At 38.4% G+C, this 72,089-nt stretch overlaps 1 long non-coding RNA gene across 1 annotated transcript; it reads left to right on the top strand.

Annotated features, from left to right (window-relative positions):
• The first annotated feature begins 53,660 nt into the window (after positions 1 to 53,660).
• On the top strand, positions 53,661 to 71,865 carry LOC149772906 (uncharacterized). Its single transcript, XR_016417538.1, has 2 exons — positions 53,661 to 53,780; positions 71,387 to 71,865. It is a non-coding gene; the product is annotated as an uncharacterized LOC149772906 (long non-coding RNA).
• Positions 71,866 to 72,089: the final 224 nt, after the last annotated feature.

Raw genomic sequence — 72,089 nt, 5'->3', positions numbered from 1 at the left:
CGACATACTTGATAAACTCACGAGGTGGAGCTAACCCGTACGAATCGAAATAAACGATTCCACTGGATCAACCGCGTATGATACCAAATGAGTACCGGGTCCTGAATTATCATCGAGATTAATGATACCCGTTTCAGCGCTGTTTGGTCCGGCAATTGATCTCGCATAAAAACGCCTCTGAAGTTTTTTATTTTTAGTTGTTTATCAGCATCAAGTAAATCAAAATTTGATGCTGGAATAATTAACAAAGTGATCCTGGAAGCCTCAGACCTCTTCCTCAACGAGATCCCGGTAATCTTAATCCGGTCCCTTTTTTTTAATCCTCGCCCTGTTGCTTTCTTTAATGCCTTTCCAGCAGCGGTTCCAACAGCACCTAATGCGGCTGCTTTTGCTACGGCAGGTGCGGCTGTCTTTAACCGCACCCGCAGAGAGATTAAGTTTGACGCCTTTCTTTGATTGTTTAGCGCCTTTGAAATGTTTAAGTTGACGTTCTGATAATGATAATTTATTTTGACCACCCGTGATCTGATCTCGCTTTAGTGATATTTTCATTCCGCAGTTTTTTGCTGAATTTGATTGAAGGGTTTTAATCTGACCAGGAGTCAGACTGACAATAACGTGATGATATGGCATTTTATGATAATACTCGTGTTTTTAAATAACACGATTAAAGATTTTCCACTGGTGCCTCAAAAACCCTCATTCGACCACTACCACCTTCAAGTAACATCGCTTTGTCACTGAGTATAACCGCGATTGCTCTGTAGGCGGCACCACCACCTGGCGGGTCATCAACACGAGCTCGAAAGTATATATCAACAACAGACTGCTTGGATAAATCAAGATGCTCCATCGAAAAGTAATAAATCGGATACAGATTTATAAAATCTAACTGTGACCTTTGCAGCCCAGTATCCACATTTTGATCACGTCCCATAAATGACATCAAACGATGATATGCACGCGCTACGTGATTTTGATCAAAATTAACAATATATCTTCAGCTGGTTCTTGATGTCCATTTATCCGCAAGGAAACTTCATCAACTCCAAGTTTGTCAAATATCATATGTGAACGTCCTTGACTACCCGTCCGATCACTATTTTGCAGCGCAATAAAAATATGTCGCGGCGCAGAAACACCTTGCTGTGATGCTATATGCTATGTAAATATGCCTCCAACGGTACTTTGAACAGCATCTGTGGTTACTGTTAACCATGATAGCAATGATTTACCGCCTTGATCCGTAAAAGAGAGTAATTTTTGTTCTTCAGCAATAGATGGAATCATTACAGGCATCCACAGTGAAAGCTTCGTTATATTGACTTTACCAGCAGCAACACCAGCACCTCGCCAGATTGCATCATTATCATCACCTTTTCTTACGAGCACAACTGTGTGTTTAGCTCCAAAGATGACCTTTCTAACATTTCTGCAAAATCCAAAGATGTGAGACAGTGGAATTGCACATGAAAAATTTATATCATCTCCTGACAATGCTGCTCGGCGTGTTGCAAATCCTAAGTTGTAAGTTGTATTAACTTTTCCCATAATATCAAAAGCAGCACCTGGTCTAACTTCATGTTCAAAATCAACTGGTTGTGAATCGGCTGCAGTACCCTGTGCTGTCCGTATTTTAGTATATTGAACATGATCAGCGTGGTTAGCAATATCTTTAGCAAACATCATTGTTGGACCAGCTGATCTTGTGTAATCATCAGAATATCTCGCTAGACCAATTATTGTTGTAGCAATATAGACATCCTTCTGAACTGATTCAATATTTTTTCCATCAATCATATATGTGGTGCTATCAAACAGTGCCATAATCCCGTTGTTGACAAAACCAACTCGCAAATTGGCATCATATGGCGTATTAGCCGCAACATTTGTTACAAGTTTGCCTTCTATAAACGCCTCAGCGGGCTAGAAATATATACTGGTATCCTGAACCTGTAATTCGATTCTCCCCCGCTGATTTGGTTGTCTTGCGTCATAGGAATAACATTGATAATCACGTACTGATTCATCTTTAGGACCGGTGCATCCATGTCCAATGCTGGGTCGGATATACGCTTGAACATTTTATTATAATTACCCATTTTTTCAAATGGTGATCTAAATTATCGTTGTCTGACACGAAGACCACTTCCTGCCATTAAATTTGCAGTTATATTTCTTTCTGCTTCTTCAGATAATTCCGCTAGTGTTTGATTTGCGGCCTGATCTATTATTTTACTGACATTTATGGGCATAACTTCAGTGCTGGCCAGTTTAATTGGTTGCTAGTGTTTTCTTCGTACTAATCGAGATAGTCTGTCCCTGACTGTCGAGAACGCTTTACTGGCAAGATTACCAATAGCGCCAGGAATTTTATCACGAACAGCCTCTATAGCCTTCATCCCTAATTGTTTTGCAATCGGTATTGCTTTTGGAGCCATCCTTCTAAATAGACCCTGAACAATATCACCAAGTCCATCTCCGTAAATTGTTTTGTAATTTGGCAGTCGTGAGTTTACTACCCTAACCATGATCGGCCCACGTTGAGCAGTGTGTACAATCATTTTTATATACTGATTAATTAATTGTTTAGTCGCTGTGATAATCATCAGCAATTTCATCAATAAGAGAACGATAAATACTGCGATCCATAATACCGCCAGTAAATAATCTTCGACAAATATCAGATATTTCATTAACAATTTCTGAGGAATTATTTCCAGCTCGTTTTCCTCCAGTCAGTATTTCTAGTCGTTCTACGTCAGAAAGAACATTGTTAGGACAGGTAATAAGACCACTTCCTAAGCCACTTCCAGTAGCACCTGGTGCATCATGAAATTCTTCTGAAGAAGATTGTGGTCGAGGAGGATGTTGTGCTAATCGAGTAATTTTTTACTTTTGTTATGAGGGAGATTGTTGTGGTGAGGAAAATTGCGCTTGTGGTTGTTGTATTTTTTCAAAATATTTATCTATTGCGTTAATAAGTGCTATCATCACTATTTCTAGCTTGATCAACTCCATGGTGTATACAAAAAATCCATTTGTACCAATTATCACGACTTATGGAATCACTGGCATAATCAGATTTTAAAACTCTACCTCGTTGATCACAACTTCTCACGGCAAACTCAGCTAATTTATTTATGTTTTTAATTTCCTTTATATAATTAATACTTTTGTCTGTAAATTTATCGTTTATATCAACTTTAGCCCTTGCTTGCTCCGTTTCTGATGTACGATCCTCCTCATCACCTATTTCAGTACTATCCTCAGATATTCCTACATCGACAGGTGGATGTTGAGCTGCAGCTATGTCAGTTGGAAGGTCTCGTAAAATCTTTTTTGTTTTATTGGTTCTTTCTGCTATTTTTTTAGTCTGCGCAGCGGTTTGTTTTAATACTTGAAGAATACCCTTCTTCTTCTTTTTCTTCTCCTCGTCCTCGTCCTCGTCATCCTCGTAACCCTCGTCATCCTTAAAATCTCCCCATACAGCTTTTTCAGTAATTGTTGTAATGGGTTTAAATAACTGTTCTGTACCCGTAGCAAATTCAACTTGGGCTTCTTGACGTTCTTGCAATTTTTGTCTAACAGAATCACGAACAGGAAGAAATGTTTTGATTGCTTTTAGTCTCTGTAGAGCTAATCTAGCATTGTGAGATTCCTTAGCTGGTGGCATTATTAATACGATAATTTTTAATTGATAGCAGCAGAGGGGGCGGGACCTCAATGAGACGTCCGGTGGGTAAACCAAATTTCGACGAAAACTCTCGGTTAAATTAGACGCTTTGGTTTAGTGACCTTATTTTTTTATTTCGGAAGAAGCTTATATTTTAAGCAAATGACGTTTCAGACAAGTGGTCTGTTCGACCCCTCTGCTGCTACAGGCAACATAACATATTATACCAAAACATTCTTCTTGGTTGTAAACATAACCATGCCCACATCCTTAGTGTCAAGACCCCTCACGTGGTGACTCACAAATTCGGGGACTCTTTCAACAGCCTTTTGAGATAGTCTAATTTTTCTTCAAGGTTTCAAACTTTTAATTGAATTTGCCTTCAAATCCGAGGTCACTAAGCCCGCGTTGCTGTCTGTGGATTGTATCTTTAGTTCGTTATTAATTGACATTCTTTCCCTCAAAGAAGAAAGGACCAGAGCATGGCAACAATGAAGATGAGGCCAATTTGATGATGTATGAAGTGTTCATGTTACTTGCTTGAGTGCTTGTACCGATTGCTTCTACATCATTTGAATTTGCAAATATTTACATATTTAAATAGGTATTAAAATAGATTTTGTAACAATATATTTACACCAATTACGGCGTGTTTAAAACATCCTGTAAAACCGGTTCATTCTAGTGTCAGCTATACAAAGGTAAATGTGATATGCTGACGCTATTTTATTTTTGCGTAGGCGAAATAAATTCCTGGGGTGTTACGTTCGCTATGGGCGAAATAAACTCATAGTGTCCATTGAAATATAAACCAACAGACAAACTTTTCTGAAGTGGGTTGACGCTTTTGTTCTTGCTATTAATGTATTGATCTAAAGTGAGAATGGCATCACTGAATATTTGTCTAAAAAAAATTGTTTCATCACTAAATGTTGCCTCAGTGCAGTCAACAAATGAGTTCAAGTCTGTGTGTGTTTATATTCTTTCAGAAGAAACCAAAGCGTTTATATAGACACAGAAGTACATTGATCCTTGTTGATTTTTTTTGTTCCAGACTGACCACCGTCATTGCTGGCTGAATGCTAGAAGAAGAGATGCATTTTGTCCGTACGAATATACCTTATGCTATTTGATTGATTAACGCGCATATGTATAGTAATTTACAAACGTGCCATGAACCTATCAAAACGTCACCTGTTCAGACGAACTCCACTTTCGCCTTCCACAGGCTATTTGCCGTTCTCGTGGTGGTATCATGAAATTATTAAAAAAAGATGTAAAGTAAACAACAACAACAAAAATGAAAAAAAGGCGAAATTGTTAAATTCATGGTAACGGCTATTAAAGCAAAATCTAATCCTTGGATTCATTCCAGAAGAAAATGATTACAAGACATTACAAATGGAATTGTCTGTCGGTTCGACTTCCGTAGAGAAGTAAACGCGACAGCTGTCCGTCTATGTGGTTATTATATAGGACAGTGATTCTCGAACTGTGTGCCGCGGCACACCAGTGTGCTGCGAGAGATTTGCAGGTGTGCCGTGGGAGTTTTGAAAAATATTTAAAATTGCTAGCGTTTTGAAACCTTGAACATATCGAGAAATTAAAATGGTAAATCAATGTCGCAAAATTTAAAAAAGTAACATGAATAGTGCAATCAGTTCAAAAGCAATCAAAGTAATTCTGCCATTTGTGTCTTCGTGGTTTTGTGAGTTTGGATTTTCAGCATTGACTGAAATCAAATCGAAAAAGAGAGAGACTTCTTAAAATCGACGCGCGCTTGTTTGCTGACTTTGGACCCTCGCTTCAGTCTGATTTGCTCTCGAAAGCCTGCACATCCTTCACGTTAAATTTAAAATTAAATATATATGTAAAAATAAATAAGTTCTTCACCACACAAATTGTTAAATCTTTTCAGGTGTGCCGTGAAATTTTTAGAACTTTTTGGTGCGCCGCAAGACAAAAAAGTTTGAGAAACACTGATATAGGATGTCCATAATATATAGTGAATGTACAATCGGACATGAATTCCCCATGGTTGCTCTATTTGTTTTTGTCCTTGATTTGCATTGAAAATTCCCGGGAAAATCTTATCTCAGATGTACAAAGTTTAGCAAACTTGTTTTTTTTATACTAACAATCACTTTTACGACATCTCTTCGAGACAGCAATGATCATCGATCCACAGGTTATTTATTTTTAGTATACTTCCTGTAACATTATCATTATCCGAAACATACGACTATTAAAAAGATTATAAGTGAAAATTCAACCTTCCGCATCAGTTTCACTTCTATTTACGTCATCGACTGGAAGCAAGAAATACATGTTTTTGATCTATCAACCTTAACTTGGGCTCTCCCAAGGAATATATCTTTATCTGTCTATCAAAGTAACTTCTTTCTCTGCAATCGACTCAGTTAATGTTAAAATATGGGGACAATTGGGGTTATTGCAAATTAATATGAGGCAGCTTTGACGAATTGGGACTGTGTATTGGGTACATAACAATTTGGTTTGAAAACGTTGAAGAAAATATAGTATTGTTTCATTACTTCATTCATGTATGCATTACAAAATGTATGCAAGAAAATAATTTTACAAAAGTGTATTAAGTTTAAATGGGCATTATTTCGATTATTTTCACATCGATGATATAAAAATGGACGAACTCCACTTGTCGCCTCTCTGTTCGAGACATAGGCTTTTTATCATCAGAGGAAAATCTATAAATTTGACTGAAAATGTTCGAGACTTACATACACCACTCAGTACGAGGAGTATGTGGAAGACGACCTCTTTTTTTAAATCAATTATTGTAAATGTATTCAGTAATGGATTAGGTTGATGAAAATGGATGATGACCGATCTGCAAAATACATGCTATGTTATGCTGAAAAAATGAACGAGTCGGGTTTCAAAAGTTAAATACGAATTATTAAAATATGGATTTGGCTACAGTTGGTTCGCAAAGGAGATAAAAAAAAATGTATTTTTGTTCGATTTCAGACAAAATCTTAAGGACAATTTAGTTCAAGTTTGGAATTCAGCCGTAAAAATCACGCAAGACAAATCACTAAATTTCATGATAATATTTCCGTTCAGTTTTACAAAACCATTCATTTAACTACATGTATACCTGTATATGAAATGCATTAGGGAGACTCCATAACTTAGCTGTAGAGGAAGGACAAAATAATGTCATCTTCTCCCCCCGAATATCCCTGCTATGTGATAAAAACCAGATAGAAGATGAATATCACTTTGTTTTACAATGCCCTTTTTATGTAGATCTTAGAAACAAATTCCTACAAGAAATTTTTAGGACAAAATACCCACGTTAAGAAATTTTCTATTCGTTGATGAAATCAAAGACCCATGTCATACTATCTCCACTCGCATAATACATGCGTCTTTCCAGCATACCACAGAAGTTATAAAATGTACAAGCAACTAAATTATTATTTGATTCTGTTTATGTTTTTTCTTCCTCAACGGAAGTTCACATCTATTTAGCAATGTTGTTGTTGTTGTTGGGTTTAACGCCATTTTTCAGCACATGATAGGCTTTGTATGGCAGCCAGTATTAATGGTGGAGGAAGAACCAGGGAAAACCCTGGGAAGAACCACCGACCCACGAGAAGCTACTGGCAAGCTTTCTCACATACCCACATTGGCCGAATCTTAGACTCGAACCCACGCAGACAGAGGTGGCATGGCAGTGATCCGTAACGGAGAGCGCTTTAGACCACTCGGCCACTCGGGGCCCCATTTAGCAATGTAATACAAGCTATGTGTTATATCTACTAAATATATTTTTATATTTGTTTCCCTTTTTCACCTATCTGTGTTAATTATATTTCTAATTGGCTCTCCATATCACTGCATTATTGTTATATAGCTGTACTATTATGGCTATAGAACCTACATTACCCAATACACATATCTCATTCTTATTGTTATTATTATATCAAACTTCACGGGGATGACCCTAGTGCATGCATGGATGTAAGACATGACGTATTGATGGAAAAGTGGAGCGATGGAGGTTGAATTACCTCCGTATGGTGTTGGTAGCGGTATTGTAGTACTGAAATGATAATGAATTGTTTTCAATACGATCATATATATATATATATATATATATATATATATATATATATATATATATATATATCCGTGGCAAAACAGATAACTAATCTGACAATTATATGGAAGGAGATTGTAGTATAAACGGGTAGAAATGAACCGGTTTGCCTCCCCTATCGTTGTTGGGATGTACTCTTCCTTCGCCGTCAACAGGTTATGCACTGTTGTCATAGTAGCATCTTAGAAAAATAAAAATAAAAATCAAATCAAATAAAACAACGGTACAGTCGCTCAATGTATGGTACGAGCTTTTAATGCGAACTATACCAATTAGATTCTTTCCAGGAAAAAGATGATGACAAAACGGTAAAAAGTGGAATTATATGCTGGAATCACTCTTCCGTAGGTTAATAAAGGTGGTAGCTGCCCGTCTATGTGGTGAATATAGAAGGGTCCAGAACAAACGAAAACTAGTGAAGGTAATATCTCCAATGGTTCCACAATCTGCATATCCCACCTTAATTTGCACTGAACATTTCTGCGGAAATCTTATCTAAACTATATAAAGATTATCAGAATCATTTTCGATAATGATACTTACTTGCTATGCTATCATTTTGAGATAGCGTAACTCAAGGATTCCTTCAGGTTATTTAAGTGTACTTCGTATATCATGGTCATAATGTGCTTCCACAAGATAAATGCTGTTTTGTGACACTGCAATCATTCACGCATATCAAAACCTGTTAACCTAACAAACTCGTTATGGATCATGAGGTAACTAATTATAGTATTTTAGCCTAGTAACAAAAATTACCTGACGATATGAAAAATTGTGCGCAGTTTAATGGGAAGAGCTCTATGATCCAGTGTGCAATCCACTCTGTACTGTACAGGCCTTGCATGGTTAATCACTAATATTTACATTAAGTTTCAGTAATTCAAATTTCATTTTATAAAGTAATGAAAAGCGACATTTCAATCCAACTTAAAAAGGTGGATTAGATCTGTACTGTTGTAAAAAAATAAATTTCTTCCCAGCACGAAACAAGATATCCATGATAGGTGTGCATCTTTTAAGGTTGAATGCGAATACCTTGCATTCCATTCGATGTTGCGTGTATGTAACATATATTTATCTCATATTATACTTGAAATGTTCGTTTATCATTATTATTACGTCTCTAAGTGAAAAATTCTTATACCCCATCTGTCTGAGCTCTTGCCCGTGTTTGGAGTTTCGAGATTGAAGAAATGAACCGGCACCGAACATACCATGCCAGTGTTGACGAGGAGTTTGATATTTAATACTTCTGCTTAGACCTTTTCTTTCAAGGTCATAAACTGAAAAGAACATTTAAAAACTGGCTATTTCAGATATTTTGCAGTGATGTCATTTCAATACACCTGAATCTACAATATTCGTGCTTTTTTATCCGAGAAAGAAGAATACATGTAGTTAAATCTCAGCTACTCTTCGTGATAACAATTGTGTGCTCCACTAACCTGACTGCCAGTGGGGTCACCGGTGTTTGTAAAGGAGTGTGAGTTGGCTGGTTATTATGTATGGCATTATTGTATAAGGAACTTGAAATACAAAATATATTATTTCATTCTTACAAGGCACGACACTGATGGGGCACGAATCGTTTAATCTTATAATTAATTTGTTTACCCATACCTGTCAGGCAATTTGATCTTCTTGGGAACTACAGATGAAAGGTCTTACTGAAGGTGACTTGGCTTATAAGTACCACGTTTTGTAATCTACTTTAGCTAAACAAAATATTGACTAGAAATATTTTTGTAATCTTTCTCCAGATATTATGAAAACTCATACTGAAATCTCGCAGTACATGATTATCCTACCCACCCGAAAATTGTGATACATTGAGTAAAGGTACTTAACTAGTACAGCCTTAAAAATGTTTGGCAGATTGATTGTGTGTAATGTATTAGTGAGGTTATAATATGCGCGCACTTTACTTTACCAATATACTTACTCATCATTTGGTGCTGCTGTGCTGTTGAACTCAATGACTAATAGATCAATCAACCCTGTTTCTCTCTCTCTGTCTCTCTCTGTGTCTCTGTCTCTCTCTCTCTCTCTCTGTTTCTGTCTCTCTCTGTCTTTGGCTCTGTCTCTCTGTCTGTCTCTGTCTCTGCCTCTCTCTTTCTCTCTGTCTATGTCTTTCTCTCTCTCTCTCTCTCTCTCTCTCTCTCTCTCTCTCTATATATATATATATATATATATACACACACACACACACACACACGTGCGTGTCTGTATATGTGTGTGCGAATGTTAACTGCTAAATTTGGAGGTTCTTGATTATAAATATCCATATCTTAAATCCGCGAATTTATTGTCTTCTGTAAAAGTATCAATATCTTGGAGAGATACTAAATATAAATGTGTTACATTTAGTAAAACCTAGTTCTTTATTTCTGAATAAAAACCTTAAAAACAGATGTCACTTGCGTTTTTCCTAACTGCATGGACAGCACTAGTTTCTAAAAAGTTTCTTTATTTTCACGCTTTTTATGTGCTAGACAAATGCTGGATGTGTGCTTGCAAGCACGATTGCAGCATTATATCCTGTGTTGGGTCGGTTAGACATTTTAATCCTCGATAAGAACCGAAATATGAACATAGTAGTAAGCAAAATATAAACCTGCACGACCATTCACTTATACATGTCGTGACAAAATATCTTCATCTTCCTAAATTGAGATATTTTAACCACATACATATTTAAGAATTTCCATTAATCCATCCATCCATCCATCCATCCATACTTACATGCATTCATGCATGCATGCATATATACATACATACATGCGTACGTACATACATACATACATACGTACACACGCACGAACGTACGAACGCACCCAACCCCACATACATGTATGTGTGTGTGTGTGATTTGGATTTTTAACGTAGTTTTAACAGTTTTTCTGTCATATCGCTACGATGTCTGCAGTGTGGCAGCTTATAGTGATGTCAATCACTGGGGAATCATGCCGCAGACACGTAACATGATGTCCCACCCAGTCACATTATCGTGACACCAGGCCGACCAGTCATAACACAAACCTCTTAATGCTTTGTGCCAAGCGAAGCAATTGTTAGTACCATTTTTTAAAGTCTTTGGTATGACTTGGCCGGGGATCGAATCCATGACCTCCCGCATCCGAGGCGGACGTTCTCACCACACAGGAGCGGTCACACACACACACACACATCTATCCATCCATTCATATATCCATAAATGTTCAGGATAGGAAGTTACTATTTTTGACAAAATTCTTTCTTCAAATAATTCGATCGCTTTCTCTTCAATATAATTATGTATTGGAGACCTTTCTAGTGATAATTAAATAAAAATACAAAAGTGAATAATACACATGCAAGCTATGAAAATACTGTAAAACACACTGAACAAATTTAAAATGGAAAAAGTATTAGTATTTTATAAGTCATTTGTTTAACATATAAGAACATCATCTTTCTTTCTTTCTCGTGTCATATAAAAGATTATAATTATCTTCAGATTAACCTTGAAAACAATTGGCTTTTAACTACGGCTATTTCAAGTGGTTGATTACATTTGAATTATCTCTTTATTGTTTATAATTCCACTGTCGCCTGATTAGTACAAATCTTTGCTCATGACCATGAGAGAGAGAGAGAGAGAGAGAGAGAGAGAGAGAGAGAGAATATGGAGGGTAGGTACGAAACCTTTTGGTGTCCCTCTTTCACTTTCTTAGCGATGTTCAGTTACCGGGTTTTTAATTTTAATACCTGTATTTTTTAACTTATCAATTAAACTGAACATGCCTGTTGTATATGTACGTGTGTCCCATCGTCAAAATTGGGTAACAAGGTATACAATAGCTGCTCCATTTTCTTAATCAAATTATAAATTGACAATTCCATTGTGAGCTTCACTACTGGTACTAAAATATCCTGATCCGTGAGTAAAAGTTCCCTTTCAAAACGTTTCAATGTGTCCTGTGTGTGTGTTTGTGTGTGTGTGTGTGTGTGTGTGTGTGTGCCCGCGCTCTCTGGCTGGTACACGCACTAATGAACAGCTATCAATTATTATTATGCATGAACTCCGTATTAATGCACATGTAATACCTGTAGCCGGTAACAAATTTACGTATATGTGGGTTATTGTACTTTAATCAGACATGATGATGACACAAGTAGTAAGGTGGGGCACCCTAGGGACAATGGGACTTAGCATTAAAAAGACCCCTGGGCAACTCTAGGGACAATGGAAATTTAACATGGAGAAAAATCGTGGGTTACTCTAGGGACAATGGGAATTTAACATAGAGTTTAGGTTTGTCCAGGGACAAGGGGAATTGAATATGGGATTTTTTTTTTAAATTTAAATTTAAATTTAAATTTAAAAAAAGGGGTAGGCAATGGAAAGGCTATTTCTTTTCGAGAAATATGGCTGGCCCTGAAAAGGGCCTTTGGGTTTTCTTCTTCTTCTGCTTCTAATTTCTTCTTTTTCTCCACCAAGTTCTTATTTTATCTCCAACACTCTTTCTCTTCTTCTCTTTCTTTTTCTCCTGCTCTTCTTTCTTCTTCTTCTCTTCCTCCTCTTCTTTCTTCCTCTTCTCATTTTCTTCTTCTTTTTCAATCTTTTCGTTCCATTTGCTTATTCTTATTCTTTCTTCTTCATCCTCCTTCTCCTCCTTTATCTCTTTCATGACACCACTAATCTTGTCCTTTACCTTTTTTAAGTTATTAATTTCCATCTTTACACGATGGGGACTATAGGAATAATGGTCTTCAACCAGTCTTATTAACATCTGCTCCATCATTCCTAAGTTGTCTAAAACGTCTTGTAATGTTTGTATTTTGTCCATTTGGTTAGAAGCCATCTTCTTTTTTTATTCTTTGCAGAATGGTTTGAACGACGAATACTGTGGGTTCTTATACTTAAAGCGCGTACGTGAAGGAAAACATCCCCCTAAAACGTAAAATTGATCTTACCTAGATCATGACCAAACAACGCGCGAACGTGAAGGAAAACATCCCCCTACTTTTTCATTTCATATAATAAAACCCAAACTATACTTTCTCATTTCATATAATAAAAACCCAAACTATACTCTCACATACGCTAAGAAACAATAAACAAAATCCATAATCTACTATCCACACAATCTTACGTGAGCGCTTACAAAACCCAAACTATACTCTTCACATACGCTAAGAACAATAAACAAATCCATAATCTACTATTCACACAATCGTACGTGAGCGGGTACAAACACAAACACAAACACACAAACACAAACACACAAACACATACGCTAAGAAACAATAAACAAATCCATAATCTACTATCCACACAATCGTACGTGAGCGGTTACAAAACCCAAACTATACTCTCCACATACGCTAAGAACAATAAACTAATCCATAATCTACTATCCACACAATCGTACGTGAGCGCTTACAGAACCCTAACTATACTCTTCACCTACGCTAAGAAACAATAAAGAAACCCATAATCTACTATTCCCACAAACATACCTTAGCTCTTACAAGCACCAACACACAAACACATACCCTCACACTATCTTAAAAAAGAGTTAGTGTTTATAATCACACTACTCTACCTACACACATTGGCAAATCGATCGTTATTTCTTTTCTAGAGTATTGGGTAGACTTGAAAAGGGCTGTTTTTTTTGGAACTTCATGGACACCTGGTTAATGGTGGCACCTTCCAGGCCTGGCGCCACATACACATCTTGTCCCCCAGTTACTTTTTACCTTTTGGGGGGAGAGAGCAGAGGCAGGATATGTCGCTTTAGAATCCCAATTTTCGCTCTCTGGGATTCTGAAATTTCTTCTTCTTCTCTCCTTTTCCTCCTCCTCCTCTTCTTTGTATCTTCTCTCCTCCTCTTTGTATCTTCTTTCCTCTTCTTCTTTATATCTTCTCTCCTCCTCTTCTTTGTTTCTTCTTTCCTCCTCCTCTCTTATCCTTCCCTCCTCCACAATGGCTTCCGCGGCCAGTTCATTTAATATGCGCCTGGCATATTCCAGATGCACATGAAGTTCCAACAGTTTCTCCAGTCTCGTGTTCATTTTTGGTGTTGATCAATCAACACGGGTAGCTGGACTGCCGAACGAGTTTCAATTTATAGTGAAAGCGCGGACGTGAAGGAAAACATCCCCTAAAAATATAAAATTGATCTAACCTACATTATGACCAAAAACGAAACTAGCCCAGGGGAAGATCAAATAGGATACACAATATACAAAAATATCCCAAATAACATTAAACAAACAATTATTAAATTACTAAACCAAATATGGACCTCAGGCAAACTACCCGATAAATGGAAACACGCAATAGTAATTCCAATACCCAAGCAAGGAAAAGACCCTAACGATATTAGCTCCTACAGACCCATTTCCCTAACAAACAACATTTGTAAGATCATGGAAACCAGTCACCAACCGACTCAAACACCACCTAGAGAGCAATAATTTAATCTCCGATAATCAATGCGGATTTAGAAACAAAAGATCCACCACGGATCAACTAATACGATTAGAAACCGCAATTAAATTGGCGTTCAACTCCAAACGCAAAGCTGATAGGAATTTAATTGCAGTATTTATTGACCTCGAAAAGGCATTCGACCTTGTATGGACCAAAGGCTTATTAGCCAAACTCAACCACTACGCCATCACAGGTCGAACGTTTAAATTCATTGAAAACTTCCTCGCTGACCGTAAAATATCAACCAGAGTCGGCGACACCTACTCTGAACCACACACACTTGAAAACGGTACACCACAAGGGAGCGTACTCAGCCCAACCCTTTTCAACATCATGATTAATGACTTGGACACAAACTTAACATCAAAACTAATTGAACTCTCACAATTTGCTGATGATAGTGGATTATGGAGAGCAGGAAACCCCTCCAACCACAAAGTAATCAGCGATATTCAAACAAGTTTAAACAAAATAGGGAAATGGGCTGATAAATGGGGTTTCAAATTATCCCATGAAAAAACCATAGCAGTATTATTCACCACCAAACGTAAATTACAAAATCAGTTTCCCAAACTCACCATCCAAAATCAAGAAATTAAATTCGTAAATGTAGCACGATTTTTAGGAATGCATTATGACTCCAAGCTAAACTGGGGACACCACATAAACGAACTAGTCAAAAGGTGCAATAAAGACCTTAACCTCCTTACAACCCTTAAAGGAACCACCTGGGGATCCAATCAAGAAACCTTACTAGCATTATATAAATCGTTAATTAGATCTAAACTAGATTACGGATGCCAAGTTTACAACTCGGCACCCCAAAATAACCTCAAAAAACTAGATAGCATACAAAGAAAGGCCCTAATTATTTGCACTGGTGCACTACCATCCACATCACTAGTGGAACTTCAAATCTTAACTGGAGAACTGCCGCTCCACCTTAGAAGACAAGAACTCACCCTCAGATATGCAGCCAGGCTAACAACACACCCCGACACACACCCCACCCGGCTAGCTATAAATAAATGCAACATACCTTTTAGAACTAAATTATCACAAAACATACCAGCAGGGAAATTAGTCCATCAATTAGTTGAACAACTTCCTATAGACAAACTCCAAGCAGAAATTGCAAATCACTATGACAAAGAACCATGGATAAATATCAACCCCACAGTTAACACCCTCATTACGAAATATGGCAATAAAAACGAACAGGAACTCAAACTAAACACAATCTGTACAGAAGAAATCAACTCAAAATATTGCAACTACATTAAGATTTACACTGATGGATCCAAAATTACAGAACCACCCAGAACAGCAGCAGCTTACGTAATCCCCGAACTTAACATTAAAGTAGGACGAAGACTACCTAACCTCTGCTCTATATACACAGCTGAATTCTGGGCCATACTTGAAGCACTCAAATGGATCAAAGAGAACAAAATACCCCAAGCGGTAATAATAAGTGACTCGCTAAGCGTCATAAACTCAATACTTAATAACAACACCAAATCAAGAGAAAACTATCTTAGGCAAACCAATTTATTGTTAAAAATACTGAACAATAATAACTTACAAGTAGAATTTATGTGGATACCATCCCATATTAACATACCAGGTAACGATATGGCAGATATAACAGCTAAACAAAAACTAAACGAAACCACTCACATCAACCTAGATTATAGCATATGCGAACTCAATAGCATATCTAAAACCCTCATTGATAATAAATGGCAGGAATTATGGAACACAAGCACTCAAGGCAGGAAACTAAAAACCATCATTAAAGAAGTATGTAGAAATAGGAAACCACCCAAAACAAAAGGCAGTGAACAAAAATTCATAAATAGAATACTCACGGGCAAAACCAAGCTGGCTAACAGCTTCGGACAGTACATAGGACCACAACCACATAACCCTAACTGCTACCACTGCAGGGTCCCAGAAGACATAGAGCATATTTTTAACAACTGCCATACACTTGAAAAAGAAAGGGCTAAGTTTAAAGTTAAACAGCATAAAATTGGATCCCCTACAACATACCCAGAATTATTGATGAACACAAACCCCAATATTAATCTAACATTCAAAAATATCATAAGTTTTATACACGAATCCAATCTACTCAAAAAAATCTAAGAAAGTAAATCAAAGACCAGTTAAAAATATAACAAATCACTGTTTGGGAATTATGACGGCCGGCTCGGTCTCGTGGGTTCACAGACTGACACAGCCGTTCATAGCCCGAATAATAAAAACCAGTTAAGGACGAATATTACAAAATCACTGTTTGGGAATTATGACAGCCTGCTAGGTCTCGTAGGTTCACAAACTGACACAGCCGTTCATAACCCGAATAATAAAAACCAATTCAGGCCACAAAAAATTAAAATAGGAAAATAGGAATTAATTAAAACAGGACTCCATAATAACATACAAACAACCATAAAACAAGTTTTCATTCCAAACCAATAAGATAAGGAATCAAAATAAATAAGGAATTCATGAATAAAAAAAAAAAGAAAAAGAAAAAAAAAACAAAAAAAAAATACTCCTAACCGTCTCCTTGTCTCTTAAACAACATCTGGCTGAACTTTTAAATCAAGCTTCCACAGCTATTTCTACTAACATACTCAGCGAAATCCAGGCAATGTTGGCAGACGACACTGAAAAATTTGAAACTTCCACGCTGGCAGCGGCCCTGGAAGTATCATCATCCAGCGGCGATGAAGCTGATGAACCTGCACCACCTAAACAGAGTGGAAAAAAGGAAGGCTCTGTCTACCGGAATATCGGACCGGGAAAGGCAATTGATGATATCAAAAAAGCGCGCCACTTCGTCAATGCCACAAGACCGGGTGTCCTAATGTGACGTCATCGCTGCCGACCAATCGTGGCGGGAGTCACATACTGCTTGGTTTGACACCTGGGGCATTTCAATCCAACTAAGAAACACGAGTGTGTGGTGTGACTATTCCCACTCATGTCTATTAGCCTTTCAGTCAGGTTGTTAAGGACTAGTTAGTCCTACACCTGAGTGGCTAAATTAAAAAGTACTCTTTGAGTACATAAAAGCCTGGGGGATGAGGCTCCTTTTCCTTCCCCCAGGAGTAATTAAAAATCACGCAGTGCGTGAATAAAAAAGTGGTACATGTTCAAAAGAACGAAAACCACTATAATCCAACTAACTAACTAACTATGACCAAAAAACAACAACGCGCGGACCTAAAAGAAACACTCACTCACTTTTTATGCTACCCATCACTATTTTAAAATTTTTTATAAATCACTTCAATAGACTATCCACATACGCAAAGCAATCCAATCTAACCCCCAATTTACACCTCAAACACCAAAAAAAAGACATCATTTTAATCTACTATCCATACCAACTTACTTAACCACTTACAAACACAAACACACAAACACATACACTCTCACTATCAATAAAGAGTTAGTGTTTATTTTCACACTACTCTACCTACACACATTGGCAAATCGATTGTTATTTCTTTTCTAGAGTATTGGGTAGCCCTGAAAAGGGCTGGGTTTTTTTTTTGTTTGCTATGGCATTCTTTTTAGTTTCTAAGAATGCGATGTCCTCTGAGGATAGACTTTCTGGCGATAGGTCTGCTTCTTCGGAAAGAGAAGAAGAACTCTTTGGTGTCGATACGACAATCGACAAAGCCTCTGTCAGCTTCAGGTTGCTGCTGCTGCTCTTGTTGTTGTTGTTGCTGCTGTCTCTGAAGTCTGTACTTCTCTGTCCATTCTTCTTTTTCCCTGTTCATTTCTTCTCTGAAGAGCTCTTCTATCAGGTCTTCAGTGATTTTTAACATTCTCACATTCTCTATTTCTTCTGGCTTCGGTATCAGACTGTGTCTGACCCTATGTAAATTAACCGTAGGCTTCGTTGAGTTTAGCTAGTTTGGAGCACATCTTCTTAGGAGGATGAGTCGACAATGGATGGTTAGACTGGAAACAACCCCGGTTCTTAAAGTCAAAGCGCGGACGTGAAGGAAAACATCCCCAACAAGATTTTTGAGTCGCAACGTTTAGTGAGTGTCATGAGAGGGATAGTAAGAAATGAAAGAGCATCAATCCAACATTCTTATAGCTAAACAAAAGACAAAGGCATTTTTTTCAAAACACAACATTTTTTATTCAAAAATCACTTAACACTAAACAACAACTCTAACATTTTTAACAATAATCCAACAATATAACATCAAACAATTTTTTCAAAACACAACATTTTTTATTTAAAAATCACTTAACACTAAACAACAACAACTCTAACATTTTTTAACAATAATCCAACACTAAAAGTTTCTCCACTAGGTAAAGAGGGATAACAGTCTTCCATGGTTTCTAGTAATCTAGGATGACTTCTCTCAAACTGTTGATTTCTATGGTATTATCGAATTCTGCATACAGGATGACGTTCACCGTTTCATCAGGGTCTCGGTCTTTAAACTGAATTTCCACACGAATCTGGCCGGATTTTATAGGGTGGAAATGTTCCTCGTCGCTGCCTTGGTCTGGAGTGAAATCGAAAGCCCACAAAGCGTAGCCTCCTGCATAATCCTCGTACGTAATACCGTGACTGGTATTGGTTCCTAACTGTCCGGTGGCTTCGTACAAGGACAAGTACGATCTCAAGTAATTCTTCTTTTTAAAGTCAGGTTCGAAAGGTCGGGTACACAAGGTCTTGCCATCGCGACTGACTTCGATTTTGGACACGCCAAAGTGTTGAAAGTAGAAAGGATTTTTTTCGGCAGCTCCGTTGAAGGCTGTATTCTCGACGATACCAACGATCAAACGTTTGGGTAACTGTCCTTGGAACAGATGATCTTCGATCATGGATCGCTGTCCCTTGGGAATGGTGAAGGTTTTCACTTCCACGCGTCGTATGGGATACTTGGCGGTCGTTCTGCTCAACGTCTGACTGATGTCGTTTCCCACTTTAGGTAACACTTCCACACGGCGTACGTAGAGTCTGGCTTCTAGGATTTTGGTTTTGTAACCGTCACTATCAGCCATCCAATGGAAAGCGGCACTGCTACGATTCAGTCTCAGACGGACATCCACCCCGTTCAGCAAATACTTTTCTTGCAACCACATGTCCAAATGCAAACGATCCATCAGTTCTAAACTTGTGTCGGCTCCCGTGATTCTCTTTCTTCGTTCTACAAATCCATCATTGTTGTCTTTCTTTTCATCAGTTTCCAATATTTCAAACTTGGTAGGTAATTAGCTTCCCATACCACACAGGCATTGAGATGAGTGTTCTTGGCATCTATTCCGTACGTCAAGAGATTTTCCTGGTAGGCACGATAAGGGTAAGTATCCATGCTGCTACTGAATAGTTTGTTATTCAAATACAAGTCCACTCCACTGAACAAGGAATGCATGAAATTGTTGACGGGAGCTACTGCTTCATCGTCTATAGCACCTCCAGTCTTATCTAGAATTTTGACTTTCAGGTACAAGTAACTGCTATTCAGATCGATGTAATCTTCGGGCTGTCCTTTGATTTCAAACTCGATGGGAGCGGAATCGGTCAGTGAGGAGACGGGGTGAAATTCCACCCACTGGGATTCTTGCATCGTCATCATTGTGGGGGGCATGGCAAACAGATCCAGTTCCGTCTTGGAACAAGCGCAAGATTCTCGGTGCATCATTTTTTGTCTCTTTTCTCAATAATCGAAAACGTCTAAGTCTCGAACGGTTCTTCTTTTCTTGGCCTTTCTCGCTTGAAGTCTGGTGAAAGGGTGTTTTCTTCGTCGTCTCTTTCTGCCTTGTCCTTGCTGAATGCCTGACTCGGTAGCGTGCAGGGCATTTATAGGTGTTTCTCGTTGGCCTAAAATGTCTTTGCCCGTTTGCAGCAAGACATTTTTGCCTGCCCTCATGAAGGCTTCTTTAGGGTTTTGTTTGTCGATGATGACATTTTGGAGAAATTCTTTGCCTTGCGTCAGTGCCGCATCTTTCAAGGCGTGCAATCCGCGTGTCACCATCGGTTTCAACACCGGGGCCACCGAACGAAAGGCCGATTTTAACATATCTCCTAAGCCGTGTCCTCGCTGTCGAGCAACCCCTCGGTACACTGGATACATGACTTAAGAGTCGTGAGAGAACCGTTTTCGAAAATGGAGTTTCACCGTGACTTTTCCTTTGGTGAATGGAATATTTTGTCCCAGATCTCCTTTTATAGCAATGTTGACCGTGTCCAAATACGACTTACTGACAGGCAAATAGTGAGGATGGACAAATTCGCGGTGGACGTGGTAAGTGTTCCACCTTCCTCGTCAGTGTTCGTGGCAGAATCCACTTTGAAAGGAATGACACGCAGTAACGGTACGGAGGTGTGTCCCACCACGTTGTACTCCACCACATCGGAATACACGAACATCAAATTCAGTCCTTGGTTCAGTTCTACCGGGGCACGAAATAACTTGCTAAAAGACTCGTTGTCGTAAACGATGGGTAATTCGTTTTTCTTGATCATGATCTTTCTCATGTCCATGTCTCCGCCCAACATGTTAAACAATTCAGGACAAAATAAAATGGACAGGATTTTACTCCGTTCAAATTTCATCAAGAAGCGACGAGCTGCTTTGTGGTACTCCATGGTGACATTTTTGTTGACATGCTCCAAAGCTTTCAGAAACACGACATTAAACCTGGAGGTTATGGTGCTGACCAAATGTTTACCACTAAAATAATAGCCTGGGGGAATGAACAAGTGATAGGTGGTGTACTTTTGTGTACGGGTTTTCTTGTCATATTTGACATTGCTATCCATCCACTGTTGCATTTGCTCGTCATGAACTTCCACATCAAAAAAATTTTGATTGGGAAGGACATTGAGGACTTGGGTCGGGTGAATCATTTCTACTAAAGCCACTTCCCAATGGGCTTCGTGATCTAACTGGATGGCTTGAGGTAATTTGGCCGTGTAACAGCACAACGTGTTCTTGGGAAACACCTCCATGGAACTGTCACTGGGTAAGGTTAAGTAAAATTGGTTTTGGTGACTCATAATTCCAGAGTTCTGTGGCTGTCCGAGGGGTTATTGGACGTCAGAGGCGTGTCTCCGTCTAAAATGGGGTTCTGGTTGTGATTGAAGTGGTGACTGGCACTGGCACTGGACACAAGGTTCCCGGGGTTCCCGTTCGAGGTGAATTTCAGGGAGGGATTAGGAAGCAGGTAACCGATGCAACTGCTCAATAAAATGGTCCACAATTGTTTGTCTCCTTGTTGCAAACTCAAATTGGCGATGGCTGCCCCGATGACACAATACACCACGAAGATTTGGCAGAAAAAGACGATTTGCGTTTTAGGCACACGTTCTCCACACCACACCCACAAGGGTTGTTTTTGTAAATCTTGCACAGAAGAACTAGGTGAAGGAGGAGTGGTCGACGTAGCTGCGTCTGCTGTGTGAAAGGGCATGATGGTCACTTCTTTTTATAGTCGATGACTTGCGAAGCGTCGATCCAAGAATCAAAACTGGGTGGATATCCTTTCCAACGTACTTTGACTTCTTTGACACGTCGTTTGCCCACTTTACGGGTTCTGCGTTCGAGAATGCTTTCGATGTCGTACACGTCGTCTTCTTTTTTGGTCACACGTTGTAACTCGGGCAAATAAAACGTTCCTTTGAGCACTTCTCCGTTCATGTCTTCCAATTTATAGACGGTAGGATGACGGCCATGCACTCGTCCAGTGACGCGAAACAATTCGGTCGTCCAGTTAGGTAAGTAACCTTTGTCGAAAGTGCGTTTGGTTTTGCCAATGCGCACCCAATCTCCTACGGCCAACTCTCCACTTTTCTTGGGGACAGCCCTCGTCAGGGACGTACCAAACAGGCGCTCAAACACCAGCACTTCGTTGTCGGGAGTCAGGTCTTGCGGGGCACGTCCGATGCTTCGATGGTAAGATTGGTTGTACGCTTGCACCAGGTGCGGTAAGATGTCGATGTACTTCAGAGTGTGGTGATGCGTAAAATATTTCCACATGCGTTCTTTCAAAGTGCGTTGAAAACGTTCCACGATGCTGGCTTTGGTTTCGGGATTCTCGGTGGTAAAAAAATGAATGTCACGTTTCTTTAATTCTTTTTGGAAAGCTTGGTTCAGAAATTCGGTGCCTTTGTCCGTTTGCCATCGAAGATGGTGACGACCGCTTTGTTTCAACACCCGTTGCAGGGCTCGCACTAACTCGCTGGTCGATTTGGAAGTCAAGGGTACGACCCAAGCAAATTTGGAAAAGACGTCGATGACACAAAACAAATATTTGTAGCCACGATTGTAGCTGGCCAAATGAGAGACATCGGCTAAATCGGCTTGCCATTGATGATAGATGCCTTCCACTCGGGTGCGACTTCTGGCAAACTTGCGTCGAATGGGTCTGTGTAAAGTGTAGGTAGCTTGTTCTTGTAACCATCGTTGCACTTGAGGTAAACGGAGACTTTTCAGTCGCGTTTTGGCAGCACGATACAATTTTTGAACTCCTGCGTAACCTGCAGGATGGGAGGGATCGTAGTAAATGCTGGCTAAGACTTTTTCCATTTTTTTGTGTTGGTTGGTGTGTTAATAAGACACCCACTCTTGGAGGATGCTACTCTTTTTCTCTTGGGGTACTTTCTTGGTTTGCAATGCTTTGCGTGTGCGGCCAGCAATAGGTGTCGAAGAAGAGAAGGATGTCTGAGCGGGGGATATCGGTTCTTGTTTCACTTCTGTCTTCACTTCTGTCTTCACTTTCTTTTTCTCTTGTGAGGAAGAAGGGGTGGCCATCATCTTTTTAATCCATCCAATTCTGGAGGTAGGTGGTGTTGTTAACTTGCGTACTTTTTCTGGTGGAGTTTGAAACCCTTCCTCTTCTTCTCCTTTTTCTGTCTTGGTCACGGGTACTGGTGGTACTGGTACTGGTACTGGTACTGGTGCTGGACTTTTCGTCAAGGTCTTAAAATCTTTCAGAGTGGGTAGAGCTGTTTCGTCTAAAGCTTTCTGGTGAAAGAGTTGCAGTCGTTGCAAGAGTTGACCGTACTTTTGCGATTTTTCTGTTTCGGACAAATCTTGGCGATCCATCAAGGACTGCAATTCGTGTTGTAACTGGGACATCTCGCTCAAATGGGGATTGGGAGGTAAATGCGGGGTGTGTTGTTCTTGCCACCGATGGTATTCCATCCATCGTTTGTAAGGCACTAAAGCTAGTTTTCGTCCTTCCATGGGGTTGTCAGGGGTCGATTCTGAGATCTTGGAACTTCCGAGGCCTTTTTATCTTGCTCCCACCAGTCCTCCCAACATGGTTCCCAAGACTCCTTTCAGTATGTGGCCTAACAAGAGAGGTAAAATACCTCCACGTTGCACTAACATCTTCTTTTTTTGACGAATGGGAATTTTCTTTTGAACCATTTGGCGAAGAACGTGACGATGTTTGCCTAAGCATTGTTTCTGGTGTTTGGACAAAGGGATCGTGCCTTTCAAAACGTTCAAACAACATTCGCACACGGTATCGATGACCTCTTTGGAGGCTGTTTGAATGAGTTTTTTTCGTAGGGGTGGAGAAGCTTTGGACAGGACAGATAACATGTCCCCATGTTTGGCTAAACGTGGTGGCAGTCCTTTCCTTTTCTTTCCTTGGGGTTTTCTGGAGGGTGACATCTTTGAGTCTTCAGGAGCACCAAAAAACACTGATACCCGACTTGGTCACAGGCCTTTTTTATACTGGAACGCGTCGCCACTGATTGTCTTGACGTCGTATTAGTTTGAGGACAGGCATGACACGTCGTGCAGGGGTACGTAACGGACTAAATCGAGCCAGTTCTTGCTTGGACAAATCCAGTAAACTTTGTAACATGTCCGATCTTTCTTGAACTTTGATTTTGGGAAAAGGTACTTTGTGAGCAGCAGCCACTGCCACTAAATTGGAAGGTCCTGCCACTGGGGAAGTTCTTTTGGGGGTCATCAACGGAGAAGTTCTTGGTGTGATCAACGTCTCCAAGTACTCTTCAGTTCCTGGTGTCATTAACGGAGAAGTGGACAAACGTGAAGCTGCCGGAGACGCAGTCACTGCCGTGGCAGGTCGTGGTTTGCGAGTGTAAGGTTGCGTCGTGGCCGAAGTGCCTCTCTTGCGGCTAGTTTTCTGTGGACTTTTCTTTTTCTGGGGGCTTCTTTTCTTTTTCCGGGGTGGTGGTGTCTGGTCAGAGGAGGGTCCTGCCACTGGAGAAGTTCTCCTTGGGGACCTGGTCCTTTTCTTCTTGGGGCTTCGTTGGACTTTTGTCTTGGGTATAACTTTGGGGGCATTAGGATCCCATCTTAAGAGTGAGCGAATGATGACCCCTCCTAGAGTACCGCTCCCTCCAGGTTTCAAAATGATTTGTTTTTTGGTTTGAGTGTCGATGCGGGGATCGGCCAGTTGGACCAAAGCGACTTTGTTTCGATCGAAAAAGCGTTTGGTTTGATGAGGAATCTGAATGATTCTTTGGAGTAATTGACGTGCCGTCACCGTGAACCATCGTAAGACTTCTTTGAGACTAGCTTCTAAGACACGAGCTCGTGTTTGTGGATCTTTTTCTCGACTGATGCCATACAAGGCACGAATCAATTTGACGGGAAGATGCGACTGAAGGGACGTCATGTTCGCACTGAGAGTGAGACAGACGAGAAAGGGTCTGAGGTTTTTATAGATTTTTTTATGGGGAGTGAAATGAAGTCGAGGACGGAGACGTGTACAGGACAGGCCCTCCGTCTTGGCACCAGTGGTGAAACAAGTGGGTACGAAATCGCAAATCCTCGGGAGTCGTAGGTTTCAAATCGACGAGTAAATAGGCGTGTGGAGTTTGAGTGGCATCGTCGTACGCCTGAGTCAGCCAAGGCGTTCCTAACTGTTTGGCTAAGACTTGCACTTGCGATTTATCTCGAGGGCTTTTAAACAAGACCACGTAATGCGCATTGAGACTGATGGTGCGATGCGCTTTACTTTGTTGAAACAAATTTTGGGTGATGTAAACGACACTGGCATTACGGTGATGCCCTTTGCGCGTGAACCACAGTTTAATTTCTTCTTCGTCTTCTCCTAACATGTCGAAAATGACCAAATGGGTTAGACGGGAGTCAGAGACGATGCCGTCGTCTTCTTTAGGAATGCCTTCCACAAACACGATGGAATCGCCTTGACTTTCTCGCAAGAGGCTGTACGCCGATTGCCACTCTTTGTAACACCACACGATTCGTTGAGGGGGTCGATCGATCAAATGATGTTTATGTTCGATCAAGCGTTTGACGAATTCGATTTTGCCTGAACCGCTAGGTCCAGCAATGAACATGTTAAAGGGATGGCGAAGATACAAAGCCTCCCAACTGGCACGATCTAAGTGTTCGTCGATGACTTTGACAGTAGAGGAAGAGGGAGCAGAGACAGCAGAGGTAGCCATGGTGTGAGAAATGTCACTTGTGACACGAAAAACAAACAAGACAAAAGTTTATATACTTTTTCAGAACACGTTTATTGAATGTTTCAAACATGAATACGAAAGACAAAAATGCATAAAAGCCAAAGGCTTAAGTACAAGAATAAAAGGCACATGATAACCATGAACGTGGAATAAACACAAGTGTCTGTACAACATGTTTTGGGTAAAGTTCTAACCAGTTCTATAGTAGGGGTAAGGTCACACAAGTGTCCTCCCGAAAGGGTCTTTCAGGTCTGTCCACGACAGTCCTGTCCTGGGTGACGGGTTCTTCTGGCACCGTCACTAACACAGGTTGAAAAGTAACTTTTTTCCTTGAATAACTCTCGTGCATACTGGGCCACCTCTTGTGTCCAAGCCTCAAAACCCTGGTCTCGGTGATGTCCAACATTTGACTCCTAACCAATCTGGTTTCTTCTTCGTCAACGACAAGGTAAGTTACTTCAATGAACAATGAACTATCGATCTTGCCTAGGGTTCCTTTTCATATACAGACCAATACCGACGTGACCGTACGGTAAGGTGAAGTGATTGGGAAGTCGCACTCGCTTCTGGTATACAATTTGATAGACTTTTTCCAAGGGTCGACTGACGATGTGGTGAGTGGGTAAACGTACAATCTTGTTCGGTTGATAGGTGGTCACTTTAAAGTTTCCATCCTCTCCCGATTGCAAGGCTTCTTTCAATACCCCAAAGTTGACCACTCGACTGGTACGATGATTCAGAGTCAGTCCTTTCACTTTGCACGTCGTGTGCACTTCTCCTTGTTTGTCCCGGTATTCGTAGCCGTAATTTTTGGGACCACCACTGACGAAACTTAGAATCTTGTCGTCGGGATGCTCGTCTGTCCAGGCTCCTAAACGGTCTCCTTCGATGTCAGGGTGCTGTTGAATCGGGTGATGGATGTAAATGCAACTGTCCGTGTCAAAGTACAGGACGCGTTCTTCTAACAGTTCTAAAGCTTCGTACAATTTTAAGCGAGCATGAGCTGTCACGTAAGCCGCAATGATGACATTTCCAAAAGGGTCGTCTTGTACAAAGTCCAGATCTTCTTCGTAATTGACCAAGATCAAATCCTCTCGAACGACGTCCACGTGTTTCATGTATTTGGTTTTGTCGTGAATCATCTGGAAGTAGCGGGAAGGTTCTGTCAAATATTCCGTCTTGGGTAAACACGGTCGTTGTGCCATTTTACCCCACAAGCAATTTAACATCACTTTGGCAAACGATCGCCTGCCTTCGTTTTTTTCGATGTGGTCTAAAGAGATGCCTTCTTGTGCGTAGTATTTCTCTTTGAATTGTATTTGGTCTTCGGGAGTGTGACACCAGGAAGGATAGCCGCTGGCTTCTTGTTTCAGTTTCAAAAAGGCATCCACGTAGTCGGCGAAAATGCCTTTCTGAGTAGGGTCACCCTTGTGGTACTGTTGTGTCTTGGGAAAGTGGCAAATTTCGTACACTTCTAACAGTTGGTATCCCATGTCCAGAGCTTTGAACAATTCCACGCTGACCCAGGTTCCCGTCAAGGCACGTTCTTCCTGGCTGTGATGGCAAGGTTGGTCCTGGTTGCACGTTTCGGCACAAGTACGGCACAAGGGAAACATCAGTTTGCCTTGACAATGGTGAGGTAAGACGGGATGGTATAGGTTCGTGGGAGGCAAAACTTTACACTTGATCAAGCCTTCGTATTGTCGAATGTTTTTCAGGTCGATGTGTTCCGTCAGCAATTGCGGGTGCCCTACGGGAAAGCGACAATATTTGCACACGTAGGGATACAGCGAACACACGTCCAAGTATTTGATTTCTTCTCCTTTCTCTTCGTCGGCTTGGTACAGCAAACAGGTGGCATTGGTCCTTCCTCCGTACAAACTATCCCTCGGGTTCAGCGGGTCCATGAACTGGTAACTTTCCACGAGGCGTTTAAACTCGGGATCGGTTTTCAAACGGTGATCGTACTCGTGTTCCCACATTTCCACCACTTGGTATCCTTGCTGTTCTAACTTTAGGCGTCGCTGACAAGTGGCCTGGTACAAGTCTTCCATGGTTCGTTGCAAAAACTGATTTTTAGTGTCACGGTCAGGGTAACAGACGGGACATCCGTGAAATAAGCAACCGTTAAACTCGTACACGATCTTGGGGTTTTCTAAGTCCCAGCCATCTACCGAATACGTTCCGATGGTCTTTTCGCCTCCTCCGTTGCGGGCATGCTGAATCCATTTGTCTTCCTTGTCGCACAAGTAATGTAACCAACGTAGGGCTTTGACCGAGTATTGACGCTTGACATAGTGGGTCGTTTGAGGACTGATGACAGCCACGGTGTTTTCAGGCATGAATCGTTGGCGGTACACTAAGGAACACGCTTTGGCAATGGTGCAAGCTTCTTTCAAAGGATCGACCCCTCCGTGTTCCATGAACAGTTCTCGAAATTTTCCACAGCAACGCCGTAAAGTGTCCACGTCGGAACGACAATACTTTAACATTTCTTCCTGAAAGTCGAAGGGGTCAGAGGCATGAGCCTGGTACCAAGCGTAGAAATCTTCTCGTTGTTCGGTACGCATGTTGTCGGGGTCGTAATAGTGAGCCTCAGGTAAATGGGGTAGAACGGCATGTTGATTGGCTTCCGTATTGAAAAAGTGTGGAAAGTACCCTTTAGCCATTTCTGTCATTCCAAACGTTTTAGGCATTCGACTCAAAGGCATGGCCATGTAACTCATCGAATCTTTAAACTGTACTTGTCCCACTTGCATGAAAATGATTTTGGCTCCGTTCAAAGTGACTTTAGGACGCTCGGTGCCTTGTTCCGCATAGTACCTCAAAAGAAACTGTCCATCGTATCCGGAGAAATTGTGAGCCATCACCGTGGCATGACGATGACAATCTCCGTAACGTTCGATGTCCTCTTCGCTCCACGTCTTGTCGATGGGGTCTAAGACCCATTGGGCAAAATCGGCTAACGTGTTTGGTCCCCGAAAGATTTTTTCACGCCCTCCAGGAATCTTGCTGCAGTGAGGGCAATGACTGAAGATAGGTTCTTGAATGCACTTCTCGCACGCTCGATGAGCCACGCAGAAATTAGGGATGTGAATGCCAGTCTCTTGCATGCATTCGAAATCGAAAAAGATGAAATTGCCTTTCTTCTTGTGACCGTCCTCTTTCTCTGGTGGGGGTTGGTATTTTTGCACGTAACATTCGTGTTCCAAGTCCACGATGTGGTGACAAATGTGACATTTTTTCTTTCCTTGACATACGTGTGCCTTGGCATTGTTGGTAAGTATGCCTTGTCCACACGTAGGGCACAATCTCAGGAGTTGACAAGCACATTTCTTCTGTGAACCTTGTGTTTTCAAATGTTGTTGGTAACAGGTAGGGCTGACAAACGTGCGCAGACAAGTCGAACAAGGCACTGGTTCTTCGCTCAGACAGGGTGGAGAGGCCAAACATCCTGGGCATTTCCATCCACAATGCTTGTGTTGCTCTCGATTGTTATAACCATAATCACATTTCTCACAGTAATATCTGTATCCCAGGAATCCGGTGATAGTGGTAATGGTATCGAAATGGTCATCGTGATAATAAACATGAATGTATTTTCCGTCCTTAAAGTCTTGGCCTCGAAACAACAGAGGTCCGCGCATTTCTTGAGGGTGCACTTTCAAGGTGTAGCGTGGAGCTAGGGCATCTTGCAATTTTTGCATCTCAGGAATGCCACAGGGTGTGTCTTTGGACAGGCCAGCTTGTTGCAACAGGAGTTCTGCTTCGTTTCGTTGTTTGGTTCGGTTCGATTTTCGAATGTTCTCCCAGGTTCTTTTCCATTCTACCGTGTCGTTCTTGTTGGCATAGGTTCGTCCCACCACGATGGCACGGGCTAAGCACATCTGGTCTTGAGGGTTGTTAATTAGGACGAGACTTGTTTTGGTGTTGCGAAGGTCGTCCACCAATAACATCTTTTTGCGTCCTGTCCCTTGAGGAAGAGAGACGTGAGCCATTTTCAGTGTGGCTTTACCATCGGTGATGTCAAACTGGTCATTAGATTGTTGTACGTGTTGAATCTTGTCCATGACTTTGGAAGGGGTTAGTTCTGCGGGTCTGCTAAACTCGATCCAAACAGGGGATTTCAAACCGTCGTGATCTATGGATAGTATCAAGCGATCGTCTTCTTTGGGTTGACATTGTCGCTTGAGTGCGGTGAGCAAAGAATCCCACATCTCGGTGATAAACCCTTCTGCTTTCTCTAAGGGTACGTCGGCCTTGAAATCTTTAAACTTCACCGTGTAGGTGTAAGCCGTGGTTCTAAATTTTCTAGAGGAGCGCTTTTCCGTCTCTCGAATGGAATAGTACTTTTCAGGGTTGACTAAGGGTGGTGAACTTGGTTTAGAGGGTTCGGATTCTGGTTCACTCATGTCCTCTTCAAAATCACTGGCATGAATTTGTGCCAAGATTTCAGCCCTGGTACGAGGCGATAGATCACGTTTCTGCCTCTTACTTTCTTCTTCTTCTTTCTTCTCGAATGAATATGATCGTTTCATCTTGAGTGCAAAACGTCAAATGACTCAAGTTCAAACACCATAGACTAATTTATAGTCATGGCAAACCAGCGTATATAAAAAGGGTGTGTCTTGTCCTTTCACTATTCATTTCACTCTCAAACCGAGGAGAACGATGGAAGAGACTACCCAGATGGAACGTTTCGTCAGAGCTTTGTGAGGGGTCATTAGAAAATTCTCTTCAGACCAGCCGACGGACTACTCTCCTTCCTTTCGAGATAAGAGTCAGGATGCTTGCTATATCTGTCAGAAGAAAGGGCATTGGTCTTCAGAGTGTCCAGACCGTCAAAAAAGAAAAAAAAAACAGGGGCTAAAAAAGACAAAAGTCAAGATACCTGTTATTATTGTAAAGAAAAAGGACATTGGTCTCCAGATTGCCCAAAAAAGAAACAAGAGGAGTCAGAAGAAAAGAAGGATTATTCAGAAGAAGAGAGGGATTCTTCGGAAGAAGAGAGGGATTCTTCGAAAAAAGAGAGGGATTCTTCAGAGGAAGAAGAGGAAGAAAGAAGACAATTCTATTTAAAAGAAGCAAAGAAACAGGAGAAGAAAAGAAGAAGGGAAGAAAATGAGGAAAAAACGGTGAAGAAATTCAAAAAACAGAGAGACTAAACAAGGACAAAGAAGAAGTCAATGAACTTTTAATTAAAGTGTTCTGTGGTGAATTGTGAATTGGATTGTAAAAAATGGATAAAAGAATACATGAATGATATAAGGTAAGTGTCTTTGAGTTTTGATTTTAAAATAAGAAGCTACACTCACGCACTCATACACAGACACGTACTATAAGGGTAAAATGGGTGGGGTTTATTTTTGAGTTATTGGCAAATTGAAATTGTATTTCTTTTCGAGAAATGTGGGTGGCCCTGAAAAGGGCCTTTTTATTTTGGTGTAGGGGTGAGTTTAACCAATCAACTTTAACTGCCTTAAGCCTTTGCCACGGCCAAGGCCTACTTCTGATGATTGGGTTGAAATCACTAAGGGTGGTACGACAGGCTTAGTCACAGGGTTGGCGTGTTTAGCTCGGGAAGGTCGTATTCTCTTCGGTCGTGATAAAGAAGTCTGATACATTTGTTTCAGACTTCTTAACTCCGCTAAAATGTCCAACAGTACCGTAGCCGTTTGATTTTCACCCTCTTGTTTCTTTGCTGCTACTTCTTCTTGCTGTTGCTGCTGTTGTTTTTTTCTTACCTCTTCTTGTTGCTGTTGATGTTGCTGTAGGAGAAAAGCTTGTTCCGCTTCCTTTTGTCGTTGCATAAATTTCTCCAATTCTTCTTTCTGTCTCTGTCTAAAATTCTCCACTTGCGGTAGTGAAGAAGGTAACGAAGGTTCCGGAACAAATTCTTGCGAGGTAAGAAAATCCACAAAATCCCAATGTACCTCTTCTGAAAGTAAGTCCGGGTTCCCTTGGGCAGTCTCCCCTGCTGGTGCACCCCAATGGATCGTTTTCTGAGTTTCCGTCATGTTGAATCACTGTCGCATAGATTGACTGCACACAAGCGCTAGCGAATCTATATAGACCAACTGACGTCACAGACTACTCTCTTCGGATTGGATGCGGGCTGACTGAATTTTGTAACGCGTGTTTGGATTGGTGAATGAACTCAATCCGTTTCAATCCTGCCTCTACCTATAAATAAGCGCAGTTCAGTGCATTGATTCACCTGTTCTCGTCGCTTCAAGATGTGGACCGATGTGCAATCTTCTACGCTTGTGTCTTCCATGATGTTCCGGACGGACATACCTATGTATGTCCGATCCAAGTGGACCGTTGTCCACAGGACAAACACCAGCCTGTGGATACGTAGGATCTACGTAGAAAGACAAGGATGCCTGAAAAGAGTACTGATTTACGGACCAACAGTGAGACGTAGCCTAAGGACAAGAAGAAGACCAATGCGGTACCATTTATGTTAATGAATACATTAACATAAACCCAAAGGCACTTTTCAGGGCCAGCCATATTTCTCGAAAAGAGATAGCCTTTCCATTGCCTACCCCTTTTTTTAAATTTAAATTTAAATTTAAATTTAAATTTAAAAAAATTTATAAAAAAAAAATCCCAAAAGCCCAAACTCTATTCCCCATGTTAATTTCCCTTGTCCCTAGACAGACCCAAACTCTATGTTAAATTCCCATTGTCCCTAGAGTAACCCACGATTTTTCTCCATGTTAAATTTCCATTGTCCCTAGAGTTGCCCAGGGGTCTTTTTAATGCTAAGTCCCATTGTCCCTAGGGTGCCCCACCTTACTACTGACACATGAATTACCAAAAACGTACCAGCACCGTGTAGTGTTCTGATGTACAGCAGTTATTTTCTTTGGTACCATATACAAAGTTTTGAGTAACATATTGCACAAACAGAACATATATATGTACAGAAGCTCTCACACCAAAATACGTAACGCACTCAAACACCAAAAACAAACAGTGGTTTACACAAGTATAAAACATATTGGACGTTTTTTCCCATCAGACACTTTGCAGGAAGACTATTGGTACTGTTGTCTTAGCTACGATGTCGTAGCCTCAACTTGATTTGTTGTCGTTGAGGCTACGAACTGATCCCATATCATGTAGTGGAGCAAAAAAATTCGTCACTAAAGTCAGAAAAACAAACAGTGTAGAAATCAAATACATAAATATAATCATACTATGGAAGAAATTTTGAATTTATTAAGCCCTTATGCAATAAAATAAATTGGCATTATTACTCTAACCTTACCCTGTCTGCCATGACAGATAACGCGAGACTCTCGCCGTGACCCCTTTTCTACGAAAGTCTTGCCAGACCATATTTTGGATTTTCTACGCTATGCAATTATCAATTAAGCGCGAATAATCGCTTCTTGGTGGAATTTCAAAGTTGCCGGTAAACCGTATTTACTTTTAATGCGCAGAATTTCTGACCCAAACGGCGCCAAAATTTTACTACGATTTGTTTACATTTCCAAAAAAGGCGCCAATGTCCTTATATGGCACACAAACAAACAAGGCTGAGAACGGAAGTAATCATTATTTGAAATAATATGGTGGACGATCTAAACGAAAATATCGGCTGAAAAAGGTAAACGAGATTTTACAACTATTTCTACAATGATTTTCGATACTTCCGGTATTAAATGAGAGGACTACTCAATTTATTGGCTTACATGCAAGGAATGTGTTTAAAGTTTTATTATTAGGCTAAAGGAACGCCGGGTGTGAATCACACCCGGCTTGCTCCATTAACACGTATATGCTCATGTTAGTATCCTGTCCACGAGGTACGAGTAAGGGTACTAATATTAGTACTACTGTTGTCTCAGCTTCAGTTTCAATTTCGTATGACCTTACATATTAGAAGTACACGGGTTCGGGAATACAATCGTCATGCAGAGAAAATTTTTTCCGCCTACTTTGCACTATGATGGCCTGTGAAGCATCGAGTGGATTGCACACGGATCAATGTAGCTCTTCCCATCAAAACACGTGCAACTTTTCTGAACGTCACGTGATTGATGTTGCTTGCCTAGGATACTATAAATAATTCCGCTGGTGCCAATAGTCCTAGCTGCCAATAGTCCTAGCTTAGTGCCCCTTGACCTCATTATCCGTGATAAGTTTTGGGGGTCGTTAGATGTTTTGAGGCTTGATTGACTGACTGTACGGTCTCACAAAACACCAGGAATTTCAATGCAAATCAGGGACAAAAACAAATAGAGCAACCATGTGGAATTCATGTCCGATTGTACATTCAATATTTATTATGGACATCTTCTATAATAACCACATAGACGGACAGGTGTCACCTTTACTTCTCTACGGAAGTCGAACCGACAGACAATTCCATTTATAATGTCTTGTCATCATTTCTTCTGGAATGACTCCAAGGATTAGATTTTACTTTAATAGTTCATACCATGAATTTAACAATTTCGCCTTTTTTTTTTTCTCTCTTTCTTTGTTGTTGTTTACATTATTTTTATTTCTAGGAGAACGGCTAATAGCCTGTGGAAGGCGAAAGTGGAGTTCGTCTGAACAGGTGACGTTTTGATTCAGGTTCATGGCACGTTTGTAAATTACTATACATATGCGCGTTAATCAATCAAATAGCATAAGGTATATTCGTACGGACAAAATGCATCTCTTCTTCTAGCATTCAGCCAGCAATGACGGTGGTCAGTCTGGAACAAAAAAAATCAACAAGGATCAATTACTTCTATGTCTATATAAACGCTTTGGTTTCTTCTGACAGATTATAAACACACACAGACATGAACTCATTTGTTGACTAAACTGAGGCAAAATTTAGTGATGAAACAAATTTTTTAGACAAATATTCAGTGATGCCATTCTCAATTTAGATCAATATATTAACAGCAAGAACAAAAGGGTCAACCCACTTTAGAACAGTTTGCATGTTGATTTATATTTCAATGGACACTTGTATGAGTTTATTTCGCCCACAGCGAACGTAACACCCCAGGAATTTATTTCGCCTACGCAAAAATAAAACAGCGTCAGCATATCACAATTACCTTTGTATAGCTGACACTAGAATGAACCGGTTTTACATGATATTTTGAACACGCCGTAATTGGTGTAAATATATTGTTACAAAATCTATTTTAATACCTATTTAAATATCTACATATTTGCAAATTCAAATGATGGAGAAGCAATCGGTACAAGCACTCAAACAAGTAACATGAACACTTCATACATCATCAAATTGGCCTCATCTTCATTGTTGCCATGCTCTGGTCCTTTCTTCTTTGAGGGAAAGAATATCAATTAAAAACGAACTAGAGATACAATCCACAGACAGCAACGCGGGCTTAGTGACCTCGGAATTGAAGGTAAATTCAAGTAAAAATTTGAAACCTTGAAAAAAGAAATGAGATTATCTCATAGGCTGTTAAAAGAGTCCCCGAATTTGTGAGTCACCACGTGAGGGGTCTTGACACTAAGGATGTGGGCAAGATTATGTTTACAACCAAGAAGAATGTCTTGGTATAATATGTTATGTTGCCTGTTAACCTTAACTTTTTTCTAGCAAGCTTCAAAATGTAGGATTACATAGGACCATTGATATACAGAGAGATCTAGTTTCAGGCATTTATATTTTCTAGTTGATCCATGGAACAAATGTTTAGTAGCAAATTATGTATGAATATTGTATGACCGTACGAACATCGAACTAGTTGTCTTATTCCATCCGCTTTAGGGCCACACAGTGAATACATAAACTGCACCTACCATCCAATTCCCATTTATTTACTATCCAACCTCTACCCTCCGATTTAAAACGGGTAGGAATATGCAGACACTATTCTTATGAGTACACAGATAATTGGTAACCTATTAAGTTAATCTGTAATAAAATGGAATTTTAAAAACACACACACATACAAGCACAAACTCGCATGAGTAGGAGTGTTGTACACACTATACCCAGATACATACTACACACTATACCCAGATACATACTACACACTATACCCAGATACATACTATTATATAAAAGGGTCAAGTGTTTAAGTATGGTTTTTAAGCTTTAAACAGATAACGCAGACGACATAGAAGGAACTGTTACATATTATTTATTCAACAATAACAAAGAAGAACAAACATGTGTTCATGAACATGAAAAATAAAGAAAAAAAGACCAAAAGACGAAGGACATGCACTGAATGAATTATTTTGGTAGAATCAATTTCTAAATATTCATAGACTACATAAAGTTATGTATTTGCCCACTATGATATTTGTTCCCAAATCAAAGATGTGGACTATCATATACTATTTCCAGAATGCTCTGTAATCTTCAGCACACCCCTTGACCTGACGCCTTGACCTGACCCTTTGATCTGCCATCATCAATCGATACCACGAAGATACGATACGATCTTGAAAAAGAGTCGCAATCGACAATTCGGGCATCAGCGACTGGTTTGTAATAATCGTGAAGAGGGAAATATAGCCTCACCAATCACGCGTTTATGCCCAAAAAGGGCGCTTATTAATTTCATTGAGGGGCAACAACGCCACGGTCGACTTAATCAGTGTGAATCCAGCCAAGGCAAACTGATTATAATTCTGAAACTAACTTGCGATATGAGACGTCGGTTGTTATTGGACACTATTCTTATGACGCCAACTCAGTTTCGTGTGTACTCTGATTACAAGACGAATGGAATATAGTCTCCCCTTAAGGTAGAGTGCCTAACAAAGGAGTATAATCTCCCCTTAATGTGGAGTATCTAACAAAGGAGTATAACCTCCCATTAATGTAGAGTACCTAACAAAGGAGTATAATCTCCCATTAAAGTAGAGTACCTAACAAAGGAGTATAATCTCCCCTTAATGCAGAATACCTAACAAAGGAGTATAATCTCCCCTTAATGTAACGTACCTAACAAAGGAGTATAGTATCCCATTAAGGTAGAGTACCTAACAAAGGAGTATAGTATCCCATTAATGTAGAGTACTTAACAAAGTAGTATAATCTCCCCTTAATGTAGAGTACCTAACAAAGGAGTATAATATCCCCTTAATGTAAAGTACCTAACAAAGGAGGATAATCTCCTATTAAGGTAGATTACCTAACAAAGGAGTATAATTTCCCATTAAGGTAGAGTACCTAATAAAGGATTATAACCTCCCCTTAATGTAAAGTACCTAACAAAAGAGTATAATCTCCCCTTAATGTAAAGTACCTAACAAAGGAGGATAATCTCCTATTATGGTAGAGTACCTAACAAAGGAGTATAATTTCCCATTAAGGTAGAGTACCTAACAAAGGAGTATAATCTCCCATCAAAGTAGAGTACCTATCAAAGGAGTATAATATCCCTTAATGCAGAATGCCTAACAAAGGAGTATAATCTCACCTTAATGTAACGTACCTAACAAAGGAGTATAGTATCCCATTAAGTTAGAGTACCTAACAAAGGAGTATAGTATCCCCTTAATGTAGAGTACCTAACAAAGTAGTATAATCTCCCCTTAATGTAGAGTACCTAACAAAGGAGTATAATATCCCCTTAATGTAAAGTACCTAACAAAGGAGGATAATCTCCTATTAAAGTAGAGTACCTAACAAAGGAGGATAATTTCCCATTAGGGTAGAGTACCTAACAAAGGAGTATAATCTCCCCTTAATGTAGAGTATCTAACAAAGGAGTAAAACCTCCCATTAATGTAGAGTACCTAACAAAGGAGTATAATCTCCCATTAATGCAGAACACCTAACAAAGGAGTATAATCTCCCCTTAATGTAACGTACCTAACAAAGGAGTATAGTATCCCATTAATGTATAGTACCTAACAAAGGAGTATAATCTCACTTTAATGTAGAGTACCTAACAAAGAATTATAATCTCCCCTTAATGTAAAGTACCTAACAAAGGAGGATAATCTCCTATTAAGGTAGAGTACCTAACAAAGGATGATAATCTCCTATTAAGGTAGAGTACCTAACAAAGGAGTTCCACATCTCATGTTATGCACGTGCGTTTCTTTCATAAAAAATAAACAACAAGAAAGAAAAACAGAAGGAATGTTTTCTTTGCTATTTCTACCTCAAACAAAAACATATCAAAATTTTAAACAAACACCAAAAAATACTAAACTTGTATTACAATATAGTCTCACTTTTAATTTAAATTTTTTTCTCTCAGATGAACCAAGAAATTGACAAAACATGTTTCTACATAAACCGTATCTCAATGTAAATTTCACAATATTGACAAATATCCAATATCACATCCTCACTTCTGGCCACATGTCGCATCAACACGACGTCAACGAGCCCTGGCGATTTCAAACTGCTCAAACTATGTCAGGTTACACTGCTGCTTACATCTATATACACAAACAACTATGACATAAAAGCTTTCTCGTGGAGTTCAACCCATCTATCAGCACCGCACGATCATCAGTCATGGTCGCACTCATGGAGGAGTTTCTTGAACGACAGCCTTGCACGCTAGTGACTTTCCAAGCTGGACAATGCGGTCATTTTGAGACCGAAACGAGAAGCCTTGCACATGAGAGAACAGGCAAAATATATCAAATACATATTAACAAATAACAAATGATTTGCAGCAATAAGGATTCAATAGCGCAAACAAGCTTATTCTAAAACGGACATTATGATGGTATATCTATCAACGCTCCACCATTAATACTTACCGCCATGTATAGCCTATCCTGTCCTGAAATATAGCGTTAAACTCTGCAACAACAACAACAATAATAATAATAATAATAATAATAATAATGAGGTCTTTGTATAGCACCTAATCTTTAGAAGCTCTTAGCGCTTTGCAACATTAGGCTACACCTATAAGATAAAAAAAAACATATAATGATATGATTACAAAAACAAATACCATGAAATTAAAATCATTAAAAATCATGCTGAGAATATTTAAGGTACGAAACATTCTTAGGTCTTTAAGTTTGTTCTTGCAGTCGAAATAAGTGAGTTTGAGAGAACTCTTGAATGCGAGTGGGATCACTGTCTCTTTGTGTCTAAGTTCAGTGGGCAATTCATTCCACGTTGCTGGGCCCTGGTGTGCAAAAGAACGCTGTCCATGTGACTTTCTTTTCATAGTGGCAATAATGAGTATACGATTGTCAAAAGAGGAGCGTAAGTATCTTGCTGGTGTGTACACATGGGTGAGGTCGGATAGGTATGTCGGACTACAGTCCGACAGTGAAATGTAGCACAGAGAACAATTTTTGTGTTTGATTCTAAATCGAATGCATAGCCAGTGTAGGCTACAGAGCAGCGGGGAGGTGTGCTCTGATAGTGGTCCTCTAAGTATGATCCGATCAGTTGTGTTTTGAACTTTTTGAAGTTTCTGGAGCAGATACTGAGATGAACCAGGCATAATTGAGTTACAATAGTCCAGTCTTGAAAGTACTAATGAACACACAAATGTTTTAGTGGCATCAACTGAAAGATATTTGCGAACTGAGCTGATGCGTCTCAGCTCAAGATATGCAGCCTTGCATATGTTCATGTCATGTTGGTGCAAAGTGAGAGTACTGTCCAGAGTAACATCTAGGTTTCGTACTGATTGTGTGAATTTAATGTTGATGTTGCTGATATTTATTGTTTGAGGTAAAGGATGTGAATGAGAAAGTCTTTGCGTTGTGGTCAGAATGACCTCAGCTTTAACATCATTCATCTGCAGCTTCTTACATCTCATCTATGATTTCACATCAGAAATACGCCTCTCTACACCTTGGATGGCAGCATCAACTTCAGCTGGGTGGCTAGATTTGTGTATTTGGATGTCATCAGCGTACAATTGGTGAGAAACTGGATGATGATCTATGACACTTGAGAGAGACTACGTGTACATAATGAACAGAAAAGGTCCAAGAACAGACCCCTCTGGAACACCACAACATAGATCAACTGGGCTGGAGTGTATTCCATTTGCAGATAAAATTTGTGTCCTGTTGACCAGGTAGGACTTGAATAATAATAATAATAATAATAATAATGTGGACTTTGTATAGCGCCTAATCTTTAGAAGCTCTCAGAGCTTTACAACATTAGGCAACACCTATAAGATAAAAAACATATAATGATATGATTACAAAAACAAACACCATGAAATTAGAAAACACATGCTGAGAATATTTAAGGTAGGATACATTATTAGGTCTTTAAGCTTGTTCTTGCAGTCGAAATAAGTAAGTTTTGAGAGCAATCTTGAATGTGATCACTGTGTCTTTGTGTCTAAGTTCAGTGGGCAATTCATTCCACGTTGCTGGGCCCTGGTATGCAAAAGAAAGCTGTCCATATGACTTTCTTTTCATACTTGGAATAATGAGTATACGATTGTCAGAAGAGGAGCGTAAGTATCTTCTGGTGTGAACACATGGTTGAGGTCGGATAGGTATGTTGGACTAGAGTCCGACAGTGAAACATAGCACAGAGAACACATTTTATGTTTGATTGTGGATCGAACGGATAGCCAGTGTAGGGTACAGAGCAAAGGGGAGGTGTGCTCTGATCGTGGTCCTCTAAGTATGATCCGATCAGTTGTGTTTTGAACTTTTTGAAGTTTCTGGAGCAGATCTTGGGATGAACCAGACAGAATTGAGTTACAATAGTCCAGTCTTGAAAGTACTAATGAACACACGAGTGTTTTAGTGGCATCAACTGAAAGATATTTGCGAATTGAGCTGATGCGTCTCAGATCAAGATATGCAGCCTTGCATATGTTCATGACATGTTGGTGCAAAGTGAGAGTACTGTCCAGAGTAACATCTAGGTTTCGTACTGATTGTGTGAATTTAATGTTGATGTTGCTGATATTTGTTGTTTGAGGTAAAGGATGTGAACGAGAAAGTCTTTGCGTTGTGGTCAGAATGACCTCAGATTTAACATCATTCACCTGCAGCTTGTTACATCTCATCCATGATTTCACATCATAAATACACCTCTCTACACCTTGGATGGTAGCATCAACTTCAGTTGAGTGGCTAGATTTGTGTATTTGGATATCATCAGCGTACAATTGGTGAGACACTGGATGATGATCTATGACACTTGAGAGCGACTGCGTGTACATAATGAACAGAACAGGTCCAATAACAGACCCCTGTGGAACACCACAACATAGATCAACTGGGCTGGTGTGTATTTTATTTGCAGATACAATTTGTGTCCTGTTTACCAAGTAGGACTTGAACCACACTAATAATAATAATAATAATAATGTGGACTTTGTATAGCGCCTAATCTTTAGAAGCTCTTAGCGCTTTACAACATTAGACAACACCTATAAGATAAAAAACATATAATGATATGATTACAAAAACAAATACCATGAAATTAGAAAACATATTCTGAGAATATTTCAGGTAGCAAACATTAATAGGTCTTTAAGTTTGTTCTTGCAATCGAAATAATTTAGTTTTGAGAGCCCTCTTGAATGTGATCACTGTGTCTTTGTGTCTAAGTTCAGTGGGCAATTCATTCCACGTTGCTGGGCCCTGGTATGCAAACGAGCACTGTCCATATGACTTTGTTTTCATAGTGGGAATAATGAGTACACGATTGTCAGAAGAGGAGCGTAAGTATATTGCTGGTGTGTACACAAGGGTGAGATCGGATAGTTATGTTGATCTAGAGTCCGACAGTGAAACATAGCACAGAGAACAAATTTTGTGTTTGATTCTGGATCGAGTGGATAGCCAGTGTAGGGTACAGAGCAGCGGGGAGGTGTGCTCTGATCGTGGTACTCTACGTATGGTCCGAGCAGCTGTGTTTTGAACTTTTTGAAGTTTCTGGAGCAGATCTTGGGATGAACCAGACAGAATTGAGTTACAATAGTCCAGTCTTGAAAGTACTAATGAACACACGAGTGTTTTAGTGGCATCAACTGAAAGACATTTGCGAATTGAGCTAATGCGTCTCAGATCAAGATATGCAGCCTTGCATATGTTCATGACATGTTGGTGCAATGTGAGAGTACTGTCCAGAGTAACATCTAGGTTTCGTACTGATTGTGTGAATTTAATGTTGGTGATGCTGATATTCATTGTTTGAGGTAAAGGATGTGAATGAGAAAGTCTTTGTGTTGTTATCAGAATGACCTCAGTTTTATCATCATTCATCTGCAGCTTGTTACATCTCATCCATGATTTCATATCAGAAATGCACCTCTCTACACCTTGGATGGTAGCATCAACTTCAGCTGTGTGGCTAGGTTTGTATATTTGGGTGTCATCAACGTACAATCGGTGAGACACTGGATGATGATCTATGACACTTGAGAGCGACTGAGTCTACAGAATGAAGGGAACAGGTCCAAGAACAGGCCCCTGTGAAATACCACAACATAGATCAACTGGGCTGGAGTGTATTCCATTCGCAGATACAATTTGTGACCTGTTGACCAAGCAGGACTTGGACCACAGTAAGGCTGTATCATGAATCCCAAATACATGCTGGAGACGGTGAAATAATATATCATGGTCTATTGTGTCAAATGCTGCAGACAAATCAAGGAGGCTGAGAACTGTAATCTTTCCGCTATCCAACGCAGAGATAATGTCATCAACTACTTTTAGAAGAGTAGTTTCAGTACTGTAGCGAGGGCGATATGCAGATTGTACATTGAATTTAGATGAGATACAAGCTGGGATAGAACCACCAGATTTTTTATATGAATGGGAGATTAGAAACTGTGCCGTAGTTGGTTAAATCGTTATGGTCTAGTGTTGGTTTCTTCAGCAGAGGCTTTACAACGGCAGTTTTTAAAAATGATGGGAATTCCCCTGATGAGAGAAAGGTATTAATAACATCAGTTAGTGAAGGCAATACTGAATCTAAACACCCAAGCAGCAGTGATGTTGGAATTGGATCAAGTTCATATGACTTTGGTGCACTCTACATCAGGATTGTACCTACAAAATACATAGAGACAGGTTCAAATGCTGCTAATGGTTGACGCTCAAATTATGTATCCCAACTGTATGGTGACGACGAGTCAATTCAAATTTATGTGTCAACCTTATCTCTAATGGTTTGTGCTTTGTCACGGAAGAAATTTGCAAACATGTCCGGAAGGTCAACTGGAGGGAAGCTAGTTGGCAGTGGTGTAGATTTTTTCTTTGACATCAGCTTGTTAGCAGTCTCGAAGAGCTCTTTGCAGCTGGAAATTTCCATGATCTTAGTAGCATAGTGCGCTTATTTCGCTGCATGGACTATATTTGTGACATTCTTCTTAGCGGCTTCATAGATTTGCTTATGAATAGTGAGTCTGGTGGAAAGCCAAAGCCTCTCAGCTTTACGGCGGTTTCTTTTAGCAGTGCGAAGCTGGTCCCTAACATTGTTATACCATGGAGAACACTTTTGAATTGAACACCCATAAGCAGTCTTAAGCAATTTCCCAATAAACCCGATGTTAGCAAACTAATTATTCTATATATGCATACTGAAAATCATAATTGATTAATGCGTAAGATAGATGCTACCCGACAGTTTTCAAAGTGCACGATATGAAAGTTTCTCAACAAACAGGTCTCTGTCATGTCGAAACCAATGCTCACTTTGTTCATCATGAGGAAAACTCAGATTTAAGATTCAGTCATTGATCTTCCTACATGACAAAGCATCTCTGTCAAAACCCAAACGTCAGTCAGGACCTCAGCTCCCATACTAAACAGCGCCAAAAATATCGTCGCCACCAAAAGAATGCTAGTTGACACTGCATCCTCATATCTACATCACTACTAATCTACAAATGCTACAGCGAGAGAAAAAAAAGTTTAATACTCTAAATAATCAAAACATAAAGTTTCACATTTCACCTTTACAGCTAACTCCAAAAGATACTATCCGGCATTTTTGCTCCAATGTTTCCATTATTACTAAACCCCTGATTAATCTATTAAATAAGAAAACCAAGCTCTATTGATCTGAAAAATTTCAAGGGGCTTTGATAAGTTAAAGGACGGGGCCCCGAGTGACCGAGTGGTCTAAAGCGCTCACCGTTACGGATCACTGCCATCTCACCTCTGTCTGCGTCGGTTCGAGTCTCGGATTTGCCTTGTGTGGTTATGTGAGAAAGCTTGCCAGTAGCTTCTCGTGGGTCGATGGTTCTTTCCGGGGGTTTTCCGGGTTCTTCCTCTACCATTAATACTGGCCGCCATGTATAGCCTATATTGTGTTGAAAAATGGCGCTAAACCCTACAACAACAACAACATAATTTAAAGGCCATTCGTAAGAATTCTTCCTTCCAGCTCAAAATTTCAGTCAATAAAATGTTTGTTAATCAACGTCATGTTGGGGTTGGTGCACTATTGATTAAAGATGCCACAAATGTTGTAAATCATTCAGTGTGCAATTTTTCGAAAAAAAGTAAGTAAGAACCAGGGAAGTAATTCTACAATCAGAAAGGAATGTTTGTCTTTGAGGCTGGCTTTGCAACAGTCTAAAGTATACATTAGTTCAGCTCCTTCTCTGATTAGTATTTTCAGTGATTACAAATACCTTACTTTCATTGGCAAGAAAAATCAGAGACAATTTAAATTTAATTTGATGTTGCAGGAATACAATAATGCCATCAGGGCACGTCAATGGATTTGTGTACCGGTACATTTTATATCATTTTTAAAATTTCATCTTATATAATTTTAATCACACTTATATTTAACTAATCTTTAAAAGAAAGCTTTATTATTTTAATCGTTCTTTTCTTTATGAGGGGAGGTGTTATATATATATATATATATATATATATATATATATATATATATATATATATAATTTGCATTGTTTGTCAGGTGTTTTTATTCAGCATATGCTATAGGTTATGTAAAACTTTATTTTGTATCTGACCTTGTCCAAAATGAAGTTCATTGTCTTTTGTTTTATTCTATAAACAAATAATACATATGTAATATTTTCTCCACGAGTGTTAAGTTTAACGTTAGGATCATATCTTGTCTGAGTCCGATATATTATCTTTTCCATGTTCTTTATTATAGATATGATAACAGAATCTTCTCGAATGGAATTTTCTATTAAGTAATAGTTTGTTGGGTATTTTATTAAAGGCTAAGTATGACCTATATCAAGCAGAGTGTTTTTATAACCTTGTTTAATGGGAACATTATTTATTCGTTCTGTAAGATCATGAAGAAGAATGATTCTTGTGTTCAGTATTTCATTTTGCCTGAAATATATTCATTCAAATTATTTCTTCACTGGAGATATAAAGTGATAATTTAATGATTAAATTGTACGAATTTATAGGGTATGAAAATAAGCAATAATACACGTACTAATTTAAGAGTGTTACCTTTATTACACTGTTGTGTGTTTCCACCCCCTAATAGGATGCCTCGTTTTCCTGTTCCTTACAATATGGGCCAATCCCAAATTGTATAATACGAATCCGCTAGACCCATGAGTGACTTGAAAAGAGAAAGATTCAGTGTAAAGCTGTTCTCTCTCTATCTCTCTCTCTCTCTCTGCATGAGGTCTCAGTTTTCGATACAACAAATAGCACCCTTTAGTCACTTTAATGACGAGGAAATACAAATAAACTTTATTCATTTTACTTTATGACGACAAAAGGGACACATAATAATCGGTAATTGGTGAGTACTGGTTGCCTTTTAAATCTGAGGAAAAACTCGTATTATTAGTACAACAATAATCATCGAGATAATTTTATGTATGGTCAGGCAGGTGCGTTTCCTTTGTCAAATTGTAATATCATCAATTGGGACCGGTTAGACCGGCAAGGCTGCCAGTCAGTTAATAATTGTTTATCAGGAAAATAATCGCTATATTGTTTGCTATCGAAGGTTAAGAAGATTGAAGAATGCTCAATTTCACTCGTGGTTACTACGTCGTTTTTTAGTGCCATATGAATTGGGATAAAGTGCCTTGCCCAAGGACACACCACGGCAGCTGACACAAGCTGATCCGATGGTATTATTTGAATCCGCACTCCTTCGATAGTGAGTCTGTCATGTTAACCACTTAGCTACCACAAGTACCCAAATCTCAGGAAGATTGTTATTGTTAGCAAAAGTCTATTTTCAAGGTTGAAGTTACATGGTGCTTATATGTGAAATAATATAATACCTGTGACCCCATATCATAAGAACAACATTCCCATTACCTAGTAAACACGTATTAGTCACCAGTATACGGCTTCCGTATATATATATATATATATATATATATATATATATATATATATATATATATACCTGAAGAAAGAAAAATTCATACAAGATATACAGACACTTGCTACAAAACGCTCGCAGAAGTGAAGTATAAATAACATGAAATTAGAAATAATACTATGTAGGCCGCAGCTGCTTTGTTTTACCCATCCAAGGAAATATTATCAAGACAAAATGAACTCGAGCTGCAATCTGCAAGCAAACTTAGGGAATATAATTAGTTTATACGTGCATTAGAGTACATTTGGGCCTTGTACAAAATGTATGCAATGGTTTCTAACCTAGACAAATATCAACGAGAATTGTTCTTTCTTATTCAATACTCTCTCTCCGACGTTCGTGTCACGGGAGTGGGGGCAGGGATATTAAGGTTGTAGGGAAATACAGATTTCCAACTTATTAATACATTTCAGCGACTATATGTCGTCACTTTCAGTAGCACGCTATTTTCAAAAGCGTTCGAGAAATCATCATACCCTTAATCTGACCATCTGTTAGTTGATTTGTCTACTCTTTAGCAATTCTCTCCCTAAGCAGCTGGAATGTCACAACCTTTCCCTTCAAGTTGCAATGGTGCTAACAATTTATATTATTGTATCATTTTGTACTCCTGCCTGTGGAATTCAGTGTTACAATAACAATATGACCAAGCAAAAGCGACGTATACAAGATCATAAACTTGTTGGTTTTTAAAGAGCAAGTATAAACCATGTTTAGCCTTAACAGGATCTAATGCACAGAAATGAAGCCTGCCCGAGTTATGGTACAGACCTTATTAAAAGCTACACTGTTAACATGGCTACTTATTTCATTTTACTTTTTATTGCCACATAATAAACATTTTACTACTTTACTATATTTACATTTGACACTTCTTTCATGTAAATCGTTTGTTTGGTTTTTTTTTCTTCTTTTTTTCTTCTTCTTAATTAATAGACAGCTGGAAGACAATCAATTACTCTCGGCCCTTCTACGACTGGTCCTTACTCCTCCATGTTTCTTCGCTGTCATTCGCACTGTCTATAAGTTTTCATTTCAGCTGGTAACCTTCACGTACCCTTCACGCACCAGTACAGCGTTAAAATAGTCAATGTGTGTCGAAAACTGGGGAGAACAAATGCCTTATGTTGTTGGGATGTTAGTAATATATTCTTGCAATCCACGACACCCGTGTGCAACTTGTATGTATAGATGAGTATTAGGTTTTAATTCAGCACATTCTTGCATGCATTGATGTGTGCAAAGAACCTCTTTAGTGTCAGATTCATTTATTCTCTCTCCCTTTAGCTAATACAAAGTGTTCGGACAAGCTGCCTCAACGATCACACCTAACTATATCCCAAGGTATCCTTTTGTTTTGCGCACTGACCTTCTATCTAGCAAATCGTTCAGAGCTGGATCGAAACGTAATACACACTCTTAAAACAACAAATGCCAGGATGAAAGAAGATCAAGAGAAATACCGCCGGTAAAGTTTCATATCAAGGCAAAGACCTTGACGAGGTACGCGTCCCTTTTTTTTTTTTTTTTTTTTTTTTTTTTTTGTTGATTGTTTTGGTATTAATAAAGAAGGACAAGATACAAGGGCAAATATCTACACACAAACAAAATAATTAACCTACATGAGTTATGTTGCAATAATTTAAATCAAGAAGCTCTTATTTATATTAAAAAATATTATTTGGCGTATAGATAGGAGAGATTTAACACCTAAAATCATGCAGCAATTTTATACACATTATTGTATTTGTATGCGTTTTGCGAATTCATACAACTGATATTTAAATACTAAGAACGTCAAAGTGGTACTGAAATGTTGACCATACTGTCTTTGACCAAAATCTTAACGTAAGTAATATTTTCCAACGCTTTGTTTTGTAAGTAAGTTGGGTGTAGGATATTTTCGTTCCAAAGTCTTCTTGTTCTGATTGATGGTAGTCTGGGCACAGTATTTTTGAAAAGGTCTTGACTATCGTCATAACAATTTGCAATAATGTTGACGTTGTCAAATTCCCTCTTTCATCTCATTTACATCCACAAGTGTATTTCAAATGAGAAGCCATATAACTTGTTACTTATTTTATTTGTAAGAAATTTTTCGACTGCCGACTAATTCAGTGGATATGGGTCACGTGAGACCACATTCCAGTGTTCACTGATACTTAATCCGCCTTTACTTGCAACGTTTGACGTCTTTACTGATTATGTCACCGAAACTGCCGAAAAAGTCAGCGCAATATTGCTAATAAATCCATATATACTATCGCAAAATACTGAGTGTTAAGCTTAAGTTGCAATCAAGGATTAGAATCGTATATAGGTATTACTACAGTCACGCCATCTGCGATATCACAAGTCTTTTTATTAGTATATATTACAAATAAAATCATTATTTAAATTAAAATATTTCACCTCCATGAGCAGGAACTCCCTAGGTCAAAGGAGACAAATCTTAGGGTGTTCTTTATGATGTTACGAGTTACTTCCCATGTCAGTCTAATTTTGCTATTACAAACTTTTCTACTTTAGGCTTACTACCGAAAGGTTGCGGGTTCGCATCTTGCCATCTGACCAGCACACATTTCTTTAAATATGCTATTTAGGAAACATATTGGAGTTTTCTTCAGAAACAAAAATTATGACCCTTGCTGAAGAATCTTAAAAATTGTAATATTAACGAAAAAAGGAACCAACTTACAACGGATACATTTTTCTTACATAGTGTTGATACAAGGGTGCAAAGTTGACAATAACACCGTCTTAACAGACTAAGAATGTTACAGAAGCCTCAGCCTATGCTTCGAAACCATTGAAATATCTGGTTTTATTTAACCAGTATTGTGCTTTATAACACGTTATTAGCTTTATGAGTGTATTGTTGCGAGAAACATTAATGGATTTATAAGTTACGATTCTGCAATCAAAGACATATTTTAGCTCAAACCTTTTCTCATATGTCATTATACAATCACTTTGTTTCTAATTCATTATGCTTCCGGAAAGCATCAGATGATGAAAATGTTACGAAAGACACAACATGTTTTTAAACGAAAGCATAGAAAACCTATTCATCACGAAAGAGTAAGAATGGTATTTAGACGTGTTATCAACATTTTAATTTGATTTGTTTCCCCAAAAAGATATCAGATTTGAAACTCCGTCAAATTAATACTTTTTTTCGTATTTTACAAAATTTTCTTTTTCATTCACACACTCTCTACCTATCCTGCTTAGCTTTCATTTTTCATTCACACACTCACACTCTATGTATGATGCTTAGCTTTCTTTTGTCATTCACACACTCACTCTCTACCTACGCAGCTTTGCTTTCTGTCGTCATTCACACACTCACTCTCTATGTATGATGCTTAGCTTTTCTTTTTCATTCACACACTCACTCTCTGCCTATGCTGCTTAGCTTTTATGTTTCATTCACACACTCACTCTCTTGCTATGCTGCTTAGTATTCTTTTTTCATTCATACACTCACTCTCTATGTATGATGCTTAGCTTTCTTTTCTCATTCACACACTCACGCTCTAACTATGCTGCTTAGCTTTCTTTTTTCATTCACACACTCACTCTCTATGTATGATGCTTAGCTTTTCTTTTCTCATTCACAGACTCACTCTCTATGTATGCTGCTTAGCTTTCTTTTCTCATTCACACACTCACTCTCTAACTATGCTGCTTAGCTTTCTTTTTTCATTCACACTCTCACTCTCTATGTATGATGCTTAGCTTTTCTTTTCTCCTTCATAGACTCGCTCTCTGTCTATGCTGCTGATTGATTTACTACAACACAGTGAATTCTGTAACAGCAAGATACATATATATATATATATATATATATATATATATATATATATATATATATATATATATATATATCCACGGAGGCCGTATTTGGAATGCAAAATCACCTTTTTCATTCGGTCTTTTGCTTAATTTGCATAGGCAATACTTTTTAAACACTTTTGCCTGCTGCATGGACCGTGACATTTCAGCAAATATTCAGATCTATCATACACATATCAAGGCAATTTAATTTTATTTAGCAAGGATGTTTTTACAAAAATTATTCTTTAAAAGCTTCCCACTTTCATATTCATGTACAGGTAGACCTGTGTCATTCATCACCTCAATCGTATTCAGGTGCGAGAGAAACGAATTTTTTTATAATAGGTAGTCAGTCTTGCAATATATATATATATATATATATATATATATATATATATATATATATATATATATATATATATATATATGTATTATTGTAGACACGATTTCCTCCTCAATCTTTCTTAGTCCCACACTCAAAATAAAATGACATTAATATAACAGTATTACCCGGTTTAGATCTTGTTTCCAAGCTAAGATATAAATCAGGAAACAGTAAAACCGAAATATGCAACACTTAAATAAGTAGCGAGTTCGACTCTTAGGCCGAGTGTTCGATTCCATCATATGTCAGTGAGGATCATCTGTCCCAGTCCGTGCAGGGAAAAGCACATATCTACTACTTCCTGACATGATAGCCAATAATGTTTTAAAAATTCCAGTAAAATCACAAGCAAAAACGAAACAGAAATATATTTAAAAAGATTAGCATATCATAAGAATATCATGTGTTTTCTGGACAGTGTCACATACAAGAGATTACGGGGGAGGGGTGTAGTTATGCAAGGTTTTGTAAAATACACTGCAATTTAAACATTGTGTCTACATTTTGAACTCTGTCCTCTCAAAATGGTTTCATATGATTATTGTCAAGATTTAAATATTCAAATATTCTTTTTTGAAAAACATGTCCAAGTTGCAACTCTTTAGAAAATGCCTATTACTGAGAGTTCTTCATGTGTAATTGGAGATACACCGGTACGCAACAATTATTAGAAGCAAAGTAGCTTTTCATTAGATAGTGTCTGCAAGTTTATTTGTATTTTTTTAGGGCTTTCAATTGTTGAGGTTGTCGCAATCTCTATATTAAAGACATTTGGCGGTGAAATCACTTATTGGCCCACAATGTTGTATTACACAATATAGACAGCGTTTACATTGCATGTAATGAACACACTTTGAATTTGGTTCTAAATGTTATATATGCTGTCTCTTTTATGTCTTTAAAATGGTATTTATGTATTTATTGGAATTGCGTCACATTACAGTAATACCTTACACTTTCAACTGTAATGAAACACACATTTTATATATTGCATTTCGAAATCTTTTGAACATACAAGACAAATTCTTTGCTTTACAATGTCCCGAGTGGTCTAAAGTGCTCACCGTTGCGGATCACTGCCATCTCATCTCTGTCTGCTTGGGTTCAAGTCTCCGGTTCGGCCAAAGTGGGTATGTAAGAAAGCTTGCCAGTAGCTTCCCGTTAGTCGCTGGTTCTTTCCGGGCTTTTTATCGGGTTCTTCCTCCACCATTTATACTGGACCCCAAGTATGGACTATCTTGTACTGAAATATGGCGTTAAATCCCACAACAACATGTTGATTTATTGCTTTATCCAAAAAGATTTATGTTGAATCAAATGCGAAGATTGTTTTCATATCCACCCTAAAAGCAAAATAAGAAAAAAAAATTTGCATCAATTTATTAACTCATCAGCTGAATTATATTTTATGATATTATATTACATTATTTTATATTATATTATGGTATATTATATTATATTATATTACATTATGTTATATTACAATATATTATATTATATTATATTATATTATATTATATTATATTATCGACAAGTATTACATTGCTGATTCATTATCAGATCATTACTGGTAGCAAACGGCTTATTGATACAATTATTAAATATGCATCCCGTCATTTTCTTTCATTCTGTTCATCTTAACTTAAACAGACACACAAGCAAACGCGCGCGCGCATCTTGTATTTAAATTCAATAGGCTTGTTTTCAATGGCACAGGAAATATTGACAAAGGTCGAGTATACTGGTTCTATTGAGACAACTTACAACTCACTTCCTTCGTACATAATGCTGCTAATAGACAAAATAATTACATTCCTCAAAAGCGTAAAAATGGGTATAGTGTACCAAAAAAAATAAATAATTCTTATTCAATGTTAAAAGAGCAAAGCGTAGAAAACGAGAAAAACCAAGGAAATAAAGAATAATTTGATTAAACACGGCATATTTTCATAGACAACTATACAAAATAGCTTACAGTTTTCCTCTTATATTTTAGGTGGAGGGGATGTTGAAGATTTTGGTTTAGGATTCGCTTGATTATCAAAAGAAACTATAATTCCTTCGCCTTTTAGATTTTTGTGCAATTAGACTAGAGTATAATGGTAAAAATGTCAAAGAAAGGTTGATATACAAGAACGTTTTGAAACACGATGACAAAGCAACCCCTGCTTTACTCAGGTAGAACAGTATAAATAATATACGTATGCAATAAACGATGATGAACTTGGTCATGAAGATATGAGCGTCACATTTATCATATTTAATGAATATACGAGACATAAAGAAATAATATGCATGGGGGTGATAGCACAGAGAACCAAAATACATTTTAGCGGGCACAGTGAACACAGCGGAAAGAGACATTTCAGAGAAGCCTACAACAAACAGGAATTCTATAATCGTTACGATAAACTAAAGTAGATAGCGACATGAACAATCAAGGATGCAAAGACAGTGAGTCTATATACATCCCATATAAATGGAAAGGAATAAGGCCATAGATGGGTATCCTGAGAAAGTAATATACTTTGTAAATCGAATTTACAAAACGAATGATTTAGCGTTTATTTCATTACCAAGAATGCACATTGCTCTCGGTTATTTCAAAATATTCAAACCAGATATTTCTTTACTTCATCGCCAAGACAAATAAAAAGAGAACTAATTTCAGATTTTATTTATCACCTACAAAGGTACATGAATACAGATAAAAACTGAAAGACTACTGGTAAGGACATTTAAAAAAGGATCGATATCGATTGTTTGAATTACAAAGTTAAAGTTATCGGCTATCCAAGCACAGAGTACGTAGCTAAATGTAAGTCCCGGTTGAATGGATTCAGTAGTGACATATATAGACATCTCCTGAATTAAATATGATGGGGGGGCGGGGGTTAAACCTAAATATGTACACATTTTTTCTCGATCCGATCAACAACACGTGGAATACTATGATGTATATTTTCTGCATTTACTGTTGCCTCTACCACTTGCATTTTGTGTTAGATCAATTATATATATATATATATATATATATATATATATATATATATATATATATATATATATATATATACAATAAGTCTCACTGGGTATTTGTTTTTCATATATCTCCAACTCGTTCTACTAACTAATCTCTCGACCCAATTTTTGTATTTATTTGGGTTTTTTTGTTTTGTTTATTTATTGGTTTATTTATTTATTTACTAATCCTTGAAAATTAACCGTATTGTTCCATATCAGCAAACTGTTTCTAAGCACGCTGGCAGAAAAGGGAATTTGGGTTCCAAGGTAATATGCATCAAAAACGGTTCAGCATATATTTTAGCCTCGATAATCTACCTAACAAGGCAATCTACGCCAAGTAGTAAAGTTTGTGCAAGCTAGTTGTTGTTCTTATTGTGGAGTTTAACGCCATTTTTCAGCATACGATAGGCTATACATGGCGGCCAGTATTAATGGTGGAGGAAGAACCCGGGAAAACTCCGGAAAGAACCACGTGCAAGCAAGTAATAATTACTCTTTATACCACATTTGTTCACTCATAGGCAGAGAGAGAGAGAGAGAGAGTCACTCACAATGTGAATGGATTATGTGCCTCTCTCTCTCTCTCATCTCGTGAATGGCGAGGTCAACGGTCACGGTCAGGTAAATTCCTTGCAGCGTTTGACATTGTAAATAGAAGCCGCTTGAAAAACTATGTAAATATACCCTTCCTAATCAAAATTATTCAGCCGAAATATTCTGTAATGGAGCTATTCACGTACTAGCTCAATATATGATGAAATATCACGGTCGATGAATGCAGCGTCACGATACATTGGGTACATGTTATTAACTAGTACAATATTTAAAACTGTATGATATAGCAAAGTGTAATAAAGAGACAAATAGTACAGAAACAGAAAAACTGGATGGAAAACAGCTAAGAAAAGTACCAAAGCATCAAAGTACCAAAAGAGTATACCTGCTTACCGATTGACACCCAGTCACTATATATATATATATATATATATATATATATATATATATATATATATATATATATATATATAACAAATGTAGTCAAAAAAGACAATCCCATTAGAAATATCTCCTCCTAATTTTGACACTGCATAAGAAAATTATCATCATTCTGTGTGATAGATATACATATTTAATGCCATTTTGTACAAACAATACAAGAATCTGTTATTATCCTTGAACTGCAAAGACGTGCAATTATAAAATTACTTCTAAATTTCTAAGGACAGTGACCCACTGAACAAGAAGAGTCATAATTTGTTTTCTTCGTCAAAATTCTCAAATGCAGATTAAAAGCAAAAATGTAATAAGTGTCCTCTTGGGATGGTGCTGCTTCTTAGATAATAGTCGCACCTTGCTGACCACGAGGGAATGGTCCGTGTCGCAGTCGGCACTGTGGGAGCTGCGGGTGACGAGGACACTGGCCAGTTCTGCACGTCTGGTAATGACGAGGTCTAGCTGGTACCAGTGCCCCTTCCATCATGGTCAGCTCCCACTCTAGCATTGAAATCTCCTAGCAAGTAAATGCCTTCATTGTTGGGGATACTGGATATTGCCTGATCCAGAGCCTCATAAAACTTGTCTTTCTACTCGTGGGTGGAGCAGAGGGTTGGGGAGTACACGCTGCAGATGTTCAACCGAGCCTAAGGATGTTGACAGCCGAAGGGCAAGGATTCTCTCAGTACCTGATGACGGAGGTTCAATTAAAGCGATTAGCGTGTTCCTTACGGCAAAGCCTACACCATGCTGCCTTGGTTCATCCGAGGGCTTCCCCTGCCAGAAGAACGTGTAATTGGCTTCCCTGATGGTGCCGCTGTCAGCCATTCGGGTCTCCTGGAGGCAGGCAGTGTCATTGTTCAGTCTGGAGAGTTCTCTGTCAATGACGGCAGTCTTCCGTGCATCGTCGATCTGCTGCATGTCAGCGGTCAATCCAGGACACAAGGTCCTGATGTTCCAGGATGCAAAACGAAGAGTTGGAGTATTCTTATTTCTTCTTTCAGTCTTTCCTGGTGCGGAGTTTTGTGGCCCACTTGTCGAGATGGTTCTCTAAGCTCCACGCACCCAGTGAAGCAGGCAGGCCATGGCTTGCAGAACATTACTGACTGGGGCTGCCCAGCTTGAGGCGGGCGGTAGCTGTCCAGTGAGACCTGGTGATCTCTCCCACCGTCAGATGTAATCCCTGGCGTCAAGCTCTACGCCATTAGACCTTTGACTTAGAACCGGTAAACTGCTACTTCTCGTGTTGTGCCGACGCCGTACGACTACGCTGGAGTGTCCTCTCCAGTGGAGCTACGAAGCCTGGGCAGGGTGGTATTGAGAATCAGCTGTTGTCCATGCAGCAGATACCCCCTCTCCACGCAGCTGGTGGGCCCAATGGAACGACGAATGCCGATACACCTTCGCACCAACAGCGTCGCATGAGTTGCCGGAATGACGTTGAAGTCAATGCCAGACCGCCTTAGGGACTCCATCTCCGGATTTTCTGTTGGGGTTTACTTCCTTAGCCTTTCCCATCAGTGGGTATATCCACAAGGCAGCACAGGTTCGGAATCGGAGTTTTCCTTCTTCTAGATGAGCTACCATCCAAGGTTTACGAGTCCCATCTACCCAAAGCAACTGGTTTTAAGGCGCCAGTGGCCCGCCTTCACCCATTCTCATATTAGTGGAAAACGTGGTCTGCCGGACTTCAAATCTAAGCCACTCGCGAAGACCAGGAGCTGGATTTTAGTTGACAGAGGCAATCAGAGACGCAGGCCGTATGTGGCATTTTTGGAGGATTGGGACGCTTGTCTCCCACTCCCATCCCGGGCATTGTCAACCTTAGACCCACGGCTTCCATATATATTATATATATATACCTAAAGAAAGAAACAAAATCATACAAGATATACAGACACTTGCTACAAAACGCTCGCAGAAGTGAAGTATAAATAACATGAAATTAGAAATAATACTATGTAGGCCGCAGCTGCTTTGTTTTACCCATCCAAGGAAATATTATCAAGACAAAATGAACTCGAGCTGCAATCTGCAAGCAAACTTAAGGAATATGATTAGTTTATACGTGCATTAGAGTACATTTGGGCCTTGTACAAAACATATGCAATGGTTTCTAACCTAGACAAATATCAACGAGAGTTGTTCATTCTTATACAATACTCTCTCCGACGTTCGTGTCACGGAAGTGGGGACAGAGATATTAACGTTGTGGGGAAATACAGGTTTCCAACTTATTAATACATTTCAGCGACTATATGTCGTCACTTTCAGCAGCACGCTATTTTCAAAAGCGTTCGAGAAATCACGATACCCTTAATCTGACCATCTGTTATTTGTTTTTTCTACACTTTAGCAATTCTATCCCTAAGCAGCTGGAATGTCACTAACTTTCCCTTCAAGTTGCAATGCTGCTAACAATTTATATTATGGTATCATTTTCTGCTCCTGCCTCTGGAATTCAGTGGAAAAACGGGGCCATGTTATTCACAGTTGTGTTCTGAATATAAGAACAACCAAGGTAAACTGTGTTACAATAACGATATGACCAAGCAAAAGCGACGTATACAAGATCATAAACTTGTTGGTTTTTAAAGAGTAATTATAAACTATGTTTAGCCTTAACAGTATCTAATGCACAGAAATGTAGCCTGCCCGAGTTATGGTACAGACATTATTAAAAGCTATACCGTTAACATGGCTACTTATTTCATTTTACTTGTTATTAGCACAAAATAAACATTTTGCTATTAACTTGTACTTCTTATATGTATATCGTTTTTTTATTTTTCATAATTAATAGACAGTTGGAAGACAATCAATTACTCTCGGCCCTTCTACGACTGGTCCTTACTCCTCCATGTTCCTTCGCTGTCATTCGCACTGTCGGTACGTTTTCGTTTCAGCTAGTAACCTTCACGTACCCTTCACGCACCAGTACAGCGTTAAAATAGTCAATGTGTGTCGTGAAAATGGGGAGAACAAATGCAATACCTACATCAAGCCTTATGTTGCTGGGATGTTAGTAATTCAATTCTTATTATCCACGACACCCGTGTGCAACGTGTATGCATAGATGAGTATTAGGTTTTAAATCAGCACATTCTTGCATGCATTGATGTGTGCAAAGAACCTCTTCAGTGTCAGATTCGTTTATTTTCTCTCCCTTTAGCTAATATAAAGTGTTCGGACAAGCTGCCGCAACGATCACACCTAACTATATCCCAAGGTATCCTTTTGTTTTGCGCACTGACCAAAAGTCGCCTACCTTCTATCTAGAAAATCGTTCAGGGCTGGATCGAAATGTAATATAATACAATAAATGCGAGGAAGGGAGAAGATCAAGAGAAATACCGCCGGTAAAGTTCCATACCAACGCAAAGACCTTGACCTTTATTTGTCTTTTTTTTTTTTGTCTTGGTATGAATAAAGAAGGACAAGATACAAGGGCAAATATCTGCACACAAACAAAATAATTAACCTACATGACTAATGTTGCAATAATTTAAATCAAGAAGCTCTTATTTATATTAAAAATATTATCTGGCGTATAGATAGGAGAGATTTAATACCTAAAATCATGCAGCAATTTTATACACATTATTGTATTTGTATGCGTTTTAATTTTGACGTCGTCAAATTCCCTCTTTCATCTCATCTACATCCACAAGTGTATTTCAAATGAGAAGCCATATAACTTGTTACTTATTTTATTTGTAAGAAATTTTTCGACTGCCGACTAATTCAGTGGATATGGGTCACGTGAGACCACATTCCAGTGTTCACTGATACTTAATCCGCCTTTACTTGCAACGTTTGACGTCTTTACTGATTTTGTCACCGAAACTGCCGACAAAGTCATCTCAATATCACTAATAAATCCATATAATATCGCACAACACCGAGTGTTAAGCTTAAGTTGCAATTAAGGATTAGAATCGTATATGGGTGTTACTACAGTCATGCCATCTGCGATAGCACAAGTCTTTTTGTTAGTATATATTACAAATAAAATCATTATTTAAATTAAAATATTTCACCTCCATGAGCAGGAACTCCCTAGGTCAAAGGAGACAAATCTTAGGGTGTTCTTTATGATGTTACGAGTTACTTCCCATGTCAGTCTAATTTTGCTATTACAAACTTTTCTACTTTAGGCTTACTACCGAAAGGTTGCGGGTTCGCATCATCTGACCAGCACACATTTCTTTAAATATGCTATTTAGAAAACATACTGGAGTTTTCTTCAGAAACAAAAATTATGACCATTGCTGAAGAATCTTGAAAATTGTCAAATTAACGAAAAAAGGAACCAACTTACAACGGATACATTTTTCTTACATAGTGTTGATACAAGGGTGCAAAGTAGACAATAACACCGTCTTAACAGACTAAGAATATTACAGAAGCCTCAGCCTATACTTCGAAACCATTGAAAAATCTGGTTTTATTTAACCAGTATTGTGCTTTGTAACACGTTATTAGCTTTATTAGTGTATTGTTGTGAGAGACGTTAATGGATTTAAAAAGTTATGATTCTGCATACAAAGACATATTTTAGCTCAAAACGTTTCTCATATGTCATCATACAATTAATTTGTTTCTAATTCATTATGCTTCCGGAAAGCATCAGATGAAAATTTTACGATGGAAAACAAAATGTTTTTAAACGGAAGCATATAAAACATATTCATCACGAAAGAGTAACAATGGTAATTAAACGTGTTATCAACATTTTAATTTTATTTCCCCCCCCCCAAAAAAAAAGATATAAGATTTGAAACTCCATCAAATTAATATTATTTTTCGCATTTTACAAAATTTTCTTTTCCATTCACACACTCTCTATGTATGCTGCTTAGCTTTTCTTTTTTCATTCACACACTCACTCTAAATGTATACTGATTAGTTTTTCTTTTTTCATTCACACACTCACTGTCTACCTATGCTGCTCATCTTTCTTTTGTCATTCGCACACTCACTCTCTATCTATGCTGCTTAGCTTTTCTTTTCTTATTCACACACTCACACTCTACCTATGCTGGTTAGCTTTCTTTTTTCATTCACACACTCACTCTCTATCTCTGCTGCTTAGCATTCTTTTCTCATTCACACATTCACTCTCTACCTATTCTGCTTAGCATTCTTTTCTCATATACACACTCTCTATATATGCATGCTGCTTAGCTTTTCTTTTTTCATTCACACACTCACTCTCTACCTATGCTGCTTAGCTTTTCTGTTTATTCACACACTCTCTCTCTACCTATGATGCTTAGCTTTTCTGTTTATTCACAGACTCACTCTCTACCTATGCTGCTAAGCTTTTCTTTTCTCATTCACACACTCATTATCTACCTATACTGCTTAGCTTTTCTGTTTATTCACACACTCACTTTCTACCTATGCTGCTTAGCTTTTCTTTTCGCATTCACACACTCATTCTCTACCTATACTGCTTAGCTTTTCTGTTTTATTCACACACTCACTCTCTACCTATGCTGCTTAGCTTTTATTTTCTCATTCACACATTCACTCTCTATGTATGCTGCTAAGCTTTTCTTTCTTCATTCATACACTCACCCTCTATATATGCCGCTTAGCTTTTATTTTCTCATTCACACATTCACTCTTTATGTATGCTGCTTAGCTTTTCTGTTTTATTCACACTCAGCCTCTACCTATACTGTTTAGCTTTCTTTTCTCATTCACACACTCAACATCTACCTATGTTGCTTAGCTTTTCTTTCTTCCGTCACACACTCATTCTCTACCTATGCTGCTTAGCTTTTATTTTCTTATTCACACATTCACTCTCTACCTGTACTGCTTAGCTTTTCTGTTTTATTCACACACTCACCCTCTTCCTATGCTAATTAGTTTTTCATTCACGCAATCAGTCTCTACCTATGCTACTTAGTTTTCATTTTTCATTCACACACTCACTATCCATGCATGCCGCTTAACTTTCTTTTCTTATTCACACACTCACTCTCTACCTACGATGCTTAGCATTATTTCCTCATATACACATTCACTCTCTATGTATGCGGCTTAGCTTTCTTTTCTCATTCACGCAATATCTATCTACCTATGCTGCTTAGCTTTCTTTTTTCATTCACACACTCACTATCAATGCATGCCGCTTAACTTTCTTTTCTTATTCACACACTCACTCTCTACCTACGATGCTTAGCATTATTTCCTCATATACACATTCACTCTCTATGTATGCGGCTTAGCTTTCTTTTCTCATTCACGCAATATCTATCTACCTATGCTGCTTAGCTTTCTTTTTTCATTCACACACTCATTATCAATGCATGCCGCTTAACTTTCTTTTCTTATTCACACACTCACTCTCTACCTATGCTGCTTAGCATTCTTTTCTCAAATACACACTCACTCTCTACCTATGCTGCTTAGCGTTTCTTTTCTCATTCACGCACTCTCTGCCTATGCTGATGATTGATTTACTACAACACAGTGAATTCAGTAACAGCATTTTATAATTATATATACCCAAGGTATGGTATGCCAAATCACCTTTTTCATTCGGTCTGTTGCTTATTTTGTATAGGCAATACTTCTTAAACACTTTTGCCTGCTGCATGGACCGTGACATTTCGGCAAATATTCAGATCTATTATACACATATCAAGGCAATTTAAGTTTCTTTAGCAAGGATGTTTTTACAAAAATTATTCTTTAAAAGCTTCCCACTTTCATATTCATGTACAGGTAGACCTGTGTCATTCATCACCTCACTCGCATTCAGGTGTGAGAGAAACGAATTCTTTTATAATAGGTAGTGAGTCTTGTAATATATATATATATATATATATATATATATATATATATATATATATATATATATATATGTGTGTGTGTGTGTGTGTGTGTGTGTGTTATTGTAGGCATGATTTCCTCCTCAATCTTTCTTAGTCCCACACTCAAAATAAAAAATAAAATGACATTATCATAACAGTATTACCCTGTTTAAATCTTGTTTCCCAGCTAAGATATAAATCAGGAAACAGTACAACCGAAATATGCAACACTTAAATATTGGATATCAATGTTCCTATGTGCCATTGTAATGTTTTAGCATTCCTTGAACCTAGAACTCATCATCTCCTTACCTCTGATTATAGTGCTGGAGTCGCAAGAACTCAGCTGACAGCGAGTCGGACTCTTAAGTCGAGTGTTCGATTCCATTATATGTCAGCCAGGATTATCTGTCCCAGTCCGTGCATGGGAAAGGCGCATATCTACTACATCTTGACATGATAGCGAATAATGTATTACAAATTCCATAACAAATACAAGCAAAAACGAAACAGAAATATATTTTAAAACATTATCATATCATAATAATATCATGTGTTTTCTGGACAGTGTCACATACAAGAGATTACCTTGCGGGGGGGGGGGGTGTAGCGTAGTTATGCAAGGATTTATAAAATAGGCTGCAATTTAAACACTGTGTATACATTTTGAACTCTGTCCTCTCAAAAAGGTTTCATATTATTATTGTCAAGATTTAAATACGCAAATCTTATTTTTTGAAAAATTTATCCAAGTTGCAACTCTTTAGAAAATGTCTATTACTGGTGGTTCTTCATGTGTAATAGGACATACACATGTACACATCAATTATTAGAACCAAGGCAGCTTTTCATTAGATAGTGTTTACAAGTTTATTTGTATGGGTTTTTTTATATTAGGGCTTTCTATTGTTGAGGCTGTCGCAATCTCTGTATTAAAGACAATGGCGGTGAAAGCACTTATTGGCCTCACTACTCGTTCCATTTGTTAAATAGTATTGTATTACACAATATAGACAGGGTTAACATTGCATATAATGAACACACTTTGAATTTTGTTCTAAATGTTATATATGCTGTCTCTTTTATGTCTTTAAAATGGTATTTATGTATTTATTGAAATTGCGTCACATTACAGTAATACCTTACACTTTCAACTGTAATGAAACACATATTTAATATATTGCATTTCGAAATCTTTTGAACATACAAGACAAATTCTTTGCTTTACAATGTCCCGAGTGGTCTAAAGTGCTCACCGTTGCGGATCACTGCCATCTCATCTCTGTCTGCTTGGGTTCGAGTCTCGGGTTCGGCCAAAGTGGGTATGTAAGAAAGCTTGCCAGTAGCTTCTCGTTAGTCGCTGGTTCTTTCCGGGCTTTTTATCGGGTTCTTCCTCCACCATTTATACTGGCCCCCATGTATAGCCTATCTTGTGCAGAAAAATGACGTTAAACCCTAGAACAACAACAACAAATCAATGGCACAGGAAATATTGTCATAGGTCTAGTATACTGGTTCTATTGAGACAGTTTACAACTCACTTCCTTCATACGTAATGCTGCTACTAGACAAAATAATTACATTCCTGAATGGCGTAAAAATGGGTATAGTGTACCAAACAATTATAATTCTTATTCAGTGTTAAAAGAGCAAAGCGTAGAAAACGAGAAAAATCAAGGAAATAAAGAATAATTTGATTAAACACGGCATATTTTCATAGACAACTATACAAAATAGCTTACAGTTTTCCTCTTATATTTTAGGTGGAGGGGATGTTGAAGATTTTGGTTTAGGATTCGCTTGATTATCAAAAGGAACTATAATTCCTTCGCCTGTTAGATTTTTGTGCAATTATACTAGAGTATAATGGTAAAAATGTTTAAGAAAGGTTGATATACAAGAACGTTTAGAAACACGATGACAAAGCAACCCCTGCTTTACTCAGGTTGAACAGTATAAATAATATACGTATGCAATAAACGATGATGAATTTGGTCATGAAGATGTGAGCATCACATTTATCATATTTAATGAATATACGAGACATAAAGAAATAATATGCATGGGGGGGGGGGACAGAGAACCAAAATACATTTTAGCGGGCACAGTGAACACAACGAAAAGAGACATTTTAGAGAAGCCTACAACAAACAGGAATTCTATAATCGTTACGATAAAACAAAGTAGATAGCGACATAAACAATCAAGGATGCAAAGACAGTGAATCTATATACATCCCATATAAATGGAAAGGTATAAGGCCATAGATGGGCATCCTGAGAAAGTAATCTACTTTGCAAATCGAATTTACAAAACGACTGATTTTGTGTCCATTTCATTACCAAGAATGCACTTTGCTCTCGATTATTTCAAAATATTCAAACGAGATATTTCATTACGTCATCGCCAGAAATAAAAAAGAACTAATTTCAGATTTTATTTATCACCTACAAAGGTACATGAATACAGATAAAAACTGAAAGACTACTGGTAAGGACATTTAAAAAAGGATCGATATCGATTGTTTGAATTACAAAGTTAAAGTTATCGGCTATCCAAGCACGGCGTACATAGTTAAATGTAAGTCCCGGTTGAATGGATTCATTAGTGGCATATATAGACATCTCCTGAACTAAATATGATGGAGGGGTCAAACCTAAATATGTACACATTTTTTCTCGATCCGATCAACAACACGTGGAATACAATGATGTATATTTTCTGCATTTACTGTTGCCTCTACCACTTGCATTTTGTGTTAGATCAATTAGATAGATTATATAGATAGATAGATAGATAGATAGATATACAATTAGTCTCACTGGGTATTTGTTTTTCATATATCTCCAACTCGTTCTACTAACTAATCTCTCGACCCAATTTTTGTATTTATTTGGGTTTTTTTTTTTTTGTTTTGTTTATTTGTTTGTTTATTTATTTATTTACTAATCCTTGAAAACTGATCGTACTGTTCCATATCAGCAAACTGTTTCTAAGCAGGCTGGCAGAGAAGGGGATTTGGGTTCCAAGGTAACATACTTCAAAAACGGTTCAGAATATATTATAGCTTTGAGAATGTACCCAACAAGGCAATCTACGCAAAGTAGTAAAGTTTGTACGAGCTAATAATAATTACTCCTTATACCGCATTTTCTCACTCATAGGCACACGCACACACATACACAGAGAGAGAGAGAGAGAGAGAGAGAGAGAGAGAGTCGCTGACAATGTGGATTGATTCTGTGCCTCTCTGTCATCTCGTGATTGGCGAGGTCACAGGTCAGGGTCAGGTAAATTCATTGCAGCGTATAACATAGTAAATATAATTCGCTTGAAAAACTCGGTAAATATGCCCTTCCTAATCAAAATTATTCAGCTGAGCTATTCTATAATGGAGCTATTCACGTACTAGCTCAATATATCATGAAATATCACGGTCAATGAATGTAACGTCACGATACACTAGGTACATGTTATTAACTAGTATAATATTTACAACTGTATAATATAGCAAAGTGTAATAAAGAGACAAATAGAACAGAAACAGAAAAACTGGATAGAAAACAGCTAAGTACAAAAGTATCAAAGTATTAAAAAGAGAATATCTGCTTGCCTATTGACGCCCAGTCACTATATATATATATATATATATATATATATATATATATATATATATATATATATATAAAACTGACTATCATTGGACAAGAATTATTTCACAAACGTAGTCAATAAATACAGTCCAATTAGCCGTATATCTTTCTTATTTTAACACTGCGTACGAAAATTACCCTCATTCTGTGTGGTACATATACATATTTAATGCCATGTTTGTACATACAATACAAGAATCTATTATCCTTGAACTGTAAAGACGTGCAATTATAAAATTACTTCTAAATTTATATGTACAGTGACCCACTGGACAATAACAGTCATAATTTGTTTTCTTCGTCAAAAATCTCATATGCAGATTAAAAGCAAAAATGTAATAAGTATCCGATGTCTTAATAGTAACATATAATGCAACAAAAATGGAACTTGTAAGATTATACGTTGATAGAGTGTCAATTGTAACTTAATGTAATATTTAATGGGACACTATTTGCAGAAGCAAAATCAAGCGATTTTGTCAAAATTAGCTCACGTTTTCTTATATAGCTTCAATACTGACTACGTCGTGCTGAGAAAATCGGTTCTATATATAATCCTAAAACATACCTGGGCTGGCCCGTCACGATTCTTGTAAGGACATACCGAGACAGCCGATTCAGGCTGGCCCGTCACGAATCTTGTCCTGAGGACATACTGACACAGCCGATTCAGGCTGGCCGGTCGCGACTCTTGTCCTAAGGAAATATCTATACAGCCTATTTTGGGAAGGCCGGATGAAACTCTTATCCTAAAGACATACCCAGACAGCCGACTAGGGCTGGCCTGTACATGACTCTTGTAGTAAGGATATATCTAGACAGCCGATTCAGGCTGGCCGGTCGCAACTCTTGTCCGAAAGACATACCAAGAGAGCCGACCAGGGATGGCCTGGTCACGACTCTTGAATTACGAGTTATAAGGACATACCAAGACAGCCGACCAGGGCTGGCCGGTCGCAACTCTTGTCCGAAGGACATACCAAGACAGACAAGTGCTGGCCTGGTCACGACTCTCGTAGTAAGGACATACCAAGACAGCCGACCAGGGATGGCCTGGTCACGACTCTTGAATTACGAGTTATAAGGACATACCAAAACAGCCGACCAGGGCTGACCTGTCGCGACTCTTGTCCTAAGTACATACCAAGACAGCCGACCAGGGCTGGCCTGGTCACGACTCTCGTAGTAAGGACATAGCAAGACAACCCAGGGCTTTCCTGGTCACTACTCTTCAATTGCAAGTTATAAGGACATACCCAGGCAGACGATTCGAGCTGTATTGGTCGAGACTCTTGGACTCTCTACTTTATAAAAACCTTTAAGACTGTACGTATTGTAATCATCAAATTTAATGTGCTTACGAAAACATTACAAAAGCGCTAGATCTTTTATTCTTGAAAGGTTAGTGTATGTAAGATGCTAATTTCATTGAATTTGTGAGGAGGAATCTGTACTGGAGTTATGGTTGTTGATGGTTTTGTGTTTAACGCCATTTTTTTTCATGGCGGTCACTATTACTGGTGGAGGACTAGCCAGTGGAAACAAACGGTAAGAACCACCGGCCCACAGGAAGCTGCTGGTGAACGAACTTTCTGACACATCCACATTGGCCGATCCAGAGACTCGAATCCGATGCATACAGAGGTTAGATGACATTGATCGACAACGGAAATCAATTTAGACTACTAATCCATCCCTAGACTGGAAAAATAATTAATGTATTGTTAGATAGACATATTATTACATAGCCATTGAATCTTACATGGATGAATTGGCGTTCGATACGGATGTTAAGCCTGCAATTCCGCGTCTAACACCTAAACTTTCTGTATCACACCCACATATTGGAACTAATTTACAACTTAAAATATATAAAAATTGGTCCACTTAGTACATTTCACTTTATTAAAAAATGTCATACACGTTTTTAATTGTAAAAACGGTAGTCATATTATTCTAAAATGGCCGCCTTGACTGCATGACTGCTTGGGATAATAGGATAGTACCAAATTTAGCGACGAGCAGTTGTGTGCATTGTGTACCTTGCAGAGGTCAAAAGGTCAAGGTCACTGATACGAAAAAAAGACAAATCTCAGTTTAGTATGCACGGAGGTTGTAGGTTTGATCCCCGGCCGAGTCATACCAAAAACTTACAAAAATGGTACTAACAGTTGCCTCACTTGGCGCTCAGCATTAATAGGTTAGTATTAGGACTGGTCGGCCTGGTGTCGCGATAATAAGACTGGGTGGGACATCATGATACATGTCTGCGGCATGATGCCCCAGTGCTAGACATCACAATAAACTGCCACATTGCAGACATCGTAGCGATATGACTGAAACAGTTTTGTGCATTTCATGGTACCTAGGCCAAGAACTTTAAAAACATAATGAGATGGATAACAATATATTAGACAGGCAATGAGTTTCAGATGATGCTGGTGTGCATATTTGCATCAAACATGATAGAGAGAGAGAGAGAAAGAGAGAGAGAGAGAGAGAGTACTTTAACGCTGACATCTTCTATTGAAATGTTTAAAATTCCAAACAAAGTAATAATAATAATAATGAGGACTTTGTATAGCGTGTAATCTTTAGAAGCTCTAAGCGCTTTACCACATTAGACAACACCTATAAGATAAAAAAAACATACAATAATATTATTACAAAAACAAATACCATGATATTAGAAGAAGAAAAAAAACATTAAAAAATAAAAAACATGCTGAGAATATTTCAGGTAGGAAACATTATTAGGTCTTTAAGTTTGTTCTTGCAGTCGAAATAAGTGAGTTTTGAGAGCCCTCTTGAATGTGATCACTGTGTCTTTGTGTCTAAGTCAGTGGGCAATTCATTCCACGTTGCTGGGCCCTGGTATGCAAAAGAACGCTGTCCATATGACTTTGTTTTCATACTTGGAATAATGAGTATACGATTGTCAGAAGAGGAGCGTAAGTATCATGCTGGCGTGTACACAACGGTGAGGTCGGATAGGTATGTTGGACTAGAGTCCGACAGTGAAAAGTAGCACAGAGAACAAATTTTGTGTTTGATTCTGGATCGAATGGATATCCAGCGTAGGGTACAGAGGAGCGGGGAGGTGTGCTTTGATCGTGGTACTCTAAGTATGATCCGAGCAGCTGTGTTTTGAACTTTTTGAAGTTTCTGGAATTGATATTGAGATGAACCAGACAGAATTGAGTTACAATAGTCCAGTCTTGAAAGTACTAATGAACACACAAGTGTTTTAGTGACATCAGCTGAAATATATTTGCGAACTGAGCTGATGCGTCTCAGCTCAAGATATGCAGCCTTGCATATATGTTCATGACATGTTGGTGCAATGTGAGAGTACTGTCCAGAGTAACACCTAAGTTTCGTACTGATTGTGTGAATTTAATGTTGGCTTTACGGATATTTATTGTTTGAGGTAAAGGATGTGAATGAGAAAGTCTTTGTGTTGTGATCAAAAGTAAGAAAGACTCAGGGAGTCATGTCAAACTTCGAGCCATGGTTAGAAATGTCTCACGTTTGGAAGAAACTTTATCCCATGTTAAATTCCCAAGAGACTTTCCACAATTTAAATCCATTCTTCAGTTTTAAAAATATTGGCTTCGGGACGTTAACTAGAATGTCCAATGACATTTTCTGAAATACATTTTAAATGGGCAAATTTAAGTGGAGGGAATTATAACTTGTTCATTAAAATAAGGAGAAATCGAATTTGTTTAGTAAATCTGAGGGGGGAAAAAACCTGACAAACATTTGCAACATAAAGATAGACATATCACGGAGAGCAACAGCTGTTTATAAGAATCACACCATGTTACAGTGTTCATGATGCCTTTTCAACACTTGGCACATATACTAAGCTGCACGTTTTCCTTTTAATTTCGTGAGACTGTTCAAATTGAAAAATAGAAGAAACTAGAGTGATGCTGCAATACTGTTTAGAATTTTGTTTTGAAAAACAAATCCAAAATGAATGTTGAAAGTTAGTCGGCATGTTAGAAAAGACAGAATCTTCAAGTTATTAAACATATATGCTTCAATTATTATTTTAAGTTCAATGCATCAATGATTTCTTGTATTAAATGAAAACATAACAACAGAGTTTAAATTATTGTAAATTAATAACCTTTCAGTATAAAATTGGGTGTATTTTAATTAGGGTTAGTCCGTGCAATTTGACCTGAAATTTGCTTGAAAGTAGCGGGTGTATTCAGTAAGTAGGATTTAAGAATAAGGGTCACTTACAGGTCCAAAACCTAAGTTCCCTTAGTACGGAAAAACTCCACTTGCCTTTAGTTTAAATCCTTTTATATGCCCAATACAACATTTTAAAAACTTAAAGCTAAAGTCTAAATCAACATATCTGCATAGCAAACAGACCGATGATGCAAATGCAAATACTTGGCATACGTAATGAGGTTTTTCAGAAGCTTGTAAAATATTTTCATAAAACGTCAACATGTTGACTAACTGTTTTAAAGCATACATTAAAGTACTTGAAAAGAAGTTCAGAATAAAAACTGGTATATAACCGGAGAACTTCACATACCTCGTGTCCAACATCTCCAGCTCACTCTCCATTGATTATGAGGTGAACGGCAGGATTGCCAAGGCAGCAACAGTGATGGCCAGACTTAACCAGATGGTCTGGAACAAACCCATCCTCACCGAGAAGAACAAACTGCGTGTCTACCAAGCCTGCGTGCTCAGCTCACTCCTCTACAGCAGCGAAACATGGACCACCTATGCAAGACACGAGAGGAAACTCAACAGCTTCCACCTAAGATGTCTGCGGCGCATTCTGCACATCCAATGGCAGGACAAAGTACCCAAAACAGAGGTTCTAGAACGCGCCAACATGAACAGCATGTTCTCCATTCTCAGCGAGAGGCGCTTTTGCTGGCTCGGCCATGTCAAGAGAATGGACCCAGGCCGCATTCCCAAAGACCGTTATATGGGGAGTTAGCAGAAGGTGCACGACCGACTGGACGACCACATCTGCGCTACAAAGATGTTTGCAAGAAAGATATGAAGACGACAAACATCAATGTCAACGACTGGGAGAGCTGTGCAAACAACAGTTACAGCTGGCGTCTAGCTGTCAGGCAGGGAGTTCAAAAAGCGGAGAAAGACAGAAAAATAAAACAAGCTGAATAGAGAGCTAGAAACAGGCAGGATAAACAAAAGCTTACTCTGGAGCTACACAGTCGTCTCCCGTCGACGGACGGATGCCAAGGAGGATATATATATATATATATATATATATATATATATATATATATATATATATATATATATATGTATATATATATATATTGAATATAAAACCAAGTAAGTGTTCTGTTCCGAGATGGCGGAAAGACCTCGCTTGATAAGGCGTTGGAACATACGACCTTGATATATTCATACGCCATATCAAACTCACTCTTAAAGTTTTGTTATGAGAGGGCATATCTGTACCAATGTATTAACTCCAGTTGCTAAAACGTGTAGGTTTATTCAAACCATATGCATGACGTCGATGATCAGCGTTAAGTTCAATCAAGCATTGGTACTAAATAACCTACAGGTGTTGATGTGCCGTAAAGAATCAAATCAAACAATGTTTCCATATACGAGTACTTCTTGATTAATATCCCTCATCTTCGGTCGTTGCCGGTCGTTACTGATACTTTACTTTCCCAAGATTAAAAGAGATTGCCCTAAAACTAAATTACGCAAGCTTACAATATACAATTTGATGCCACAGGTCGGAATCAGCATGCAATAAAATTTACATTTAGGAACGCACGTATTTATATTCCGCATGTAAAACAGACATAATCTCTCTCTCAGTTTTAGTTTCTGCAATGCTAAGATTTGGTAATACTTGGATTGCAATTTCACAGATATATATATATATATATATATATATATATATATATATATATATATATATATATATATATATATATATATATATATGAGAAAGAGAGAGAGAGTTGGTCCCATGCAGACACACCGCTTACCTACCCACTAATTATCATCGTGCTGTAGTCACTCAGGATTATATTGACAGAAAAAGAGGTTTATGGGAGGCTATTACAGAGTTAATAATTTAAATTTAACCTCTCATGGATCTACATGTGAACAATTTTATACGTATCATTACCTCAACCGGTTTTTATTTTCCCTTACACTAAAATTAAATGTTATTCACAAAGCATTATTTCCTTTCTTTACTTGACATCACACTGAACGAAAAGCAGTGACCCGCAATATGAAACACTCATGTACATAGAATCCCGTCCTACACTTTCCGTGCAAGTGTATAAGGTCATGTTCCTATCCACAACCTCAAAACCTGTGAGAAAAGACCAAAAACGCTCAAGCAAAGTGGGTTCTGAGTAGATATAAGTGAACTTTGTTTAATGAATGCAAATCAGTTACAATAATCGATTCCTAAATTGTCTGTACAAACTTTCTGTCATGGAATGTAGTAAGTAGATGCAAAATTTTGCAGAATGTTTTTGCTTCATAGTAACAGCAAATGTATTACTACAATAAATATATAAACATACGTTTAAGGGAGAACTTTTACAAGTTTTTGTTTTCTTTCAGTCATCGTCAACTTCGTCGATCAAAGTGACAGAAGGAACAGAAGACAAAGAAAAATCAAAAAAGCCTAATTATGGAAATAGGTGTTTGAATAACATACTGAAGGGCATACATATTTCCTAAGTGGGGAAACATTATTTCCAAACGTGATATTGCCACTTTGGCAATTAAAAGTGTTGTTGCGATATCATTTTCATCCCACTGAAAAATTGCAATATCTCACAAGGAAATATATAATACACGATTGTGGACTTTTCATTTCTTACTTTACATTTTTTCAGTGCTCTTTTCATGCAAATAATAGCATACATTAGTTTAAAGCAAATGGTGTTATCGCACGAACTTGACATTACGTAATAACGACAAGAACGACAACCGCCACTTTTGCTTTCTTATTATCCTTTGTTATTTGTTTTACATAAATTCAACGTGATTACTTCCCTTTTGTATTTCGCTTCATGCTTTAAATAATTTCAAACTTTGCATCGTTTTCGGTCCTTTCTTGTTGTTTTTGTGTTTTATAACATGCCACCATGAAATACACACAATGACAGGTAATGAGCATTATGCATATTCAGTTTGCATTGTTTTTTAATTATCATATACCACGAAAAATTATATTTTGGATATGACCTAGTCCAAAGTCAGGTTAATTTTCTACCTGACCTGAATAATTGATTTAGACTTTGTAAACAACATGTACATC

The sequence above is a fragment of the Sinohyriopsis cumingii genome, unplaced genomic scaffold (genome assembly GCF_028554795.1).
Source record: "Sinohyriopsis cumingii isolate HCF-2022 unplaced genomic scaffold, ASM2855479v2 utg000974l, whole genome shotgun sequence".
Classification (NCBI taxonomy): Eukaryota; Metazoa; Mollusca; class Bivalvia; order Unionida; family Unionidae; genus Sinohyriopsis; species Sinohyriopsis cumingii.
Note: the sequence above shows the minus strand (reverse complement) of the source record. Positions and strands in the feature narration are given on the sequence as shown.